The sequence below is a fragment of the Pseudonaja textilis genome, chromosome 1 (genome assembly GCF_049901715.1).
Source record: "Pseudonaja textilis isolate UNSWEBS1 chromosome 1, rPseTex1.2, whole genome shotgun sequence".
NCBI classification, from domain to species: Eukaryota; Metazoa; Chordata; class Lepidosauria; order Squamata; family Elapidae; genus Pseudonaja; species Pseudonaja textilis.
This window is the reverse complement of record NC_141990.1, coordinates 241360714-241432802: the sequence shown is the minus strand read 5'-3', so window position 1 is coordinate 241432802 and position 72089 is coordinate 241360714. Positions and strand designations below refer to the sequence as shown.

The following is a 72089-nucleotide window of genomic DNA, read 5'->3' as shown; positions in this document are numbered from 1 at the left end:
ATTATGTATAACAGAATATCAGAGTTGGAGGTTTTCTAGTCCAACTCCTGCTCAAGCAGGAACCTATTCCAGACAAATGGTTGTGCAATGTCTTCCTATAAATCTCCAGGGATTATGTACCCAGTAGTGGGATTCAAAATTTTATTACTACTGGTTCTGTGGGCATTGCTTGGTGGGCATAGCATTGCTTGATGGGCATGGCTTGGTGGGTGTAGCAGGGGAAGGATACTTTAAAATCTCCATTCCCTCCCCACTCCTGGGGGAAGGTTACTGCAAAAACTCCATTCCCTCCCCACCCCACTAACCTGTTTTCCAGCTCCATTCTCCTGTGCAGGGCAACCAAAGAAGACCCAGCTGATCAACTGGGACTCGGGAGGCAAAGAAGAGATGGGGGCAGAGCCAGTCAGAGGTGGTATTTGCCAGTTCCCCAAACTGCTCAAAATTTCTGCTACTGGTTCTCCAGAACCTGTCAGAACCTGCTGAATCCCACCTCTGTATGTACCCATAGCTATCTGAACCCTTTCCACTGATTAATTGTTCTCACTGTTAGGAAATTTCTTCTTAGTTCTAGGATGGATCTTTCCTTGATAAGTCTTGCTCTCAAATGCTTTGGAGAATAGGTTGTCCCACTCATCTTTGTGCTAGCCTAGAATGGAGGATTCAAAAGTTACCCCTGAGGAAACCTAAAAAGTCCTATAAGTCATAGATCCCTTCCATTTTCCTTCTAAACCTATTGAAGATGTAACCTTTTCCTCAATGTCAGATTCGGAATTTAAATTCACCACTGTTTTTTCTGAGCCTTATCCATGCAGGAAAATAAAGATCCAGAAATAGCTTAGGGCCCTTGACAACTAAAAATCAACAAGGAAGCAACACAACTGCACTCACCAATAACAACCAACGTGAATTCACACCTGCAATAATATCATTCCTGACACATTTTGAATGTTTGGTTCTTTATCAGTTGAGACTGTATTGCATAAAAAGCAAACAGAGACACTTTGTTTCATATCCTGAACTTCCAAAAAGTACTGGGAATAATAAAATGTCAATTATAACAGCATCTGTTATTTTCTATTTTTGATGACCTTTTAATAATTACAATAAGAACCTCACAGGGTTGAAAGTTGAAACTACTGGAACAACAGATCATGGCAGCATTCCTTAGATTTCAGATCCTGCAGTCATTTTACTGGATTCTCTGGGACGATTTTCTCTTCAGAAAGAATCTGTCAGCTAGCATCTTCTACTCTAGGTTGGCAAGGCCTTGTCTTGTAAGTCTGTCACATTTCTGCTTTGTCTGAAATGATTTCCAATGTGAGTGTCCATTGCTTCTGCTTAGGCACATCCTCAAGGGAGCAACTGCAAATACCCATATGCTGTAATCTGTCTCCACTAGACTTCCAGCCAAGCAAAAATTATAACCTATGCAAAAATATCCTTCAAATGTGACTTCATTTGGGACTTCCTTTGCCAAGCAAGGCACTTATTAAGTGAATCACATTGATGTGATGGCCTTTTTTTAAACCATGGTTATTAAGCCAATCACTGCAGTTGTTAAGTGAATCACACAGTCATTAAACAATTCGACCTCCCCCTACCCCCAACCTTACCCACCTTGATTTTTGCTTGTAGGAAACCAGTTGATACAGATACAGATAATCAGAGTTGGAAGGGTCCTTGTAGGTCATCTAGTCCAACCCCCCGCCCAAGCGGGAGACCCTACACCATTTCTGACAAATGGCAATCCAATCTCTTCTTGAGGTCTCAAGTGATGGCGCTCCCACAACTTCTGAGGGCAAGCTGTTCCATTGGTTGATTGTTCTCACTGTCAGAAAGTTTCTCCTTATTTCCAGGTTAAATCTCTCCTTGTTCGGTTTCCATCCATTATTCCTTGTCTGGCCTACAGGAGCTATAGAAAATAGCTTGACCCCTTCCTCCCTGTGGCAGCCCCTCAAATATTGGAAGATCGCTATCATGTCTCCCCTGGTCCTTCTCTTCACTAAACTAGCTGAGAAGGTCACAAATGGTGATCACATGACCTGAGGATGCTGCCACTGCCACAAATACAGGCCAGCTGCCAAGCACCTAAACTTTCATCATGTGATCATGGGAGTACTGCAAAGGTGGTATTCAGCAGGTTCTGACCAGTTCGGGAGAACTGGTAGCGGAAATTTTGAATAGTTCAAAGACCCAGGCCAACTCTGACTGGAGATTTTACACCAGTATCTTTCCCCTGCCACGCCCACCAAGCCACACCCACAGAAATGGTAGTAAAAAAAAATTGAATCCCACCACTGGAGTACTGTGATCTTTTTAAGTGCGAGGACTGGTTTAAGTCACTTTTTAGTGCAGTTGAAATTTTTTAATGAATTGTTGTAAGTCAAGGGCTACCTTTAATATATTTTCTACAGGAGTCTACGTTCTCCTTAAATAGACAAAAGCAGTACCAGCTATTCCTCCTCCTTCTCGTGTCCTTCACATGTACTCAGCCTGCCTAATAAATCTTCAGTGCAATGTAAAATTTGAAAGAGGAAATACAGCCTGAATCCACTTTGGGGAGGTATTGAATGGCTTCCGGACAAAATACCAAGTAGGGACAGGTGTAAATGCCTCTATTCCTCTTTAGCGACATTCTCCTTTAATGGAGTTCTATCTCTTTGCATGAGACAGAATTTTACTGACAATTGTCACAATCTCATATTTCAGGGCCAGAAGCAAAATGCCTTCTGTCATATCTGATATATACGAAAATGAATCTTGATACAGATAGTCCTCAACTTACAGCAGTTCATTTAGTGACCGTTCAAAGTTACAATGGAATTTGAAAAAAATGACTTATGACCGTTCTTTACACTTAAGATTGTAGTATCCCCATGATCATGTGCTAAAAATTCAGGTGCTTGGCAATTGTTTCATACTTATGACTGTTGCTGTGTCTCAAGGTCAAGTGGATCCCCTTTTGCAACACTTTAACAAGCAAAATCCATGGGGAAGCCAGATTCACTTATTAGTTTGTGTAATTGATGTTACTAATTTATGAACTGCAGTGATTCACTTAATAACTGTGGCAACAATTGTCGTAAAATGGATCAAAACTCACTTAACAAATGTCTCACTTAACAACAGAAATTTTTGGGCTCAATTGTGGTCGTAAGTCAAGGACTACCTATAGCAAAGTTCTTCAAACTTGGCAAGTTTAAGACTTGTGAACTTCAACTCCCAAAATTCCTGAGCTAACATGATTGGAGGAGGAATTCTGGGAATTGAAGTCCATAAGTCTTAAAGCTGTCAAGTTTGAAGACCCCTGACTTATATATCAGTAGACTGTCCTTTCCAATTCAGGACTTCTATTTGGCCCAGCAATTGTTTTTCCTCAGAAGTGGGCCCCATAATTTTATTTCTAAGAACTTCTCTTGCCCAGTTCTTAGTATTGTAAATACAGTTTGAAACATCAACAATTGGTGCTAAATCCATGCATTCATTTGGTCTTCACAGTTTTCAGTTAGTTTAGTTTAGTACCATTCTCAACTGAGATTGGATCATGGGTAAAGTTAAGGCAGTTTGGGGCAAAGTTTTTTTTTCTGATCTGCTGGACAGGCCCAGTCCCCAAAGTTGAATTTTAGTCGCTCTCTCAGGAAAAGTCTACAATACCTCAGCACCAACAAGTACAATGCCAAATGCTATTCTTCCCCCTTGTTTCAATCCAAATGTTATAGGTTTGCAGATCCCAGAATTTGTAATTAGCACAGCCTTTGGAAAAGACTACAGCATGAAATACTACAAGAAAAGGGGAAAATACAAAGCATTTTTTATTATAGTTGATTTAGTCATTCCAAAAGAGAGGCCTCATTATAGAACATGGGTGGGGAACAAAGTTATTATTGTATTGTTGACTCTGTATTTCCCTGGGAATAATATCCAAAAGCCACATGCCAGCAATGGGAAAGGTCAGAACTGGCAACTAAGCAGAATCAGAGAACAATTGCATGATTTCATAGTATTTGTCCTCTTTGCCACAACATCCCATCTCTAAAGTCTGCAGGAAGAAGAAATACAAGGAAAGACGAACATTCAGGACCCTGCAGTCATGATCTACAATGCTTACGACACAGATGTGTTTGTGAAACTGTGTTCCTGAAATTTGTAGTAAAGACAAGTTTATGGCGGTGCTTAAAAAAACATAAAGAGGATTAGAACAGCAAATGAACACGAGAAAGAGTACAGATGTATGAGATCAAAAAAGGCTGCATTATGGCAGTAGCTGGCCAAGAAAGCAACTCTTCAGAAGAAAGACAGTAAGACAAAGGAGCAAATCCAGGAAATGAAACTGACTGCCAGAAACAAAAGAAATGAAAAATATTCTGCATTAACAACTTTGAATCCCTTGCAGAAGAAATGCTTTCTGAGTTTTCAAGGGAAGCAAAGAAATCATTTGGAATGAGAAAGAGGGCTGCAGAAAGGGTTATCTTAATGTCTTAAACTGTGTGATTTACTTGTGGACCTTCTGTAGGCATTTGACAAAAGTGTCTCTGGACATTATGGGTAGCAAGCTAGTTGGATGTCATCTGGACAGCCTGACAATCAAGTAGCTAGATTGCTGGTTCCAAAATGGTAGTCAAAGCAAGTCCCTCACCAAACTAAAGAAAGAAAGGTATTCAGTGGGATGCAGCAAGGTTGACTTTTGAATCATACACTCATATGAAATTTATGAATGGGTGTTGTGAAGAGATAAAGAAATGCTTATCAGATCAGCAGTGATGCAAACTGGGTAGGATATTTAATACTCTTGAAGACAAAACTAAATTCAAAGCCATTTTAATACATTAGTGCAGTGTTTATCAACCCTAACAACTTTAAGATTTATGGATTTTGACTTCCAGAGGTCCCCATCCAGAAGTCAACACATCTTAAAGTTGCTTAAGTTGAGAAACCCTGGATTAGAAAAATGGCTGAACATAACACAATGACATTTAACAGTGACAAATGCAAAATTCTTAGGAAATGCTTCAGTATAAAAGACTGGGTATTTGTCTTAGCAACAGTACCCAGAGAAAAGATCTTAGAATGCTCAGAAGTAACAGTTCCACTCAACAGTATGCTGATCAGAAGTCAATACAAATAAAGTTCTGGGCACAATACTTATTCAGATAAATTGGAATAGATTGAGCCATAAGGATGATCAAAGAACTAGGGGCAGGGGAGAGTCTTATGGAGGAAGAAAGAAGGAAATCAGAGTGTTTAATCTGCCAAAGGAAAGTTTGCAGAAAGATATGATAGCACTCCCCTAAAAGAATATCACACATATGAAGGCCATCCCTGAGTTCAAGTGAGCCAAGACTATAGGGCACAAAATGATCCACCCAAGTTATGGGAAGGCAGGAATCATTTCCAATTATTACAAACACTTGTCCTATCTGCTTTCTGAAATGACAGTTCCACTCCAACCCTAGAGATCCAGGTGACTCCTACCCTAATGGCCATACATAGCACTTAGACTTATATACTGGATCACAGTGCTTTACAGCCCTCTCTACTCAGTTTACAGAGTACTCATATTGCCCTCAACAATCTGGGTCCTCTTTTTACCAACCTTGGAAGGATGGAAGGCTGAGTCAACCTTGAACCAATGAGAATCGAACTCCTTGGGTGAGCAATGAGTTAGCCTGCAGTACTGCATTCTAACCACTGCGCCACCATGGGCCTTTTGATGATGTTCAGGAAGCTATTAAAGCTATTAAAGACTTGTCTATTCTCTATTCTCCCAAGCTTTGGGGCAAGGGGATAGGTGAACCCCTGCTGGAAGGGAGGTTGGGGTGAGGTACGCATTTGTCTTCAGGAACTTATGAATTTCTTCTTTGTTATTTGTATTCTTTCTCATTTGTAATTGTAAACTGCCCAGGGTCACTGGGAGTAGAGCAACCCGTACATTTTATTTAAAAAAAACCCACAAATAAATACCAATTGATTTTTAAAAATGTATAGCAGTAGCATACATTCAAGAGTAGAACCAGCTACCGGGGAAGTAGTGGATTTTCCTTTGATGGATATTTTATTTTATGTATTTATTTGTCAAGCAAGTATTAGATAACAGGTATAAATTATAAACATGATTATGAATACATGAAATGGATATGAATAAAAAGAAACATTAGGACAGGGATGGTAGGTGTAGATAGATAGATAGGTAGGTAGGTAGGTAGGCAGGCAGGCAGGCAGGCAGGCAGGCAGGCAGGGGTGGGATTCAAATTTTTTAACAACCAGTTCTGTGGGCATGGCTTAGGTGGTGGCCGTGGCTTGGTGGTCATGTGACTGGGTGGACATGGCTTGGTGGTCATGTTATTGGCTGGGTGTGGCCAACTCAATATCACTCACATCTCCTTGCCTGGCCTCTCATGACTGTGGGGATGCTGCAACAGTCATAAGTGTGAAAAATGGTCATAAGTCACTTTTTTCAGTGCCATTGTAACTTTGAATGGTCACTCAACACAAGCAAAGTACCAGCAAAGGATGGGCAAAAAACTCCAGAGAAGTTCCTGAGCCAGGAAGTCTAGCCCTGCCAAGAATGTAATAAGGGTTAACGGAGAGACAGTTTCTGTAAGCAACACCAGAATGTTTCCTTCCTGCCTTCCTTACAGGATTAGGTCAGTAATTTCTTCTAATAACCGGTTCTCCGAACTGCTTAGAATGTTAACAACCAGTTCTAATGAATAGGTGCAAACTGGTAGAATCCCACCCCTGTAGGTAGGTAGGTAGGTAGGTAGGGGAGGGAGGGAGAGAGAGAGAGAGAGAGAGATGTATATAGAGATAGAGATATATTCACATAGAGTCTAGGTTGTCCTCTCTATGGGATACTTTAATCTGAATTCCTGCACTGAGCTATGGCTAGACCTGGTACTTAAAAATTCCCAAATCCCTCATTCTATTAAATTAGGGCATCATAAAACATGAGATAAACCCATAGAAGAATGTGTGAGAGAGGAAGCACATTCTTATTTGAAGAAGATTGTGCTACTGATCAACAACATTTCTGTTTAGGAGCAACTATCTGATTCAAATCCCTAGTGGATATGGATATCAGATCAGAGCTATTTTACAGCCATATGCATTATCTCACTTAAAATAGCTTAGTAATCTCATTCATAGTCATAGAACAGAATGTCTCTGTTTCCAGCCTTTTGAACTCAAGCATGGGTAGCCAGTTCACCCCTTTAAGGCTTGGATAGATTAGATTTTATTGTAAAAATTGCTGGGAGATGCCTGGGAATGCAGGAAGGTATACTAAAAGCCACTCTGGAATAATAGCATTTTTCAATATCTGGAAAATATGATGATGTGAGGCTATTTCTTGATTGCCTTAAAGCTGACTGCTGCAGTCTTCTGTCTCAGACCCATACATTTCAAGAATATACGGCTGTCAACAACGGGGATTAGCATGGATTAGCATTAGTAGACGACGTCTCGAAAGCATTCCGCTTCTCAGCCAGAACGCCATTTTTCTTATTTTCTGCTTCTTCTTTGGAATCACCTCAAGCTACGTGCTTTGGATTATAGGGCAATGTAAATGGAAGAACATGTTTGTGACTACCATACAGGGGTGGGATTCTACCAGTTCGCACCTATTCGCTAGAACCAGTTGTTAACATTCTAAGCAGTTCAGAGAACTGGTAGTTAGAAGAAATTACTGGCCTAAACCTGTAAGGAAGGCAGGAAGGAAATATTCTGGTGTTGCTTACAGAAACTGCCTCTCCGTTAACCCTTATTACATTCTTGGCAGGACTAGACTCCCTGTCTCAGGAACATCTCTGGAGTTTTTTCCCCCTCCTTTGCTGGTACTTTGCTAGTGTGGAGTGACCATTCAAAGTTACAATGGCATTGAAAAAAATGACTTATGACCATTTTTCACACTTATGACTGTTGCAGCATCCCCACAGTCATGAGAGGCCAGGTGAGGAGATGCGTGCCTCGATGTGAGTGATATTGGGTTTGCCACACCCAGCCAATAACATGACCACCAAGCCATGTCCACCCAGTCACATGACTACCAAGCCACACCCACCACCTAAGCCACGCCCACAGAACCAAAATTTTGTTAAAATTTTTGAATCCCACCCCTGCTACCACATCATTCCAGAAACTAGCCTTATCTCTCATTCTAGTCATGTATCTTACATGACTTTTTAATCCCTTGAAACCAGCATTCAAAGGGCATCAGCTGCAAACATTTCCCATTTTCTCATTTGAATGTTACCAATTCATTATAATGGAGCTTATAATGAATCATTATGTGACTGAACCATTTTACTTTTTTCTTGTAGTTGACCATTTTTTTTGGAACATAGCTTCTAAATACTTAACAATTTTCTCAGAATCTTACTAACAGTATTTCTGCCAGAAGCATGTTCAGCTGTAGAAATTGTGCACTGAAGTTCTTACAGTCTTTCCATTACGATTGTGCAACTAACATAATGTCTTAAAAATTGTATTAAGATGTCTTCTTTTCTTTCCTAACTAAGTGGATTGTTTTCCTCTTTGAAATTGAAATTTTGCAAAAAAAAAAATTTCATAGGTTGGTAGAGAGTATTTGGTGTTTATAAAGCTTAAAATAAATAAAATTATTTGGCACATACATAGCAACATTTGAAATATATATTAATATGCCCTTCAGATGGTCTCTAAATGTTTCTATCAAATGAGGCATTTCTGGAGAATTTTCCAGTTATCTTAGCATTTCAATTTTTAATCTTAATGTTAATATTCATTGTATTCTAAATTGTTGATCAATGTGATTTTTCCCTGCTGTGTTTTTTTAGTGCATTCGAGTTTATGTCTTAAACTGCATTAAAATTCACGAAAAGTGTTCCAGAGAAATTTATATGATAATAAGGTGCAAAACAATATGAATAGAAAGACAATATTTTATGAAATATTGGAAATACTCTCAGCATAGACTTCTGCTTGACTACATATTTTTGTCATAATCTTGTAAAATTAATTTAGATTATTCCAGGCTCATCCTTTAGTACGGATAGTAGTTATGTCACCAAGGAAGAACAACATTCTTTAATTACCACATCATAAATTGAAGAAAAAACATTTTGTCATTCCAAGCTGATTGCATCGTAGGGAACAATTTCAAGGTAAAATGTTTACTACCAATCATATTTCAACTGTCTAGTGATGAAATGTAAGGAATGGAATTAAACGAATTAAAAATGAAATCGGATTCTGAACTTTATGTAAGGGTCACTGTGGGATGAGTGCTAGACAGAAGAAAATATTTTAGCTTTCTGGCAATCCAGCTGTGAGAGTGCGCTATTCATCAGACTATAATTTGTCTAAGGAAGTATGTTCCAGATCCTAATCAATTGAGATGAAGTCTTTACTGGACCACATTCAGGTCAACTTCTCATAAAAACTAAATCCACAAGTCTCAGGGGACACCAGACACGATAAGCTTAGTTAACACTGGAATGTAATAAAGGAAAGATCTCATGACACAGCATAGGATGTATAAAGCCATGAATGGAATTTCTCTACTGTACTAAAAAAATCTTTTGGAGCAAGTGCAAGCAGCCAATTTACTACCTGATGCCAATATTGGGCTTAGATCTCAGCACATGCTAGTTTTCAAAAAACTTTTTTGATCTGTGTACTAAAAAAGTATCTTACAATAGATAAGGCCTCTAGGGTTGTACTCCATACTGTAAGAGGGGAAAGATTTTCTGGACCTATATTGCAGTAATTCCTTATTTTCTATATTATATCCACTAGCCAAATGGTCAGATAAAGCAAGCCAACTGTCTAAGTGATAGCACAGCAAGTCTTGAAAAGGCACTTCTTCCAAGTAGGTTTGCTGGATGAAAAATAGACAAGCACAATATTCCTGGCTTCAGACACACTAAGCTCACACAAATGGACTTTCTGAGACTACCATTTTTATTTGTTGATAACACAGTGCGATTGGGCAACAATCAAGGTGGCAGAAAGCTGAGTTTTCTTTCGGGTCTGACCATTCTATCAGCCATTAGAGAATAAAAAAAGAAAACAACTGAGGGAAGAGGAGATAGTGGCAGCAAACAATCTTTCAGACAATGCCAGAGACTCTCTATTAGATTCAATGACTTTGCACCATGAAGTCAGTGTTTTAGCAACCACGTAGATTGTTCAGAGGTTCCCAAATTTAGGGGAGGAAGAAGCAGGCTTGGAGAACACTGTGAAAGGAAATGCTGCTATGAGGGTTGTTCATTCAGAATATAGCTTCCCCGATGGGCATGGTAAAATATAACTTACTAAAAACTTACTTGCAAACTGGCATGAGGTCAGATTATTTGTCAAACTATTGCTCCCCTGTTGTTTCTACTTATCCCACTAGATCTATAAGAAAAGACACCCTTGGTTCCTTTCAGTTAAAGAATGCCTTCTTATGGAATTTCAGAAATATGATTTTTTTTTTCTGTTACAGTACCTGCCCCCTGGAGCAGCACCTGCCCCGAGAATAAATTAACCTGATCAGCCTTTCACACAGCATTCATATCCAGGATGTTCTCTGGGGCTGAGGGAATTAGACAGTTAAGTGTCCCCCTCAGAAGCCTTTGTTAAGTCTTTTGCCTAGGCTTATCCTTTTGTAGTTTTCATTCTTTGCTAATGTTGTTATTAGCATTTTAACATGTTAGCTACTCAGAATTGCCTTCATAAGAGAGGCCATATAAATCAATTATATGATCAAATAAATAATTGCTGATGTCTTGATAGCATTTTCCAATAAGTGGGCTTGGACTGCTTGTGCCTATCTTTTTTTATTTCCTAATATCTCCTCTGGGGCTCATGTCAAATCCAAAGAAACAAAGATGAACCTGAGGCTGATGTATTTCTCCCACCTCACCCCAACCCAGCATGCCTGCTTTCTTTTAAATATTATTTAATACTTCAAAGTGTTTTTTAAAATGTCTCTCAAATTGAGCACATCTTCTGGTGGCTATATGGACAATGAAAAATTTCTACATAGGGCTTTTACTTACTTTTACTTTAAAACAAATAAATAAAACAATGGACTGAGGCAGCTGCTAGAAAACAAGGAAACACTGATGTTCAGAGACTTTATGCTTGGAAAATCACTATTAGTGCCTATTAAGGTTGTCAAAACCATTTGTTGTCAGAAAACACACTGTTATTCCTGAGTTGTAACTGCTGTTTGGCTGATACAATGCAAAGCCTGATTTACACGTGTGAGGGGATTGCTCATAACCACTCAAATTACAGAGGTTTTGCTGAAACCTTTCTCTGGCATAGCAAATAAGCATTCTGATAATAACTGTGGTTCTTACACTAGACGTACGAGGGGAATCTAAGCCAAATATAGAAAGTTAAGAATCCTGGGTTGATCCTGATGTGGATCACTATGGATCACTGACATTAAGCAGCAAAGTCTTTTTTTTTTCTTTGTAAAAAACTACAAAATCCTCAAAGAGAGAAGGAAGTTTGGATTAAGATAGGAAAGAGAATCTAATTGGCTATTGAATTTTAAGCCTCTCTGCTTGTCGGCTGGTTAGCATATGAATAGTTAAGATCACTGTGAAAATATCAGTGGTGAAGATAGTCAAGGGGCACCATGAATCATTTTTTTTAAAGTACAGGGGACGGGTGAAATGTCAGACATGTGCAGACATGCTTTGTATAGAAGAACTATATCAACTCAAAAGAATAGTCCTGAAAATAATTATACAGATATGACTTCTTTAACTTTTTGTACAGGGCAGAGGGAAGATCACAAGATCATTCCAACTGCAGCATATTTATTGTCCTCTTAAAAGAATGTGCATATTTAGGTAGAACTCCTATTCCTTGGAGGTCTGTTCAGTGGAAACTCGGAAAAGATACAGAATGTGCTGATATATTTATATTTTATTTACTTGACCTTTCATATCCAATTTTTTTAAGCAATACATATGAAGATAGGATACTTATTCTATAGCTTATCTTTGTTCCTAGCTTAGGGGTTTCTTTGGTCACAACCTTAATAATTCCAGCTACAACAGTTTTGAATGCCTTAACTTTTGCTTTTCAGAAAATAATGTATTATGACATAAGAATCAAATAAGTTGATTTATATAAAATCAAGCCAATGGTCCCCCTAGTGCAGTTTTCAGATGCTAACAAGCAAAGGGTCTCCCTAGTTTTTAACTAGAAGATTTCTCCAACCTTACTTGGAGATACTATGGACTGGGGCTTATGGAGGTAAACGTGCTATATTGTGTTGTAGTCTTTTGCTTCCAAATGCAACCAGAGAGCATCAAATAATTTATGAGGATGTTTGCCCTAAAACTGCTTTAACAATATGTCCACAAATAGGGCACATTTCATAAAGTTAAAGGATCAGATTTTTTGGGTGAGAAGCCATTCAAGACAAACTCAATCTGTACAACAAACCTCAAGTTAAGAGGCACAATGTTCAAGCAAGACAGCAGGAGTCCTATGGACATATGAGTCATGCTTTCTCCATCGTACATTCTGTTCATTCTGTCACAATAAACACTCTTTGTTTACTGAATTCATCAGAATTAAATAGTGAACATGACAAGAAAAAAATTCATATTATTTAGGCTTTAATAATACCAAACATTTCACAATTATTTTATTTCTTTTTTTCCAAATTCAATTGTCAACTTCAAAGTTTCAAACCCTAATATCTTCCAGCCCTTCAAAATTCTACAGCATAAAAACAACAGGACGTGAATCAGGCTCATAATTTTAGCATTTATGATATTTAATGTTGGAATAGTTTAGCCAAACTCTGCTCCCTCATAATTTCATTTCTCCTTGTGTTTTTGTTATAATGAAACTTTCTGGAGTTAATTTTTATAAGACCAGAGAGTTATAAGAAGCAAAATGTAAGTTATATGGAAAAGTCCTTGTTTCTGGGTTCTGAACAGTATTTATTCTATAAACACTATACTTTATTTATGGCTTGGAAGACTAATTTTAAATTAAAAATAACATTCCAGTCTGCTGTATCTTATAAGATGTAACAATTCCAAATTCACTCATATTGAAAAATATGTTTTTCTCACAGTGGTTTCATTTGTATTTTTAGCATAGTTATTAGATAATACAATCATAGATTGGGATCCAGTCTCAACAAACAAAGGGCTAAATCTATAAGAACTTATCTAAAACTATATCAGCAGGAATGTGCATTGGAGATACTGGAATTTTGTAGGCCAAAGAATCTAAGTGAATATTGATATGTCATTAACTTTATAAAATAAAGCATTATATAAGCATTATAATAAAGCATTATACAATAATATAGAATAGAGAATGAATAGAGGCAACTCAGAGTTATTTCTTCATTCCGGATACCAAGCGACTGAATAAAGTTTTCAACATATATACTATATTATTTTTATTAACATAATTAAAAAAAATTTGCACATATCTTTGCTAAGCAAAGTAACACAGTATATAAAAATATAGCAAGAAACAACAACGGTTAACATGTAAAGTGTCTTCAAATAAGTAAATCAAGAACACAGTGAAAATAATTTAAAAAGACAAGTTCAAAAGATGTGTCTTAATACTTTTCTATCTGTGCAAGCAGGGATTTGCTATAAATGCCTTGTCTTAAAAGATCTTTGTTTTTTGGAAACAAAAGGACATAGAATAACCAATGACATAGATATGAAGTCTGATATTATTCAGATATCACATGGCTTTTTATATGTAGTACTTACTCAAACCTTGAGTGGGCAGTTTATTGTCATTCATTTATCTTTTAATTCCGTGCATTAAATCACTTAAATCATATTCTGCATATGCCTTCCCCAAAGCCCACTGTCAATTAAGCATAATCATTTCCAGGTTCAGATCATTTACTTCCTCTGACATTTTAATCCAGTAGCAAGAAACAGGACCTAATCTTTGTTAATAACCAAAATTGACAAATGTTTTAATTCAATTTTTTAAGAGTTAATCATGGGTCCATTTGCTTCTGTTACTTGGAAATTATCGTTGTTTTGTTTGTTTTTTAATAAAGAAAAAGATGGAATTTATCAGTATTTTTCAAGAATGTGGGAAATTGAATTAATATTCTCATATCACATTCTTTTCAAAGAATAGTATTATACATAGCTCTTCTATACAATACTAATTTTGTACTAATTTCATCTGCCAAGAAAACTTATAAGCCAGCACTTTTCAATACAGTCTAATAGATTTATTTCATGAAATTTTAACTCCTAGTGTTGGCATGTTTCAGGTTAAAAAGTGAGAGTCTCCTTTAAAGCAAGCAAGACTGAGGGTATCTTTAGCTTAGTACCCTAGTATTTAAAATTAGAAGTACTCTGATAATGTGCTTTCAGACACATGCTTCGCAGATCAGACCTATCTGTCTGAAGCATCTGGCTAGTCATTATTCCTAACAGAATGCCAGACTAATCTGATCTTTCATCAGCAGGGGCAAACTTATCACTGTAGAGCAATTTGTCATCTAATACCAAGGAGGCCATTGATAGCTTTCAGAGTTGCCTAAAGGATGGACTGAAGAATCTGAAATTAAACATTGACAACACAATGATACATTCAGCCAGGAGAAAGTCTGAGGGAAAGATTGAAAGACCTGTTCTGAGAGCAATGTTCTTCTTGATTCTTATCCATCTTTGGATATTAGGTCCTGCCTAATATTTGTACAACTCTATGTAAGATACCTGTTGTGACTTGTACTGAATTTGTCTGATTTGGCATCTCTTATCACACTTAGACAATCACAAGTTATTTTACATGGAAGTGTTCTTGAAGACTGTCTAGAAACTCCAGTTAGTACAAAATTTGGTAATTGGGCTGCTAAATAGTTGCAGTATATGTTGAAAGACCTCTACTAGTTCTACAAATAATTATTTTTGACTGGTTGAAGATTAATTGGAATATTAAAAAGAGGTCTTAATTGTGATGAAAAATGCACCAGAAAGAGAGACTGTCCACAAGAGGGGAAAATCAATTCAACAGGACTATGCTGTAGTCAAGTGATTTTATATGTCCAAGTAGGAATGAATGCAAATGTCTGCTCAAGCATAATGCTCAGTGAGTGGCCACAGATTACGAATGAAAAAGGAATGAATACATTTAATTGCTTAATTTCTTAATAATCAGTTAAGATCTTACTAGCACAATAAAACTTGAACTGAGCTGGACCATCTGTCTAAGAAAGCTCAGCTTTCTTAGACAGACAGACTGCTATGATCTGTTTTCTAGACAGGCATTAGCCAAAACAAACTCAAGTTACATTACCATTTTGGCTTGAAGCAGTATATATTTTTATTTTCTTTATTTTACAAGGCGTATAAGCCATTCCACCAGAACTCAGTCATGTATTTGAAACACCAAAGGCTGTTGAAAAGCACAAATGCACAAGAGAAACCAGAAACAAGCATTGTTAACCGTATAACCAGAGAAGGGACCTTACTAGTATACAATTATGGAAATAGGTGTCTGGGTTGCTTTTGGTTTCCCAAATCTCTAAAAGAAAACACATTTAGTTTAGAATGCCCAAAGATGTCCCTTAGGCAAAAGCCTCAGCTTGACAGCTTAAATCCTGTCCATGCAACATATAAATCATACTTTGGTAATGTTTGCACAGACCAAGGGAAGAACAGTGATGCCATTTTCTTAATGGCATCTGCTATTTACAAATGGAAACATTTGGGCTGGGCATATTAGTTTTCCAGTATCAACAGCTTTACTGGAGCAGTCTAAATGGTTTATTAAAGCTTTGCTGAGTTTTTCCTCTCTGCAAAAGTCTATGGGTGGGGGGGCTATTTCATTTGCATTGTAAGATGATCCTGTTGTTAACCAAACCACTTTACTTATTAATTACTTCATGTTTGTTACTGAAACATAGGCAGCTGCTCTTCATTAATTGTCTTGGAATCCACAGTACTGATTCCTGTGATGTAATGGCATAAACAGTTGGCTCTTCTCTAACCTTCCACCCACAAGGTCTAAATATGGAGCATGGCAAATCTCTACAGATTGCAAAGACAGGCTAGGCTCAAAATGGGCTCCAGTTTCAAGTCTTGCTTGATTGCACCAAACAACAAAAATGTGCTCTTGTGCTTTTTAATTTTTTTTTTTACTCTTTTATAACAAGGATAATAAATATGACTCAGATGCACATGCTGGCTATGGAAGTGCTTCATGTTGGCTATCACTTCAGGGTCCTAGGAAGAAGCCAAGGCAAATAAAAATTCTTTTGAGTACATACTACATTTCTGGAGCCAGTGGGAATGATAATTGAAGCAAGCATGTATCACTGAATGTTTCCTCTTTCTTGTATTGTTGCAGATAATCTCCAGCCAAAGATCTTTCTTTGGACTGATAGTCTGAGGTTTTCTATCAGACTTCATCTTGAGCAAGTCTCAGCACAGTCAGGGGAGTAGTGAAATTTTAAAAAAAGCCATTATAATTCAGATAGTCTCTGCTTTTTCTTTCCCTGTGTAGAAGTACAAGTTTCATTACAAAAAAAATATCCAAGTTGTTGTAGCCCTGGCACAAAATGGATAGGGAGTGTTCCAAATCTACACATGTGCATGCACACCTGCCCAACTATTCTAACACTGTGTAATAAATTACATAAATTACATAAATTACATGCAGCCATATCCACCTGCTAGCTTCTATGCTTGAGTAAATTCCATAAGAGCTATGGTGGTGCAGTGCTTAGAATTCAGTATTTCAGGCTAATTCTTCCATTTGCCAGCAATTCAATTCTGACCAGCTCAAGGTTGACTTAGCTTTCCATCCTTCCAGGAATGGTAAAATGAGGGTCCAAATTGGGGGCAATATTTTGACTTTGTAAACTGCTTAGAGAGGGCTGTAAAGCCCTCTGAAGTAGTATATAAATCTAACTGCTATTGCTATCATCCTTCAGTAGCATGTTCAATGGAAGTTGGATTTCAACTCCTGTAGAAAGTATCATGTAGAGAAAGCTGGTCTTGTGACTAATCCCAGGAAATTCTCATATTTCTGTCCATTGATCCAATGAGTATTAGAGGGCCTTATTTGATGAATTAGGCTCTCTACTCTCACAAGACATACATACACAGAGACACACACATGACCTGGGAAGATACTTTTTTTTTCCTTGTTCCGATTTCTCTTGCGTCTTATTCAGTGATGGAATTTTATGGGCATCCAGGCATCCAGAGTGCAATGAAGTCACGTTCTATTTAAAGAAGACAAGTCATGGATTCACTAGGACATTGGGAAAAAGAGACCAGTGTATTAATAACTTTGGAATAAAGAGGGGTTTTTTTCAGTATCTTCTTCTTAAACGACATTTAACCCTTTTTTGCATATATGTATTGAACAGAAGTACAATATAAATTACATCACATGAAATCTTAAGTTGTTTTAAATGATATGACTTCAGCTACTAAACCCTATGAGCTGTCACTGGGTGTTTTGCTATCTTCAGTTAGTCTACAATTATCAATTAAATGTTCTGTTCTTTCTTCCTTTCTTTTCCTTTCTTTTCCTTTCCTTTCCTTTCCTTTCCTTTCCTTTCCTTTCCTTTCTTTTTTAAGAATGTACCTGTAATTCTTTCTTGCACTTCTGGCTCTATAATGAATTCCTATTCAACACAGCACAGACGTATTACAAAGCACTACTCCATTTAATCCTCCTTAATTGAATCTATAATTAAAGCACAAAGAACTGACTGCTTAAGAGCTAATTAAAATGACATTCATTAGTTGATGTTGCCACCGATGTGAACAAGGAAAAAAATAACTAGTACTTAGTAGCATAAGCCTTACTGAATGGGAATTATTTCCTAAAACTTTATGAGGATGAGCATTAGTGGAAAAACATTATTATATTAAGTCCAATCAGGAACTATCATTTTAAGTCTCTTCATATCTAATTTTGGAAAATTATTAGGGAGTTCTGTAGCTCCAGAGAGACACCGTTGCCATTCCAATATTGTAAAAATGCTCAGTCTAAGTTTCTAGTTTTATTAATATAAATGGAGCATAAAATATTTATTAGTTGAAAAAAAAGCCAAATAACTATTACTGTGAAAACCCTTAGAAAAAAACACTCAGCCAGCATTACCAAATAAATCCAGCCATTATTTCATGAAGAATATTGTGACTGCAAAGGATTTGTTGACTGATTCCTTGAGAATAATAAAAAAAATATTTTGCATGTTGTTATGGACAAGTACTTTGTGTGGGGGAGGGAGGGAGAAGAGACTAAATATGCACTAAATAGTTCTGAAAGAAAAAAAATGGTAGATTACACACACTACTTGTCCTTTTTTGCAATGTAACAGAAACATTTGTTGCTATTTAGAAAAAACTGGACCGCATTCTGGGAATTTTGATTTAGAGTAACTGAGTATTCTAAAAATGTCATTGATAAAACTAGAACATACTAGCAGGGAGAAATATTAACTTAATGTCATAACGATGCAAGTGGTTTATAGGGAAACTATTACAAGTAGTCTTCACATATACAACTATTGCAGCATCCCCATGGTCACATGATCAAAATTTGGATACTTTGCAACCAGTTCACATTCATGACTGTTGCACTGTTCCTGGGTCATGTGATCACCTTTTGTGTCCTTCTGACAAGCAAAGTCAGTGGGGAAGCCAGATTTACTGAACAACCAGATTACTAACTTAATAACTCCAGTTGTTCGCTTAACAACTGTGGAAAGAAAGGTCACAAAATGGAACAAAACTCATTTAACAAATGTCTCACTTAGCAACAGAAATGTTGGGCTCAGTTGTGTCATAAATTGAGAACTACCTGTTTAGAAGTTCACAGTAGTAAAGAATGGAATTTAATTTACAAGTACTATTCAACTCTGGGAAAATTTTAACCAATGTAAACTCCCAAGCCAGCTAACAGTCCAAGGAGAAACATTTAGAAATTGAGTCCTGTATCAAATCCATGTTTTGCTTCAATCTGTGGAATCTGAATAATAATACTTCTATTTTGCAGGGTGCCAGAAGTCATTGGTGCCAGCAGAAGAGCTCAAAAAAGTAATAAGTGAAAATTATCCTTTCCTTTTGCATTATATTTTACAAGTGTAATATGAGGAAGTATTTTTAAATAGTAGAGCTTGTAAAGAATTCAACTACTTGGCTAAAATAATGGACATTTAGTAACAGGAAGGTGGATGAAATGTGACAGTGCTAGCACTGAATGAAATAAAATTTACTATGCTTAGAAACTGAAATTCATTCACAGATACTCAAAGTTTTATTTTAATCTTCACCGCCATTAAAGATGCATATAGAACTAGCTGTGCATTTTTAATCAGTTAACTTTTTCAGGAAAATCAGAGGATCCAGTTTATTGAAAATCCGGATTACATGTTTTCTAAGTGATTCTTAAATTTGAAAAAAAAAAAAAGATGGGTATCTTCTTTCAGGAAATGTGCTTAAATCTGTCAACTAATTCTCACAGAAAACGCTATTCTGTTGTTGATGTTGTTGAAAGAATATTATAATTGTTTATGGTGCTTTATGGTGTTTTATGTTACTCACTGGTTAAAGAATTGTTTTTGTCTTGCCTTCATGGTATCTGTCAGAAAAAAATGTATATCAGGGTTCAACAGAGAAAACCACAATATGTAAAACTGGTGCCAACAGAAATCCAAGCAGCAGTTTTTACATTCAGCCTCTCTTTTTCCATTTTGGTGAACTATTTCTCATATTTCCTTCTGAATAAACCCTGTTTTCTCCTTTCAAGAACACAGTATGAGTTCAATCAACATTATAACTTTTTCAGCACTCTTCTTTCCAGTACTAAATTTATATTTTAAAATTTAGTTTTAAAATTTATATTTCAAATTTAGTTTTGACCTTCTTTAGACTGTTTATTTTGCTGCTTATTCAGAAATTCATCAGCTAAAGAGAATTTAGCAGTCAAGAATAAAATAGGGTGTGCAGGAAAATAAATATTGGCTTCATTCCACAAAGAAAAAAAATCAACTCTTCAGACAATTTCTTTTCCACTGGAAACTTTTTAAAATCAAATTTGCTACTCTTGTTCTGTAGGCTGTGGGTGCCATCTAGTGCCCAAAAATTGCAGTAGACTCTTCAGTCTGTGACCTAAGGTGGGGCAAAGAGAAAAGCAATCCTTGCTGAATTCAACCTTATTTCCAAAGAAAGCTTAAGTGAGGCATGACATTTGAATCTCTACCCATTACCATCCTTTCAATGACAAGCGGTATTAATGTCTTAGGGTCCAAAGCCCATGATTTGTTTTTGCCTTGGTTTTAGATATGACTCATCTCCTGAAGGAAAAGTAGGATAGAGGAAATGTAGAATCATTTCATTTGATTCAGAATGGAGCTGGAAGGGACCTTGGAGGTTTTCTAGTCCAACCCCCCCCCCCAAATCAGGAGACCCTATATCATTTCAGACAAGTGGCTGTCCAGTCTCTTCTTTAAAACCTCCAGTGATAAAGCACCCACAACTTCTGAAGGCAAGCAATTCCCCTTGTTAATTATTCTCACTGTTAGGAAGATTCTCCTTAACTCCAGGCTGCTTCCCTTAGAGATTTGTTTCCATCCATTGTTTCTTGTCCTGCCCTCTGGTGCTTTGGAAAATAAGTTGACCCCCTCTTCTTTGTGGCACCCCCAAATCCTGGAATATTGCTATCATATATAGCAGTCTTAATCCTTCTTTTCTCTAGACTAGCCATACCCAAATCCTGTGACCCAGAGGTGATATTCACCAGGTTCTGACCAGTTCTGGAGAACCGGTAGCGGAAAATTTGAGTAGTTGGAGAACCGGCAAATACCGCCTCTGATTGGAGACTTTACAGTATCCTTCCCCTGCTATGCCCACCAAGCCACGCCCACAGAACCAGTAGTTAAAAAAATGAATCCCACCACTGCTGCAAACGTTCTTCATATGTTTTAGTCTTCAGGCCTTTAATCGCCTTAGTTGCTCTTCTCTGCACTTTTTCCAAGGTCTCAACATCTTTTTTATAATGTGGTGATCAAATCTGGATGCAGTATTCCAGATGTGGTCTTACTAAGGTTTTATAAAGTGGTACTAGTACTTCATGTGACTTTGATTCTATGCCTCTGTTTATACATCCAAGGACTATTATTTAAGTCACTAGTCACCATTTTATTGTAGTAACCCTTTAAAAAAAAAACAACCCTAACCCTTATGATTGATTTAATTTGCAAGCAGCCTTGTGTGGCCCTTTAGTTTTTATAGAAAGTCCATAAATTCACTACCACGGTTGCTGTCGCTCCAAAAACTGCTGCTAAGCAATGGCCACCGGCTCTAGCATATTGCCATTCCACTATCTTCCAAACAGCTAATCAGCTCTCAGGTAAATCCTTTGCAACTCACAATGGTTTTTAAATCAGTCAGTGTGGTCCTTTCCACTCTACAAATTGTGCCGGCTTAATCCTAATCTATGTCCAATTTAAGATAAAAAAACAGAAGATTTGGCATCTAGCACCCCAACTGCAAACTTCTCTGAGATGATAAATTTTGGCAAAAGTTATCTGTGCTTTAGCTACATCCTTTCTTCTAGCAACACATTTGTCATCAGTGCAAATTTTATTATTTATTAGTTCCACTTCTAAGCCATCCAACTCCAAAAATGACTTTGGGTGGTTTCACAAAATTAAAAATGTTATTTTAAAAAAGTACAATTGGCCCAAGGCAATTATTAAAAAAAATAAAAATCCTCCACCTCATCTCCAGCCAAGAGGATCTACCAGAGATTCCAGCTCAAGGCTTATAGTTTTTTGGATAGAAGCAAAAGTATAAATGTAATAAATAAATAATAAACCAACCATGGATTTATGTTTATTTAATTCTAGATTTGTACCTGGATATTCTCTGCAAAATAAAATAGAAGCAGCCCATATTAAACTATTTGCACCTGGTTGCCAGTTTTATTGAGCTCAGTTTAAGATGTTGATATTAATCATTAAAGTCTTTGTAGCCTTTAAAGTTTTTGGACCTGGCTCTGTAAAGGACTACAGGTAAGTTCTCATTTAATGACTACAATTCAGCAGCTGGGCATTAAGCAAAGCAGTTACTAATTGAAAATCATGCCACTGTCACTATGCTTATGATTTTACTTCAATTTACCTGTCCTGTTCAGATATCAGAAGAATCAGACTCCAATCAGCTGGGTGAGCCCAAATGGCAGAGAAGGCTTGCAGAACTTGATTCACAAAGGTGAGTGAAAGGGCAAATCTTACTATGGTCTTGGGAATACTCACCCTGCAGTGCTGAGACAGTTAGCAATAAGAACTATTTGTATTGGAGTCAACCATTTAATATACTTCTTTTTGTAGGTCTGAAGATTGTATACAGCCTTTGAAGGGAAGGGAACACAATAAAGTATTAGTAGAACAAAAACCAAAGCTAAATTTACTTTTTATTCCATTTAAAGTTAAATGTAATGAATAAGATTATGTATTGAATTGGTTGACCTCTTTTTCCCACACCAAAAATTACAATATAATCCTAACTTTGGAATGGTTTCAGGGGCTACACCTAAGCTTTAGGGAGCCCCAGCTTCTCCACTCCTATTTTAGATTCAAATTCACAACCAAAAATGTGCTTCAAAGGTTTCTTTGAAAGAAAAACACAAACTCAAACCATCACCTTTGCCCTAGTAACATTCTAGACCCTGCAGCCAGGCAAATGGAACAAGTACAGGCAGCTGGTAAGTGTTTTCTGCAATTAATGATTTTGCCATAGCAAAAATTGGCAAGCAGCCCTCACGTAATGCAAGCAAAGAATATAGAAGATGCCCTACAAAGTTCTTGGCTGAAGTCCTATTACCTTGAAACAGATGGCTAAGATGCTTTCAATAGGAGCTCTATCCAAGCAAGGTACATCAGTTTTAAATGAAAGAAACTTCATGTTTTATCTCTGTAATGAACATTCATGTTCTCACAGGATTTATGCTAATGAAAGAAGGTTGTTTAAACAGGTCTCTCTTACCTTGGAAATCCTCCATATAACAATATTGGGAGGACACACATAAAAAGCCAAAAACCTTAGTGTGTTCTTAGTTACTCCATATTTTTTTCAATGTCAGCAGGAGCTGCTGTCACCTGCTCCAAGACTGTGTTTGCCTAGCATGTTACAATGATTATTTTCATTATGGTTTACTCAATTTAATTTGCACAAGATATACTGAAACACAAACAACACATTTAAAATCCAGTAAATGTTTTTTCCAAGATGCTTTTTTTTAAAAGTTTCAAATGCTTTCGGTTTCCAGGAACATATGACAGACACACACTCTGCCAGAGAGAAATTCCCTGAGGATGGGCTCCAGCCCAAGGCTGAAAGCTCTGATCCTAGTAACTGACCCAGATTGGATCCTACACATGACAGTTGCCTTAGACCTGGCTACTGATTCCTTATGTACCTTTCACACCAGTCGTGGGTAACATTTGTAGCTGGGAAGAGGTCCTTAAATATGTGTGTGTGCACATGTATATACAGCATTCATGTACAAATATATACAACCCCAAGAGCCTTTGGCTTTGTGGTAGTGATGTTGTAACATCAATAAAGTAGGCAGAGGTGAAATTTCCAAATAATTTTTCCTCTCAGATTCTGGGGATGGGTCTCACGCATACACAGGTACAATCAATATATGAAGCCGCTTAGATAAAGGAGCAATTTTAGCAATTCTGATCATATTTGGCAAGAGATTTGCCTGATATTTCCAGGTCTTATTCAAACTAAAGATGATTCACTCTTTTGTCTGGATGATGCTAAAGTTGCAGTCATGCATGCTACGTTTAATCTTTTTTTTTATTTTCCTTTTGCTCCTTCTAGTCTATCTTAATTCTTAGTGGCTGCTTGGATAAAAGTCACTGCCATTTATTTGGCAACATTTTCGGAAGCATTTCCCTGCCACATCATTGCCTCCTCCTAGAACTGAGGAGTGACTGCCCAAAGTAATCCAGCTGGCTTCATAGCTAAGACCAGCTATGAATCTCCCATTATTTTAACCTAGTGCCTTTAACTGCTACACTAAACTGGTTCTCCTAAATGCTTCAGCTTATTATCCTCAAGTACACAACAGGATGATATTCAGGTATGACTACTTCTATTACAATTTCCCAGAATTAAACCACTGAAAAACAATTCCTATGATGCAGCCCTTACCACATAGTTTGTAATCTTCTTAAAACAAGATTATCTGAAGAATTATGTGAGAATTAGTGTGACACAAAGTTTCACCCATTCCTATGTCAAATTATCATTTGATGGTATAGATTTATTGATGTCATTGTTTACGTAGACATTCACATGGAATTCTACATTTGGTTTTCCCATTTAAAGTTTAATATAAACCTTTAAAATATTTTAGTAAAACTAGCTTATGAAGATATCCATGTCCTGCTACGGTGCCTCATTGTGGAACAGGGCTGTTCCTAAGAGAGGTGATGAAAGAACGTATGACCCAAAATTTATGTTGCTGAGAAATTTGTTAAGTGAGCTTTGCCCCATTTTACAACTTTTCTTGCCACATTTGTTAAGTGAACAACTGCAGTTGTTAATTTAGTAACTCGGTTGTTAAATGAATTTGGTTTTCCCATTGACTTTGCTTGTCAAGGTTGTAAAAAGTGATCCAGGGACACTGCGACCGTCATAAATGTGAGTCAGTAATCAAGCATCCACATGTAAATTGTGTGATCATGGGGATGCTGCAACAGTCATAAAAGTGGTCATAAGTCACTTTTTTCAGTGCTGTTGTAACTTCCATCGGTCATTAAGTGAACTGTTGTAAGTCAGGGGCTACCTGTAATCTCTGCGGGGTTAACCAAGGTCATCCTAGCTGCCCAAATAAATCAACTATGCACCGAAATTAGTTAACAGCAATATAGGAAGATGCTGGAGGCAGTTCATCATTTTACTGACAATGGCAAAGGCATCATTACATGCTATGCAGAAAACAATGGTAAACCACTTTTGTATTTTACCAAGAAAACAACATAGATAATATAAAGTAATTAACAATATAGTCCCAGATGGTAGATCTCTCAGGTCAAAGGGCCCTCAACATGCTACTGAGAAAGAGCTGAGGAGCTTTTGGATTACTAAGGGTATTTATGAAATTGGTATATTAAACCTTCTGAGACATCTAGTTGCATATATTGCCATACTTAAAAAGAAAACTGAAAGACCCAAAGCAGAATTACAATAGGAACACAGAAAGTTAGAAGTAAGGACATGGTAAAGCGCAACACAGTGAAAAATTAAATAAAACTCTTGCGCATTGGTATCTTAAACATCAGTGAATTGAAACAGACTGGAATTGGACAATTTTAAAAAATCATGTTTGCTACTCAGGTTATGAAAATCTAGGAAGGAATAATGCTATTTTCATAGTCACAATTCCACTTCATCCTGAATAAGCTTCACTAAATCATACTTTTTTTTTTTCAAAGTGTACTGACCTGGCATTATATACGTTAACAACTGCAAAGGTTTTATATGGTTTTTCACAGGAAAAGATCTTTGATCCTCTCTATGGAAGAATGGCTAACCAAATTGTGGGAAGATGCTTCAGTGTCTAGAATAACCTCGTATTTCAAAAGTAAGTTTGATATATACCTTTATAATACATTATTATTTGGAATTGAATTGTAAGTTACAAGTAGAATTCTGTACATAGAATTGTGCTAAAATTTGAATTTTAGAATTTATATTTTGAAAAATAATCTACACACACTGTCTGCAGTACTCCGTTCATCCTTTATTATCCATACAGGAAGTCCTCAACCTGCAACAATTTACTGTATTTAGCAACCGCTCAAAGTTACAACAGGACTGAAAAAAGTGACTTATGACCCTTTTTTCACACGTGACTATTGCAGCATCCCCATGGTATGTGATTAATATTAAGTTGTTTGGCAATTGGCTAGTATCTATGACAGTTGCAAGCTTCTGACAAGCAAAGTTGTTGGAGAAGCCAGATTCACTTAACAACCGTCTTACTAACTTAACAATTGCAGAGATTCACTTAAAAATTGTCAAGTGATTGTCAATTGTTAAGTGATTCACTTAACAATTGTCAATTGACAAGAAATGTGGGTAAAATGGGTCAAAATTCACTTAGCAACAGATATCTTGGGCTTAATTATAGTCGTAAGTCGAGGACTACCTGTAGTTTTTTCCTCTGTTTGGTTTTAATTATTTTAATCAAATATTTTTAAAGTTCAACAGATACATGATTTATTTAGAAACTGGCTATGTCTTTCAGTACTTCAAGCTTTTAATTGTATATTAGAATATATTGGCAGCATATTTTAGATTTATGGCTTATCTCAGATATTTTGACAATTCACTAAGTCTTTATAGTATCTAAAATTTAAAAGAATAACAAATGGTATAGTATCTATACCTTTTGTCATTCTTTTAATTTTTTCTTGTTGTAGTATTCTTATTCCACTTCTTTTGAAAATAATACCTAGCTTGTAAAAGCAAATAAATGATTATATGCATAAGGAGGCCTACAAAAGAAACTTGTGTGTTTCAACCCTGTCTTTTTCATGCTTAGAAAACTGATTCTATGACAAAGATTTGTTTCCAGCGATTCCCTCATGTATTAATTCTGATTAGATTGCATTCCATGGATATGTTTCAATTGTAATAGTTTTGGTCTGTAAGGCCCACTTTAGAAAATACCACTAGGGGGCAGTAAAGCCTTTTTTTTCTTTCTACAAATATACAAAATAGATAACTCAAATTTGTGGTAGAATGAACTAATTAATATGCCCAATTTGCCTCGCAAAGCATGAGGTCATTTGATGTGATCTTTGTAAAACTGACATGCTGAAAGGGCTCAATAAAGAGCCATATCCCCTTTCTGAGTAAGACATAATCAAGATGACTCACGTTGAGCTCAGCAAGTCTTATCTGATTATAAATAGGTTAAATGGGAGAATAAAATTGAAAGCAAGTACAAAATCAAATGGAGCTAAAGGCCCTGTGAATTTGAGGGGTGAGAGTGTTGAACCCTATCACAACATTGACCTAATGAGAAGGTTACTCTTATCTCAGGATTATTACACATAGCAGTTTTAATTACAGATCCATATCCTGAAATCATTCAGTTGACTATATACCAACTACAAAGAATATGCTCTGTTAATGAGAATTTCACTGCTCTGAAGAATTAAGACATTTGACCAAATGTAGGTGATGGTGGGGAAGGAAGAACCTCTGTAAATCACAACCCATAATACTGTAATGGCAAAAAATTGCTCTCATCACAGTTTTCATTCTCCATCTACCTGATATCGTTCTCCACAAAATGCCTCTGTGAATTAAGGACTGAAATCATGGGAATCCATATTATACAGGCTGAGTTATTTTGATATCTGTTCATTCGTGTCCTTTAATGAGAAAGTACATATGTATCTCAATCTATCAACACAACTCTTACATATCTTACAACAGGGAGGGATACTTTTTGTCATTAGGATCCGGGCATTTTTAAATGAGTTCTGAGGGCACAAGAACACAGTAGTGAAGTTACTCCAAAAGGCATACTTTTTAAAGCTGATTTCCCCACTTTGTTTTTTTTTTTGGGGGGGGGGGTTTCCTGTTAGAGGATATTTGGTAGGGTTTTAAGCAAAAAAGGGGAGTGTTAAATTCTATAGTGGCTTAATATATCATAGAGCTCACTTTTACCAAAAGCTGTAGAAAAAGGCACCATCAAAAATAAATATTTTCCCACTGAATATTAGCCTATGCTATCAGGCATCCCTTTCCTACAAGAATATTAAGTATCATAAATAAAGAGAAAGTGTGGTTGTAACAAGAAAAAAATATTTAAATTTCTATTTAATAATCCATTCTATCCAACTCAAAGCCAAACATAAGATGAAATAAACGTGCAAATACTAAAATTATTCTTGTTTATTTTAACAAATACTAAAGCAAACACAAAATGGAACACATGAAAAACTGGCAATTTCTTAATTTGGTCCATTTGCAATTAGCACAACAAATAGTTTTTAAATGTAAATTAACAGTAATGATTTGGTAGTTTTGGTATTATAAATATATCTCAACTGGTTTCTCAGGATATACCAGAATACGCTTCTAGTACAGTATTGTTGGTTCCTATCCAACTAGAATGTTTATATATCAACAGCATAAAAAGTCATGATTACTGTACAGTAACTACACATTTAAGAAAACTTAGTATTAAACTATAATACTCATTAAACAGGTTGAAGTTATTTTATAAACACTTTTCAGTTAGTAAAACGCAACAAAATAAAAAGGAAGACTTGTGCAAAGCCTCAATTTGATGCTTCACTTTGATAATCTTCAGTGATGCCTCCCTTTGATATAGCTCCATAAAACAGTCCAACTTCCAGATGCCAATTCTGACAGGCTATTTGCATATATAGAAATTATTTCCATCAATGTGAGGGGGCCTATTTCCATTCTTTGTGGAAACCCCAAGGCTTAGACAATAGTTTTTCCTTTGACATGTGCTGGTATCATTGCTTCAGTGACAAGACTCATGGCAGTTCCATGAACTGATACAATATCACGCCTAAAAAAAGAAACTACACAAAGAAGCTAACACTGTTGTAATCATCTATAGTTGCTCATTTCTTATGTTGAAAGTTATTTCACTATTTCGTATCTTACCTTTCTAGGCACATTTTTTTACAAAAAACACCAAATTTCATTAATAAAACTGCAATACAGTTTAAAAACAAAAACAAATAATCCAGGTTTCCTTCCTCCTGGGAATGTTTGAGATGGATTTTGCCTACCTATCAGCTTCTTCTCTTAAAAAGGGCCAAATTTTGAAGCTTCCCACCCAATCAGCAGTATTCAAGCTGCACATTTTCCTAATTTCAAGTCGACTTATGTGAGAGTTCCATATTTTTTAATTAAATGAATGGGCACTTATTTGACAGCATTTGCAGGATTCCCCTAATGCAGGGGTGCCAAACTCACATTGTGACAGCAGTGTCACATGATGTATTGGGTCATTTTTTTCCCCTCTGCTAAACGGGGGGGGGGGCCAGCATGTGACACATCTGGCCTGCAGGCCCTGAGTTTGACACCCCTGTCCTAATGACTTCAACGATTAGCTGATCTTTTTCAAAGTAATATTTTATTTTGGAAATAACTGAGCTATAGAGAATCTACGGATAATATTATAAACTTCATTACTTTTAAGTCTAATATATTAATGCTACATTTACTTGCAAAATAATTTAGCAATTATTAGTTGTATTTGGACTATATACAAAATTAAAGAAATTTAGTGAACAAGGGTAGATTATTAATTTGAATCAGTTGTAATCAATTGGTTGACCCAATGGATCACGCTATTCATATTTTCACAGAACAAATATGTTCACATAGCCAAGATTAGACTATGAATTTCTGGATCAAGATCCTAACCAACTCTCAACAAAATCAAAAATGATATTCAGCTATCTGTCTTCAGGCTATTAGTGTAATGATAAAAAAAATCAAAAGGAGGCTGTGGGGTGTTCAAATTTTTCTTTCTTTTTCTTCCTTTCTTTTCTTCCTAAAGAATTATTAAGATTCCAAAATTACTACTTGAGAATATATTCTGTATTTATATGGAAAAAGTATTTCAGTCATACACTAATATACTGTGCCATTAATATACTGATATATTGGTCAAAATTGCTATGTTTATCCATGTATCTTGGGCCTGGATTTACCAAAGACAACAATCTCCCTACTGTTTACATAAGTTTTTATTGCCCCAGATATAGTAAAAGTAGGTGGGTATGTTCATGGTTTTCTAATCAACATAGGTCAACAATATGGGTAAAAAAGCTCACCATATTTCCAATGTGTTCTAGTTCATTCAACTCATCCAATTCCAAATTAAAAAGAACACACTTCAAATTGCAACATTCACATTTTCATAAACTGCACACAATTATTCAGATAGTTTATGTAAACTTTTGTTTAGCTCTCTCAGAAATTCTGTTATAATTCATGTTGTGCGGTAGAACTTGTATTTTGTATTCAAATTCCTGAAGTATCTTGAGCTAGAGTGCAGTATATGCAATAAATTGGTGTAACAATAATTTATTTAATTATCAGATTCCTGCTCTGTGCGGTCCCCAGTTATATTTCAGCCACATTTGCTAATCAGAAGTGCCCCTTTTCCCTTTCCAGCTCTTCTCTCTTTGCTCAAGTTCAGCTTCAGTGAAGGCCGCCGGTCCCCAGTTAGTGATCAAATAGGAATTCTTGGAACCTATAAGAAATAATATTTTAGATTTAGTCATTTAAGCCTAATTTATTCCATGTGTCAAATCTAGTTCTAACTTTGCTTTACCATTAGTCATGTGACAATATAGCTGAGGAAAATATATTAAAAATGCATCCAATCAAAAGCATTTAAATAAAAATATTTTTAAAATGCCTTTCATCCTTATGTATAACAAGATGATTTGAAATAAACAAATAAAATGAATATATTATAAATAAACCAAATAATATTAATAAACTGGTTCAGCCAAATGTGAATTTACAAATGAATACATTTTGACTTAGTACCAAAAATACCATAATGCCACTATCAATTTTATTACTATGGAAGTTTGAGAATATTCTAAAAGTAAAGCACCATTAAAAGAAGTCTGTCTATCTTGACTCCTCTCTTTCCTTTACTATATAATGCACTTTCCTTAACGAATTTTAAGTGAGACGACTTCCTTCTAAAGTTCCTGAGTTGCAAGTAGGCACAGAAAAGCATTTATATTTGGAGTTCCATGTCATTTAAGCAATGTCATTTAACAGCTTCAATTAGACATTAAATATACTTTGTTCAAAGTAACCTTCAGAGAAAGTTGTTGAGCCATTGGTAAAGTTAGGCTGTTGGTACCACTGTGACCATTTGGGACCCCATCAATCAGGTTGGATGCAAAACTACGTATAAGTGACATATCTAAATTGATTCTTCAACTATCTTTTATATGTAAAAAAATACCTTATTCAAAGTTTGCACAGCATTCTATGTTATGACAAATCACTATCAGTCCAATGTTTCCATGCTGTCCATTTTCAATTTCATATTGTAATCTACACTACAGAAAATATTTACTCCTAGCATCTTAACTTAAATTTAAAATAACTACTAAAACATTGGGTAGTGGTGACATGTCAAAGCTCCTCTCAAGAGCATTTCATTATCTTTTCTGATAAATTTATACTTACAGACAATAATGTTCATATTGCACTTTAATGTCATCTACAATAACATAATTCATTTGACTGAAAATTTCCTGTTGAACCAGCAGCTTATATTCTTTATAGATTAACTCAGTGGTTGATTAACACACATTTGCTTGGTTGAATTCCATTAAAAACCTGAAACTGAACTTCATTTGTTCTTTGAACATAAACCATAAGAAATATCCTTCAGAAGCTCAGCTCCCATAAAGGAGAAAGTATACATTATTCTGTTCTGGATGCAACATAAATGCATCTTTCATAGAGCACTTACAATTGGACAATAATAAATAAAGGCAGAATATTCAAAATAATATAAATGCTGTAAATAAACTTCAAGAACAAAGGTCAACAGAGGTTTATGTCATGATGAGGTGAATGAGAAATTTGACTTGAAGGCACCTAAAAATCTCAGCTGGCAGTGTTTGCACTGACTTCCTTTCTTCTGTTTGGAGCTTGGTTCAGCTACGTTTCTCCAGACAATAGCACACACTAAACGGGAAGTGCAGCCTAGGCTGACTCAGTAATATTCAGACTTCTTGGAAACCATAATGGGTTACTTAAGATAAAAATAACAGCATGAATGCTGATTCACAAAATAAAGGATTGTTTCCTACCTGGTTCGATTAATCGAATTAATCCCTCATGATGAGCTACTCTATCTTTCCAACTTTTAGTTTTACTTGCTGCTACTTCCAATTTCTTCTTTACCTCCTGAAACAGAATTATCACCAACATTATACGGAAACTTTTTTTTTTTTTACAACAGAGATTCTCAAAACAGCACAAAAAGAACACCTCTCCACAAGATCACAAAAGGCTGGACTTTAACTGGATGTGAGCAAGGATCAGCCAAGGTCAGCACATGAAGGAGTACACAATTGCAAACATTTGTAAAGCATCTATTCACAGTAGCCAGAGTCAATCTTAGCTGCTGCTAAGTTACCCATAAGTTACTAGGACATAACTATACTGTATAGCCCTATAAGTATGGCTTCTTAGCTACAATAACTTTTCCAATTTTCATCAAATGCCTACTGTAAATCTATTCCTGATATGGCTTTTAGCTACAATTATCTTTGATCCATCTCGGCTCGTTTTATTATTGTACCAAACTGATACAATATTTTATCCTGGTAAATCTCTACAGATAATTTTCAGTTGAGGTCTGCTATGATGGCTGCGTATAAAGTACGATCATAAATGCCCAATAAGAAATGATTCAACTCTGTGAAGTGGTCAGAGACACTACAGCCTGGTGTCTTGAAGAAGGCATAAATCAAATGATTTAGATACCCCGGTTACCAACACTTGAACACATTTGGGTGACTGATGACAAGCTGTTATGCACACATGCTTATGGAGATGACTTGGGAAAGCTTTACAGCATCCACACTGAGCCTTCTGAGGAATGCAACTGCCTTCACCCTTCGACGAAGAATGCTTCAGTTTTAGTTTAGTTTACTTTTTTGTCATTGCACCTCATACAACAAAATCAAACACTATCTTCAGTGCACATCATGACCATGATCATGAAAATAAACATAAACACACATCCTTCACCCTCCACACATTGAACCGAACATCCCCAACACCGCACCAACACTGCACTATACAGTAGAATTCAAAAGAGCTGCTGCCCTGAGATAGAAGCTGTTTTTCAGCCTATTTGTCCTTGTTTTTATTACTCTGTACCGTCTGCCAGATGATAATAGTTCAAAAAAGGGTTCCCGGGATGAGATGGATCTTTGAGAATGTTTTGAACTTTCTTAAGGCAGCAGGAGCTATAAAGCTCTTCCAACCAATGATCTTCTGGGCAATGACATTAACAATCCCTTCATATACTTTATAGTATAACCCTAGAAAAGCTACATTAGCTCACCTCATATTGTTCAAAGGCTTGCCTCCTCTCTAATTCCAGTTCTTCCAACTGTTGCATGGCGACCTGTAAAGCGTGTTCCTTCATTTTCCTCTGGTTTTCCAACTCTTGCTTTTCTGCCTCAGTCACCTGAATGGCCTGTTGCTGCTCTAAATGCCACTTTTCCAGTTCTGCTCTCTTGGTTGTCTCTTCTTCTAGCAGTCTAGAAAAAAAAAAGTAACAAAGGAGGTATATTAATTCAGGACTGATACACGATGTATGCCTTTCCCCACATGAATTGAATAGTTAAGAAAACATACCCTAAAACAGTTCCACAGAAATTGCTTGTTTTTGTGCTACAAGTCCATCAAGATACCACATTCAGAAATGAAAGCATCCCACACATAAGGTAGGTGGTTTCCTTTTTCATTACCCCATTTAGCATCTACAGGTGGCCTTTGACTTATGACCATAGATGGGACTAGAATTTTGGTTGCTAAACAACGTGGTCATAAACCAAGTCATTATGCAACTGGACCCAACTTTATGAGGTTTGCCATGGTCATTAAGCAAATCATGTGGTTAATTGAATCATATGGCGGTTAACTGAATTCAGCTTCCCCAATTGACTTTGCTTGTCAGAAGTCATCTGGGAAGCTCATAAATCGCAATTGTGATCATATGATTCTGCAACTGTCATAAATGTAAGCCAGTTGCCAAGCATCTAAATTATGATCACGTGAACATGAAGGAGATAAGACGGTCATAACTTCAAGGATGGGTGGTAAATCCTTTTCCAAGGCTTTTGTTACTTTGAACCATAGTTAAATGAAGAGTCATAAGTCAAGGACTATTAATATTTCTGTTAAATGTGCTTAATATATTTGCTTCAACTTATTGATCTACAAACAATTCCACATGACATATTTTGTTTACATCTCTGTGGTACTATAATATGCTGAGAAGCAGAGAGAGGGAAACTATCTTTCAGAATGATTCAAGGACAGATAACTCTTTTTAAATGTAACAATGCTATTTAGGGGTGAAGTTTCATTCTCTGAGCTTATGGGTTGGTTTCCAAACGTTTCAGAACAAAATGTTCGGAAACCAACCCACAAGCTCGGAAAACAAACCTTCACCCTCATCCTACACCCAATATTTGCCAGTATTGCAGTGATATTTAGGTTACTTGGGCAGTCTACAGTTTCTATATGTCTCTGCTATCCTTCCTTCTGAAACATAAAATGACTGCCGGCCTTAGCATCCTATCAAATTACACACTGACCTGGCCTGAAGTCTCCTGACAGTTTCCTCATCTTGACGGGCTTGTTTCTCATCCTCCAAAGCTTCCTGCAGTTGATTATACATCTCCTCAAGTTCTTTGACTCTCAGTAAATACTGCTCAAGCTCAGATGATTTCTGAGCAACCTGTTCTTCCATTTTCTGTCTTACCTAGAAAACAAGAAATGAATGAATGCTTCATTATCCTTCAGGATAAACAGTGCTGCCTATTTCCATGAGAGAGAAGAAGAACCTTTGCAGCTTTTCCTTTTTGTCCAAACATGCACATGCTTAAATATATCATTAAAGAAACCATGTCACAGCTAGCCCATTCTTTTGCTGACATGTACCATTTTTTCTCTCTCCAGTTCAAGCTTGAATCGATCTTGTAATTCCATCTGAGTCTGCAGACGTTTTGTCTCTTCTTCTGACGCTCGAGCGGCTGCTTCATCAAGTTGCTGGCCAAAGAAAGAAAAACAATTATCATCTGTTTCCAGTTAATGTACACGTGAAAGTACAGGTCAACTATTTAGTATGTACCTATAAACATACTTCTAACATTTTTTGATAAAAGCAAAAATTTTATCAAAGGGAAATATATACCGGTATATATTCAAAATTAAAAAGAAAGAAATGATGTGCATCAAAAAGGGGTAGTCCAAGTCTTCCCTGAGGCTTCATGCAAAACATTCTGAAAAGATCAATCCGTATCAGCTCTTAAATGCTGCATAAACAATAAAAAGTTGGTGAAAGATTAAACTCTACATAGGTTTCTGTAGAGCTGGAGATAAGATAAGCATTTCCCAAAATAGCAGAGTCAACACTCATGCAAAACCTGTTCCTTCTAGCTCCAATTTACTCTGTCAAAGTACGTAAATTATAATATTTTGTTGCACAAGAAGTATGAGAAATTTGGGAAGTGAAATTCTCTAGTAAAGTAATCTCCATATATTTTGAGGCACGCCTAATTAGAAGTTTCTGAATGGTTTGGTTAAACAAAAACAAGGAAGTAGTATAAAGGAGCACTTGTGCAACATTTAATGCTTACAGTAGCACCACTATTGGCTCCTAATTCTCTCAGTCTGCTGTTAGGAAGGCACATTTCAATGACTCAGGTAATTTGGCTTGGCTGAACTGGCATTTCTTTCTATCAACAACTGAACTTTAGGTTTGAATTAACACACAGATTCAACAAATTTGAAATAATTCTTGGTTTTGTTAGGTTGCTATGCTGCTTAAAAAAATATAGCCAGCCACCATCAGTGTGAAATACCCCAATTCTGCATCTATCACAGTATGTTTTTCCAGAACTTCAGAGCGATACAGTACTCCTGCCTCGTTTCATAAGTATTCTCAGTTTTCTTGGATTTATTAGTTGACTAATACTGGAACTTTTCCTTTAGAATCAGGCTGAATTATATAAAGAATAGCTTTTACATGCTGTGTTCTGCTCTTGTATATTTATTCTTTGCTTGAATGCTCATTTCATTTTACACTGAAAGCTCAGATGTAAAAATATATCTCATTCTACAATCATTATTAAAGATATTTTAGATGTGCATGTGTCAAATTTTAGCTGTGAAATATCCTAACAATTCTGCAATGATCAAAGCTGCCAATGAAGATCTGGCATCTTAGTTATTATTTAAAGACGGTTATGCTTTCATAGGCATAAAATACTCATGCCTATGAAAGCAATTAGGACTGGGGGAAGGGAAACAGACACTCTTATCATTTCTTTAGTCTGCAAAATTATTTCAAGCTGAAGTGAGTGCCTGGCGTCACCAAAGAAATCTCTCCTTGACTGTAAAACAACTAAGATAAGCAATGTGCAAATTATTGGGAAAAACTTCGCTGTGTTATCATTCCAAATGAGAACTTTTGTGGTTTCCGTACATAGCATTTTTCTTCTAACAACTCTTTCTTTAAATCCAGTAAAACATCTATATTCATCCCCAGTCTTTGTGGGGACAAACAATTTCTCCTACTCAGTTTTCCATAACATAACACTTCCAGGTACATTTAGGAAGAATGATGCAACATTACCAATTCTCTGCGGCAATGCTGTAACAGATATCTTAAGAAGGAACTTCACCAATCTGTTCTGCTTTCTTAATGCCCTGAAGACTTGATTTTAGACAATTATGTTTAAGGCACTTTCCTAGGACAGTACACTATATTATTTTCATATATGAATACATACATTGCTATAGACATAAACCATAGTGTAGTGGTTAAGCTACTGGACAAGGAATGGATAGGCTGGTTCTAGTTTTCCCTTAGCTATAGAAGCCAGTCATGAGGCCTTGGGCCAGTCAATCCCTCTCAATCCTAATCAATGTCAGATTCTGCAGTGAGCTGGCTGAAGCACAACCTCCTCATGGCATCATACATTGACAGTTCTGCTGCGTGAACAAAGTGAGTCTGAAGCAAAATCAGAAGACCCTACTATCTAAAAGGACAAGATATTTTTAAGAACACCATCAACCAAGAATAAGAACTAAGAACAATGACTTTCAAATCCCTGGCCTCAGAAATATAGTTTACAATTAAAGTTATTAACCCTACATTCTAGAATGTTACAAAATCTCAGATTTACCTTTCTGACAGTTTCCAGTTCTTTCTGCTTATTTTCATTTGCTATTTGGAGCTCTTTCATTTGCCTCTCCAATTCTGCTTGTTCCGCCTGCAGTTTTTGGCGTAATTCTTTCCGTTTCTGTCTTGCCTCTTTATGAGGTGAAGGGCTTTTTAATTTCAGCAGATTTATTGTTGTCTGAATGGCTAAATGATGAGAATAGCCACAATAATATTTCTAGTTTAAGCCCATAAATACCTTTATGACTTTTTCAGTCTTACAATGCTGTTTGGTTTCTAACATTAGGCCACCAATAATTTTAAAAATAAAACCACATTTCTCTGCCAAAAAACCCCATAGTGTATCAGTATCAATAATGTAATAGTGTTATATAATTATAGCATGTGAAATACCAGAATGAAAACAGTTAATATCAAATACAATTTATAGTTTGTAATAATGCTAGGTCTCCATACAATGAAATATTTTTTTCTGCATAACCACTGCAAAGGGGGGGTTATCTGTGATAAAACCAGTCAGATGTACAATCAGATATATAACACAGAACCAAAACATTTGGCCAGAAGAGAGAAACAGAAATAGTAGTTAGATTAGATAATTATCTAATTCAGAATAACAGAGCTGGAAGGGACGTTGCAAGTCGCCTAGTCCTACTTCCTGCTCAGGCAGGGGAGCCTATGCCATTTCAGGCAGATGGTTGTCCAATCTCTTCATTGGGCTGAAGCTTTTATCTTATTAAAAGTCAGATTGACAAGACTTCACAACAGGCACACAAACTAGAGGGTCCATTAAGCAGTGAATAGAAAAACAGAATTTGCAAGCTTCCCCACTGGCTTCTATCTATCAAGCAAAACAGTAAAAGTTTACCTTGAATCCACTCCTGTTTCTTCTTCTTATCGGAGGCACTAATTTCAAAACATTTCTCTAAATTATTTATAAGAAAGAGACATTTTTTGCCATCTTTGTCAGGCAAGCCCTAAAAAGAGAAAATTAAATTTAGTTTCCTATGAAGCATAGCAAATATGACATTGAACTGACATTCACAATATTGTTTCTTACTTCAGAGCCTATGAACATATGAAATATCCCAACAATAATATTCCCATGCACAAAAGTTAAACATGAATGAATGTTATATCACTTTTTTCCTCCCTAAAGCAAGGTAACAAGGCACATTTGGGGCAAAAAAAAAATCCTTTCTTTTTTTTTTTACAAATTTTCTCCCAGTGGCATGGAACAAAATGTGCCATAGATAATCGTATTCACAGAAAATATTTGAGTGATCTGCATTTTAGAACACCCATGATATTAAGATAAAAATGGTGTTGATCAATGTTGTTCACAAGGAAAGTATTTTATTCTGAATTATATTTGCAAGATCTATTTGCACTTCTATTGTAGTCTTTGCAGGAACAGACATAAATTAAAATAAAGTGTGCAATTTTTTCTAGCCATGTCAGAGAAAAAAGCCCAGCTCCACAGTCTTTATAGAATGCTACTCTTTTTCACTAGTTAACGAATTCCATAAATTAAGAAAGGATCCTGAATGGACATTTCAAGAAATAAAGATTTCTTCCCTCTTTATATGAACACTATTATTAGCACTCCATTGTATTCTCTATGAAAATAAAAATTCCAGAATTTATCCAACACGTTGAATCAAATATATGTAAGTTAAATAATTTTCATATTCATCATCTAGAAAAGTATTACTTTCTAATCATTTATTTATGTTTTACCTCTACAGTACAGTTGCCATCCAGTGCAATATCTCCTCTTTTGTCTTTTAAATCTTCACTAACATAGTACGATATAGCATTTGGTTTTAAAACAAACCAACGTTCTGTCCAGTTTTTTCTTTTGTGACCCTTCTTCCACATATAACCCTATAAAAACAATGAAATAATTCCTTTATTACATTATTTTAACTTGGAATGTTTAAATTCTGATCCCAGTTCCAGACACAATTAATTTCAAGAGATTTTAATCAGACTTATTCTGGTTTCCCGACCAGGTGTGAATTCACTGGTTGTAAAGTTCTTTTGACCAGTTGATTGGGCCCTTCTATTATATCTTTTAAATCCCACCTCCCAACTTCTGTTCATTTGAAAAACCATTCCAGTTATCAAGTATAAAGTGGTAAACAGCAGAATGTTGAACATGGAAAAGGATTCATTACATTCTTCCATCAAATTCCAGGGATTAGAAAATAAGGAAGATAATTATAAATTTCCATCTGAAAACTACAAAGTAGCAAAAATTAAATTATAAACCCTATATAAAGTAGTAACATTAGTACAGGACCTGTACAATGCTCATGTTTTGAAAAAAATGGGAATTACGAAGCCTCAAATCAGGATTGCTTGAAAGAAATGTATAGGGGGAAAAGCATATAGCTACAAGGCTCCTGGCTACAACTTCAAACAATTCAGAATTATACAGATACAGATAATCAGAGTTGGAAGGGACCTTGTAGGTCATCTAGTTCAACCCCCCGCCCAAGTGGGAGACCCTACACCATTTCTGACAAATGGCAGTCCAATCTCTTCTTGAAAGTCTCAAGTGATGGCGTTTCCACAACTTCCAAGGGCAAGCTGTTCCATTGGTTGATTGTTCTCACGGTCAGAAAGTTTCTCCTTATTTCCAGATTAAATCTCTCCTTGTTCAGTTTCCATCCATTATTCCTTGTCTGGCCTACAGGCGCTTTAGAAAATAGCTTGACCCCTTCCTCCCTGTGACAGCCCCTCAAATATTGGAAGACCGCTATCATGTCTCCCCTGGTCCTTCTCTTCGCCAGACTAGCTAAGCCCAGTTCCTGCAACTTTTCATTGTATGTTTTAGCCTCCAGTCCTCTAATCATCCTGGTTGTTCTTCTCTGTACTTTTTCTAAAGTCTCAACATCTTTTTTATAATGTGGTGACCAAAACTGGATGCGATACTCTAGGTGTGGTCTTACTAAGGCTTTATAGAGTGGTATTAGTACTTCCCTTGATTTTGACTGCATTCCTCTGTTAATACAGCTTAGGATTACCATAGAATCTCTCGGGATGTCATGGAAACAAGGCTTTTGCATAAACCTGCCTCCTTATGCCTCACCCAGATAGTGGCAAACACAGGTAAAACCATAACATGAATGTTTTATCTATGTGGGCTGAATATAAAATCCTGTATGGTGAACTACAATATTTCTTAAGCAATTCCTTAATTGCTCCACTCTCACCTGATTCTAAAGCACAGAAGGTCAAGCCTAGTAGCGAGATATGCAATATGCATCCTTCCTTCCATTCTCTACTGGAACTTCATTTAAAATGTAAACAATGTTTAGCATCTAAAACATATATTTAAACTGATTACATCAGAGTCCCCAACCCCCGATCCATTGACTGGCACCTGTCCGCAGCATGCCAGAAACCGGGCTGTGCAAATAAGCAAAGCCCCATTTGCGGGATGCAGGCAGCATGTAAACAGGCCCCCTCCAGTCCATGGAAAAACCTCTCTACATGGTACCAGTCCCTGGTGCCCAAAAGGTTGGGGGGCCTGCTCGATTACTTGATGTAAAAAAAAATGGTGTTTGAAAGGCACAAATTATCATCGTCTATCATTCAGTATCAAATAACTGTTGAAATGTTAAAAGATAGTAGTACATACCTGTTAGAAATGATTATCCACTTTGTAAACTATTTAAATGGTGTGAGACAGAAAGAAATTCACATTTAAAGATAGATCATTCTATTATTTAACATGAAATGATTTACTAGACACTAAAGACTGAAAATGCTATGAATCACCCCTTGAACCTTTGGCTGCCTACTAATTTTATTAACATAAATACAGTGGTGGGATTCATATTTTTTTTTACTACCAGTTCTGTGGGCGTGGCTTGGTGGCTGTGGCAGGGGAAGGATACTGTAAAATCTCCAGTCAGAGGTAGTATTTGCCAGTTCTCCGAACTATTCAAAATTTCCGCTACCGGTTCTCCAGAACTGGTCAGAATCTGCTGAATACCACCTCTGCATGAATACCTACCAGGTTGTTTATCTTTCTTAAAATGTTGCAATATGAAAGAGAACTCACATTAGAACCACAGATTTGGAAATGACTACTTAAGCATCAAAGCCAACAGCCTAATTGTAAAGGAATCCAAGTTCCAGCATCCCAGAAAAATGGCCATGCAGCCTCCACCTGAACTAATTTGATAAAAGGGAGTTCCACCATCCTCCTGGATAATCAGTTCTATTGTCAAACACTTCTTATTGTTAAGAGACTTCTTCCTTCCCTAACATTCAAGCAGAATCTGCCTTCCAGTAAATTAAATTCATTTTTTCATGTCCTATATTCTTGAACAGATGTCTTCTACAGTATTTGACATTCATTCACATATCCAGAGAAAGACAGCTAAACTAGCCCAGAATTTTCAATCACTATTTATAGGTTACAGTTTTTAGTCCCCTGAACATCTTCATTGCCCTTCTCTAAATATGTGCCAGTTTTTTTTCAAATCCTCCTTAAAGTGTGGTGTTCAGAACTGGACACAGTACTCAAGATGAGGTATAAATAGAATAGGGTGGAAAGATTACTTCTATCGATGCAGCCTGAAATTGTATTTTTTTGTTTCAAGCCACCTTACATTGTTGATTCATAGTTTACAATCCATTATAGATAGTCCTGGCTTAGTGACCCCAATTGGGACCAGCAAATCCATTGCTAAATGCTGTGATCGCTTAGTGAAAAACCATGTGACTGTGACAGACTTATAACGTCACTTCCCATTTGCTTATTATGTGAGTTGTTAAGCAAGACATCACATGATTGCAACTTGAAATTTTACTTCCTCATTCTCCATTAACTCTGCTTATCAGAATTCTTTTGGGAAGCACAAAAATGGTGATCGCTTGACCACAAAGTACTATAACACTCATAAATGTGAGGAGACGTGGCAAAGCTATTGTTTTTACACCACTGTAACTTCAAACAGTCATTAAACAAGACATCTGGTCATGAGGACTACCTATACTACTCCAAGATATTTTTCACATATCTCAGGTTCTACAGTACATGCATGCATATGATTTTTGTATCCTAATAGACCTTTGCATGTTAAATCAATAACATAACCACAATACTGGTTAAACATAAAGAAAAATAAAGGAACATTGTATGCATACAGCAAAACCAAATAAACAGACAACCACCGCACTAAATAAGCTTATCTACTATGGGACCCTAATGTCTGGGTGGGAAACCAGATACCTAGCTCTCCCAGGTACCAATGACAGACTGACTAGCATACAATCAGCTAACTCTTCCCTTTTCTCCTTTCTGAAGTTGGAAACACTGCTTGCTATCTTCCAAACCCCTGACAATTCACAAATCCTTCAGGATGCCTCAATGATACTGCATAGGAGCTTGGTTAGATTAATTCCTTTAATATCCTAGGATACCATTTATCTGGTCCTGGATATTTACATTCATTTCAAACATATAAATATCACCATCCATTGTTCTGCCAGTCTCAAGATCCTTCAGTTCTGATCTTCACAATGTTCTGACATACTACAAAAAGTTTTGCTGAAGAAGACCCAACTAAAGCAAGAGTTGAGAGGCTCTGCCTCTTTATTATTATGGTTCATCACAGACAGACAGGTATTCTATCCTATTTGCCTTTCAGAAAGTTATTCATTTTGGGCAACCCACAAGTTTCAGTTAAACATTTATGAACCTTAACTTAATCAGTTTCCTTACTATTGTACCTTTCTCTTTTACCCGTTTTTAGAAATCTGAATTGTAGTGCCAATTCACCAAACACAACAAACACACATTTTATATTTTTAAAGAGAAAAACTCTCCAATGCTTTACTGTAAGAAGGATGCACTATCCTTATAACAAAGCACAATCCAAATACTGCTGAACCTCTGCAAAGCAGTGAATTAAGTTTAAAGAAAACTAGATTTAAGCTAAGCATGTTAGATCAATTGCAACAGTTTGACAACTTTCCTAAAAACTTTCTTGAAAGGCAAATGAGGCATTTAAAAAAAAAATACTTTAGCATACAATATCGGAGCTTCAGGCAGCAATGTAATGTGATTGCATGAGGCATTGTGATCTATCTTATCAGTAATCAGAAGCTTGTGCTGTGCTCAAAAGAGATTTAATCTCAATGCCTTACAAAGAAAATTATACTTTGGGGAATATTAGTAAATTTCCTGACAGAACTGGGTCAGATGTGCAAGCAATCCTTAGGGGACTTGGTTGCATTAAAAGCAAACCACAATTGACATGTGATTTAAACAAACCTTTCCCATCCTTCCCCCTTCCTAGCCATGCACCTGGACTTCTGAGATTTACACTTCCTCTTTATGCCCTCATATGCTCCACGTTTCATGTCATATTCAAATCTGAGACACCGCAGACAACTGCAAAATAAGTTTATACTTTTTTTTGTAGAATTCAAGCTCTACAAAACTTTGTTCTCTTTGCTTTTAAGATACTTATCACCACATTACTGCTTAGATTGTGGCAAACAGGCTATTGATAACCACCCATTTGCCCATAAGGTCACACTTTGACTGAGATGACAGTGGATGGCCAAGCCCGGATTCCCTCATGTGATGACTACCACCTCCTCAGGTTGCTTCAGGCAAGGGACAAGCACTGCACAGGTGCAGAAAACTGCTTTGTTTCCTTGCCCTCCTGTGGCCATTAGCCAAGTGAAGGAGCACATGGTAACTGCACAGAGCGGGGCCTGACTCGGCTTCTTCTCTGTCCCCTGAGTGTGTTTATTTAGATTTGATTTCTAGTTTCTGATTGACCTCACATGGGCTGGAGAGAGACAGCCAAAGGGCCGGATATGGCCCAGGGGTCATAAAATGCCCAAGTCTGATCTAGGATATCATTTCAGTCTTGGGAGTAAAGCTAGTCAAATCCTCAGTAAGTGGTTTGCATGACATTAGAGGACTTAGTTGCCTGGGGTAAGTTAGCTTAGCCCTTAAACAACTATGAGGATGCTTGGAGAGCAAATCTATTTTGATTGGTTATATCTAATATAATCCATTATAATTCTACCATTATAGAAAATTATAATCTATGGGTTAAAAAAATGTACATGGCATGTTTACCTCCCACGAGCCATGTCTGGTAATGGGCCAAAAATCCCATGTTAAACTGTTAATGTTTTAGTCAGAAATGGTGCCACTGAATTACCGGTATAGGAGTTCTATGGTGCATTTTGTACCCCGTGATAAAATACAAACTGATGTAGATGAAGAATTTTTAGAATTTTAACTTTCATTTCAAAAACTCTTCTAGCAGTGAATATCTATTACATTTCACAAAGAACACAGCAAAAGTTTTTCAATTCAGAGTTCTTAACTTCTTATGAGTTGCGGAAGTTGATTAAAATAATGAGAATTTGTTTATCTAATTTATATAGCTGCCCATCTCAAGTAACTTCTTGTAACACAAAAAATACTTTCAAACTACATTAATTTTAATTATTTTTATACTGAGAATTTTAGCTTTCCTTCATATAAACTGTACTCACTAAAAGCAGCTTTTCTAAATGAAAAATGTTTTGTCTCCATATAGTTTTATGAGGCATAAATAATGCTGCATAATTCATTCAAGTTCGCCTGTGTGTAGGCTGATCTTACCTGTTTTAATACATCCAATATAAGTTCACTGAAGACTTCATTAATGCCCATTGACACAGTTGGTCCATCCATCCCTTTGCTAAACCGACCACTTCCAATGAGCTCAATCAGTTCCCAAGCAGAGAGACCTTCCCAATTGGCATCCAAACTGATCTTGTAATGTTCAAACTGTTCTTGATGCCACCCTAATCCCATGGCTTCTGCCAGCTTCTTAAGCAAATATTCAATCTGTCCAGGAAAAGACACACAACAGCTGAATGAATATAACAAATATGTGTAGGAAAAACTATTACTCTAAAATCTTTCTCACTGCACAACTGCACTTTTTTTGAGTGTTCCTTCAGGTCAGTGTTTGATTCCTGGCAATTGCCTGAACATGCCCCTGCATTTTTCTTGGCACGGTTTTGGAAAATGGTTTGCCATTGCCTCTTTTCTGAGGGCTGAGAGAGACTAACTGTCCCAAAGTCCCCCCTCTGGCGTCATGCCTCAGCACTAGAACTCACAGTCTCCTAGTTTCCAGTCTAGTGTCTTAAACACTAAATGCAACCGACTCTCTTGTACCACTCAAAATATTGGCCAGAATAAGAAAAAGTGAAAACTACACAAAAACTATATGCTGAACTAACTTTGGAAGTTACTGGTACATTAAAAATTATGTTTTTAAGGCAGTTTTCAAGCTAATAAATTATTGCATTCCTGACAGACAGTGTGTCAGACAGACTAAGTCTACTTCAGCTATATTTCCCCAAAGGCCATCCAGTGTTTATAAGAGATCCATTAGCGGGATATGAAAGGTCTCTGGGCTTGGAATTAATATAGCCATCAAGATTGGCAACCACTGATTCTTTGTTCTCCTTTTAAAACTCATCTGAGGTACTGCTATCATCAGCCTGATTTTTAAGAGAAAAATAGCCCTGTTTCAGTGATACATGCTGTTGCATGGACCAACATACACAGAATTGATGGATTTTTTTTTTTCTGTTAAAAACCAGTGGAGATAAATTACTCTTTTATGTAAGAAATACTGTAAAAAGTCATCAGTTCTACTTGGGTGAAAGAAAAAAAAAGATGTTAGAAATAACTCTTTCATACCTCTTCTGGCACAATGATTAATGGATATTTGTCTTCAGATAGAAAATTGAAGATGACCCACACTTTAAAAGCATCATCATCAGTAAGGAGTAAGGTTTTTTTTGTGAGATTTTTTCTGGCACACAGAGTCCAGCACATTTTATAGAATTCAACTTTGTCAAAGTTGTCTTGAACCTAAATAAAAATAAATAAAAATATGGTACAAGACTCTACAATAAACTCAGGATGACAACAGCAGCAGTGGGAAGATGTTGTAAATTCCACTCCTAAACCAACAGCAAAGAAGCATTTTCTCAAGACAACTGAAGCAATACCTATTGTGTAAACTTTCTCAAAAAACCACCTCTCCGGCTATTAAACATTGCACTTCATCTGCTTCCTTGATTACACTGAAAAAAATTTTTTTTTCTTTTACGACCTTGTAATCCCTTAATTTAGAATATATTCAGGGCAACTGAATGCAGCTGAGCATTTACTGGCCGGATGCCTTCCTGATGCCTATGTGGAGTTTGCAATGGGTATTTTCTTTTTGCTCCTTGAGAGAGAAACATCTGCTACCTAAGGATTAATCATTTGAGTGGAAGGGGAGCATCTACACCACTAGGCCACTACACCACTCTTGATTACACTGAAAATACTAGCCAAAAAAAAATAAATCTGTGTTCAGTCTTTATATGCTACTCATTTTTGCAGCAAACACAGGTTTTGCTTCCTTTTCACCCTCAAGGCCACATTATACTCAAGTATAAATATTCTTTAAGAAGCAATTGTTTAAAAACCATGAGGTTGCTTGACACTTTTTGCTATAACATAACTTGTTCTTAATTAGAAGTTTCAGATTCAAAAACTAGATAGTAATAAAAAAAAGAACTGTACTACCATTTGCTTCTTTTTGCTAAACTGCCAGCCTGGGCATTTCTCCACTTCATTCTCAGTTCAACAGTACACACATTGTTGAAGGCTGAGACTTGCCAACTGAGCTAGATAATTAATTCATTTGCCATCAAGAGCACAAGAGAAAGTATTTTGTAAATCTAATTGGTATGGTCAAGGTGTTTTGCGGGAGAAATGTGAAACAGGAAAACAAATTTCATGTTAAACCAAGGGTTTGTTGTTTTTGTTGTAAAGATTGTCACAGGAAAATTAACTTGAATGATCTGTGTATAGATAGCACAGAACCAGTGCTCTTAATACAGCTAAATAAACTTTCCACATTTCAGTCAAAGCAAGCAAGCAATAAGAAAACTGTATATGATAATTGGTAAAATATAATCTTTCCATGAAGTATCAAAGCCTAAGAAACTGTATTTATATTAACACAATACAGTGATACTTGGAATGTATGCTCAGAAACCTCTGTATTCTTAAAACACTGATATGCAAGCAATCACTTTAACCAAACAGATTTTTCAATCAGTAACCAATACATTCAGGTTGATCCATATATAGTAAGAAGCTACGTAGCACATACTAAAGAACAGTGGTGGGTAGCAAAGAGGTTTACCCATCGGTTCGGTGGGTGTGGCTTGCTGGGTGCGCTTTGCATGAGGCTTTCCTACTCACCTCCTGCAATCCTGCACTCTCCCTGTAGCTTCAACAGCTGACACAGCAATCTGCGGTGCCTTGCAAAGCAGCTACACTTCAAAAGCAGGGAATAAAGGTCAGTATGGGAGCCCAGCAGGCAGGTGGGCCCAACAGCAGCTCATCAGCGAGAACTGATTCGGTCTCCACTGATCTTTGGTGCTACCGGTACGTCAGAACTGGGCTGAACCAGTAGAATAGCTCCACTGCTAAAGAGCATGGTAAAAGGCCAACCATATTCTACACTATCACATTAATATGAAGACATTAATATGGGAGGAAATGGGACTGTCACTTCCCTCCCCTGTGTTCCCAACCTGGCTCAGACAATCAGGCATAGGGTTTGCACTGAAAAACAACTTTAATCTGAAGCCAACGAAAACACTTTCGCTTATGCAAACTGCATGGAATTTAGTCTTGTTTGGGACCAAAGTTAATTTTTGTTCTGTGTTAAATTTTCAATCTAAATTAATCTACCACTACCTTGCTTAAGAAACAGGAGCTGGCACATTTGCTTATTACATTTAAAGATGGTGTGTTGTTTAACACTATATGCAGAACACATATGCCTATCACGTGGGTAATTCAAAACTGCTTCTTTGAATCTCTGATTGAAAATTATCTTCTACTAGGGAAAATAGCCTATATTTAGGGAAAAAAAGAATTGTGTAAAGGGGCTGTAATAATGACACACAGAAAATCTTACCTGTCCACTGTGTATGTGTGTGTATGTGTGTGTGTGTGTGTATGCCTTCAAGTCATTGCTGATTGCTGGCAACTGCTTGGACAGGTCCATGCAATGTTTTTGGCACTGCTTTTCCTAGGATTGAGATAAAGTGACTGGCCCTGAGCCATCCATCTGACTTTGACTTAAACAGGGCTAGAACTCACAGTCCATCCTTCCGTCTGTCCATCCGTCCCCGGGTGTCTAGCTTGGTGGTTTATATCATTACATCAAACTGCTTCTCAACTGGCTTCCCAGAAACCATTAAAGTTTTTCACAGTTTTGGGAAGCAACAATTTCTTAGAACTTTGCACATTTCCCACCTTTTCCAATGTCAAAGAAGCAGATAGAGCAGCCTATTCAGGAACCCTTATTTCATGTGTTACCAAATACCAAGATAATTCCTCTCCAGAAACTAACTGCTTTCCAGTGTGTGTAACTTTAAAGGAGAAAGCAATCCTATACAGGGACATCATCTGGCCTTTTGGAAAGAAGTAACCCAGACCTCAGTCTAATTCTTATGTTCCCCCTCTCCACTTCGGATCAATCTCTCAATTTAATATGAAGGCAGATTCTTAAAACCAACCAGTTTTTGCATAAGAGAAAATCCACTCACTTTGCATAATGAGATATTTAGAGAAGTGCGAAATGATTCTACAGCTTCCTCATACCTGAAATCAGGTATTTATTACTGGCTTCCAAGTTGGTTGCATTCACCCAGTCACTGATTTCAGTAAAATGATGAAATAATGTTGAAAAAATAAAGCTCAGGGGAATTTATTTATAATTAGAAGTTCAGAACAAGAAAGTTCACCTTTTGGACTTTCCACACTTTAAACACACTGTCTTCACTCAGAAAAAATGTTTAGCTTCATTAAATATTAAGTTATTTAATTTAATAAGTTAAATATTTACATCTCATTTTATTTCCAGATTTTGCTACTCACATTTTTAAAAGGGCAAAACCAGGTTCTTCAAAGTGGCATATATCCTCTAATTTTTAAAAAGTATCACATTAATGATGATGGCAAACTATAATACCATAGCAATCAAGATAGTTCTAATATTTGCACCATTTGCACAGTTCTAACATTGTCACCAAATTTAGTGACTGCACACAACTTTGTTGCTTTACACATGGCAGAATAAGTAGGTGCCCAAATGGTGTTTTAAATATATCACTCAATCAGCACAGAAGTATTCTTGATTTAGACCAGTTGCTTAGCAGCTGTTCAAAGTAATGACAGTCCTCCCCGGGAACTTATTACCTGGTTCAAAAGTTCCAATAGCCACCCCAATCTGAAGTCTTGTTACTTCATTTTGGGTGCTGAGCATAATTTTTAGACAGAAACTCATAGAATTTTGTCCTACTGACAATTAAATCTTATAATTTTTACAATTTCTTATTCCTTCACTATTCTCTTTCCATTTTCATCCTCATGAAAACACAAGATTAATAGCAAAGCCATAGGTGATAAATCTGAGCTATTTTTTTTCTATATCTATTCCACACTTTTAACTTACTGCTTATTGAATTATTATTGATTGTTATACACTGTATCAAGCTGAAAGTGTTTATATAAATCATATGGAAATCCTGCTCTCTCAACTAGTCTCCTGGCTAACTTACATAACAGGATTGGTCATACAGTTTGAAGTTTGGCGTTGTCAAGCTATCTTTTTTTTTTAAATCTTGTAAATTCTTAAATTTAATTTCCTTCTTTTGTCAAACCATATAAAGATAGTTAGTTGTCTTTTCTACTCATTAATATCCTATTTTTAATAATTATTAAAATAATTTGAACCAGCAAGTCTTGGCAGAATGTGATTATATCTCTTTGAAGCAAATCTAGATTGATTGGAATATAACTCAGGTTTTATTCTCTTCGCAATTATTGCTGTAAAAAAATACTCTATATTCAGTAAAAAAAAAACCACTTTAGACTGCATTCTCAGTCAAATGATCAGAGGGAAGAGGCAGACAGTATATAAATTCTGAGTCAACTCTTTTCCCTACAAGGAAGCATTTTTTTTAATTCATTTGGAACTTTTTCTCTACAGTTCCTGGTTGGATCCTTCCTATTTCCAAATTTGATCCTTCTCCTCCTCCTTCTCCTCCTCCTCCTTTTTGTATCTCTGTTCATTTTGGGGAGAGTTATCCTGGTGACTAACAACAGGCATGATATTCCCCTCTGAAAAAAAAATCTGAAAAGTAGCCAGGGGTACAGGGGTTGCCTAAGCACCCGCCGCAGTCCGCGCAGCGCCCCGATGGGAATTAAATTGGCAATGCCCCCTTGAAGCTTTAGCAGAGTAAAGTAATCAAAAGTGATTTTTCAAGGTGAGTCTGCATGATAGTTTTATTGTTTGACAAAAAATAATAATAAAAAGCACCATGAGAATGCTCTCGGGCAAAGGATTTCACATTTAAAAAATAAAACAAACAAACAAACAAAAACAACAAATAAACCCTGCTTAACAGACAGGAAAACAGCCACAATGCTTCACCTCTAATTGGACTTTCTCTTTGTTCCCTTTCCTTTGATCAGCATTGCTTCTCTATGCTTCTATCTAGCTAGTTGAGCTGATAGCATAACTTTGAGTCTGGCCTGTCTTTTGGCTACAGTTGTCTTCCTCTTCAGTTCCAGATTGGCCCTCTTTGCTTTTAAATCCAAAACAGCTGGAGGGGACCAGAAATGTGGAGTAGTTGCAACCATCATTTTAATGAAGCATTCTTCTATGAAAGGTGCCATAACATTTTGCTGGTTTTTTAAGGTGCCACAAACTTAGGTGCCACACATGTTAAAGTGGGAAGCTCAGGCAGTGCAATATGCCTTATCTTTTATGATGGTGGGTTGGAGGCTGCAACTATTATTTGACCTTTAAAGTCACAGAAGACGAAGTAATATCAACCTTAAGTCTTGTTGGCCAAATCTTCGCTACAGGTATCCCACACAGCTACACAAAGAGCAGTGAAGTCCAACTTCCTAAAGAGAAACCGCCTTCCCTCTGCCTTAAGAAATCTGTCACTTGAGCGAAGCAGCATTTCTTTCAGTTGCTTAGTAATCTGTGTAGTTCGTTGCCGGCCACCTCCCTCAGGACAATGGAGGGTTGGCTAACAATAGCTGAACGAAGCTCTTTTCCTCCCGAGCCTTTGTCTCTGCGCTCTGTAACTCCCGGGAAAGTATAAGCTTTTCTTCTTCCACTCAGCTGAGCATTTTCGTTCCCGCCCTGTCTCCAAAGATGCTTCCTTCGGGGCCAGGGGGTGGAGAAAATCACCTGAAGCCGGCTGTGTGCGTAGGAAGAGAAGAGGGAAAGTGGGGCAATATTGGCGGGAACAGGAAGCGAGCCTTGGCGCCTCTGTTGCTTTCGGCGACGAAGGGGGAAGAGTGGCTTCTCCACATGTTGTAGTTGGCCCCGACGAACAGAAAGACGAGTCGTCCTTTGCCAGCGTCCCCGCACCTAGCACGCACCACACACACACACACACACACACAAGCACGCAACCCCACTCATGCTCTAGTGAGTCACAAGCAGGTCAGGAGGACCGCATAGGAAGGGAGGGGTGCAAAGCCTTTGGAGCCGCCGCAAAGAGCGGGAGAGAAGGTCGCTCAAGCCCTGTCACAGCCAGCGCGTAGAGGCTCCCTCGCAGGCGGTGCCTGAGGCATCTCAGCGCCTTTCCTCCAGGTGATTCAAGCTGCAAGAAAGGAAAGGGGGAAGCGTGTAGCTCCCATAGTCCGGGCCGTTTTGTGGGACAGTGAGCGAAGAAGCCAGATGCAAAAGGAGCCAGCTGCTGATGAGAAAAATCGGAATTCCGATTTTAGTCGGAAGAATATCATGTATGTAACAAGAATTCCAAGGCTTTACATATTTCCAATATTTTGTTGGGTTGGAAAGAACAAAAGCTTAAATTAAAACTAACCACACATTAGGAATAAAGGCACACATACCTTTTCCAAGATGAATCTATTTAAATAAGGCATATATCCCTGATTAGAAACAGGTCCTTCATCATCATCCCTAAAATGCTCTTCTAAGGCCACTGGATCATGAGGAACATTCAACAATGTGCAGAGGTTGTGAGAAAGGACCTAAAAATAGAGAAAAAAAATCAATTAAGATGATTTCATTGTTATTTTCCATACCTGTTTATATAGATTTCTGCAAAACAATACAGATATAGTTTGTTATTATTTTTTCTGGGATACTATATAATTCCTGATGCTATTAAATACTGAGGGAGAGGGGAAACACTTGCAATATTACTTTTGAGAAAATACGGACTCCATTTGAATTAATGAGATATATGAATGACAAAAGGGAAGACCATTTGACCATACCTGCACTATAAAATTTGGGAGTTCATACATAATAATTACCATACTAAAAAAAAGTATACTGGCTTGAGAATTAGCATGTAAATCTATTTCAACTCTCGGCTTGAAATATAAATAAAGAAAAATGCTGTTCCACAAGTGATGGTCATAATCTTTCTTCCTTTATTCCAGAATTAGTAATTTATGCTTGCTTTTTTTCCTTGCCAATGCTTAACACAGACACACACAAAAGTACCTAATCTCTTTGTCAGTGTAGGAAGAAATGTATAGAAGCCGGTGATTTGCATATTTACAGCCAATACATTCAGCAAATGTATTAAAAGCAACAAAAGGGGAGAAGGCAAAACCTCCGTGTGTACTACTGGCTTGGAGAAGTGTGAGTCTCCTTGCCTGGAGGGTCCCCCTTGTGGTTCAGGTGCTGCTTCCTCAGGTGACAGCTTGGCAGTGACCAGGGCCTTGCTAAGTAGGAGTTTAAAGAGGGCTGGTTTAAAGACTAATGCAGAGGAGGGCTGGTCTGGACACGAGTCTTCTTCCTCTGAAAGATTGCAATCACAGATTTCGCCCTCTTCGCGCTCTGAACGAGAGGAGAAACTGTGTTCAGATAGGGAGGTGCCCTCTTCCCCTTCATAGTCCTCCCATTCTGCCTGTGAAGAATGGACCCTGAGGTCTTGGGGTCTGTGGAAATCTTGCTGCGGAGGTAAGGAAGTCATAGATTGAGAAGGGAGAAGGGCCTGAACCCTTTCCAGAGGCCAAAAAATCTGTTGAAAGCCTTCAGCCAATCCCTGCCTAATGGCTAAGGAAACAACATCTTTGATCTCCCTGGGCCTGTTATCAAAGGTAGTGGAGGGCTGAAGGCCAGCTGCAGTGGGCATGAAGGTGGCTTCCGGCCTAATCTGGGAGGCCTGAACTCTGGAGGGAAGAGAGGGGGCATAGGGCCCAGAAGTTTGCTGGAAATATGTCCCAGACCTGCTGAAATCCTGAGGTTGTTCCTCAAATGCCTCAGGGGATCAGACGGGGGTGGGGGTCCAAAGGCTCCATGAACAACTTCCCCTCCCCTGGGGGGGCTTCTCTGGAAACCCTGATGTTCGGCTGGCTGGGAAACCTGTTGCAGTTGCCCTCTCCTTTGTTGAATAGTCTTGTTAAATTGTCTCTCTAGAGCTGCCTGTCTGCGTTTCTCTGCCTTCAACTCAGTCTGTCTTCTTAGGGGCTAGAGCCTTAGCTCTGATTTTTGCAGCCACTTCCCTCGGAGCACTACCTTGTCTGCGTCTTTTCCTTTTAGTGGGTTGGAAGGCCTGTTCCACTGGGGAGTAAAACTCTGCATGAGCACTGTCCTGATCCAATTTAAATAAGCAAGGCTCAAGTGGAACTGGGTCTTTGGAGCCCTGAAAATGGCCACCAGGCCACTTAAAATGGCCGCTCACCTCGTGTCTGAAGAGGCTGCATTCAAAGATAGCCGCTGCTCATTGATGGCTCCAAGAAGTGAATTTCCTTAGGCTATTGCAAGCCCTGAGCGATCAGATCAGCCAGAAAAGGAAGAGATGCCTCCCACGCGATCAGCTGGCTGGCTCTGTTATCAGTTTGCCGATCAGTTTTATGATCGGATAAACTGCGGCTATGGGGAAGGTCTCAGATGCTTCCTTGCTTGCCTAGCAGCGCTTGGGGAAATGTTTATCCCAACATTGCAGGAGAACGGGGCCCCACTCTCCTGAAGTTGCAGCTGCCAAGATCCCCGGGAGCTGATTGAAGCAAGGGTAGCTTCTGTAGAAAATAACTGAATAAAGCTAAGGCTTTCAGAGACACAGCTTGTGACTTAAGGAAATTGAGTCAAAGCTGGGGATTCTCCAGGGGCTGGCTTTTTATATATACAAGTACAGACCCAGCTTAATTACGTCATAAGAAGGAGTCTACCCATCCTGGGCTCTCACTGCAGCATGGAGGAGAACAGGCTATACAGTATATTAAAAACGCACACACTACTTTGTGACACTCATGGAGGCATTGTGCAACTTTGACGGATCATCAGCTCAGGAGGGGGAGTATCAGCTGCCATTTTGTGTCAGCTGCCTGCTCGTAACTACGAGTTGTCTGTAAGCCGGACGTTCTAACCTGGGGACTACCTGAACCATGGCATTCATTATTGAAGATCCTAAACACAACCACCAATAGTTTGAATAATGACCTCCTGAAGAGTCCTGTCCTTTACTGAGAAGAATAATGTGCTAGGTCTAGGGCAGCCCAAACAATGTTTTGGATCAAGTTCAAAGGAAGGAATTGGAAACATCAACCAGGCAACTTTTAAATGACCTTGGCATGATATCAAACACAAACCAATAATGCTACATTTTCCTCTGTCAGAAACCCTCAGACCTACAAATATTCTAATGCTCACCCAATACTGATAAACTGAACTGCCTTCCTTCCATGCCTGCTACCTTTAAGTTCCAAAGTATCTTACAATATCATTCATGAATGTTCTGTGCTGTTTATAGTTTGATAAAACAAAGTTAATAATACAGAATGCCAATATTCTATATGCTTGTCCCATACCTTTTATGAGACAAAACAAATACAAAAGGTATCAAGACTGCCTTTGAAGATGGTCCAGGAGCTTCAGCTAATTCAGAATTCAAATATCTGGTTATTACCAAAACATATGTTGCTTCTGTAATAAGTTCCCAACTAATTCTGTACTTATCAACTTAAAATAGGATTGGTCTAAGTAACTTGAAACACTGCCTATAAACTCTGCCCTAGATCCCAAGAACTTACTGTTGAATAAAATTATAACACTGGCTAGCAAAAGAGATATGGCATTTCTATGGTAGCCTTTCTGTCATGAAGGCTTACTTGTTCCAAGATAAGAATCATGCAAGCCAACCTATTTTCTGACACTCTTAAGGAAAGGAAAGATGGACTTTGAAGAAAAAGGACAGGAAGGCTTTAAATCCTGGGCGCCCAACCTTTTAGTTTGCCTGGGCCATATTAAGTGAAAAGGAATTGTCTTGGGCTGCATATAAAATATGTAATACAGTTAATGAATATAAATAACAAAATTCCGGTTAAAAGTTTACAATGTTGTGGGGCCACATTACTAACTGTCCAGGGCTGTATATGGCCCACAGGCCATGGATTAGACACACCTGCTTTAAAGAGATAGATGATTATCTATTTTTACATGAATCAATGAACATTTTTATTTTAAAGATTGAGCTTTTACAGCTAATCTTAAAAGTTACTCAAGAATAGGTGACTAAAGTAACCATAGAACATTCTGGGAATTCAAGCAGCAGAAACAACAAGTAACAATACTACAAAGGAACAGGGTAACAGGAAAATAGTTAGAAGTTATGGGTGCTCCAACACTGGAGGTTTTTAAGAAGAGATTAGACAACCATTTGTCTGAAATGGCATAGGGTTTCCTGTTTAAACAGGGGGTTGGACTAGTAAATCTCCATGGTCCCTTCTAACTCTGTACTGGGCTACGGCCCGGGGGTTGGGGACCTCTAGTCTAAATCATGCTCTATTACCAATGATTGGAGCAAAGATATTCTATCTCTGTAGACTTGTATTTAATGTATCAGCATTGATTAGCAAAAAATAAAAAAGCAATATAATGGGATTATATAAAGCTCCACCCTCTCTCAAATTGGAAGATTTCAATAGTAAGCATCCTTATTCACATGGTTATTAAGGGAGAAAATTCTTTGTTTTAACATATAAAGGAAATTTTCACAGTCTACCTTCATGTTAGAAGTGCCATTCAATCTACATGATTTATACACTTGGAGCTATGGTGTTGTTGGCTGCAAATTGCAGAGTATTTTTAAAAGAAGTTGTGAAGGACACTGCAGTGAATTATCAAATAAACCAAAGCACTTTCTCTACCCCCACATGCTGAGGGAGTGTATCTATTAAGAGTAGCCAGATAAAAAAATTAAATAATCTGAAGGACCCACAATGCACCCTTGTCAAATATAGAAAATTACAGATACAGGTGGCCTTGAACTGCCAGCATTATTGCCACTACACCTGAGTTCTCACCAAACAAAGTGCCTTCACAGATTTCACACTTGTATACAATTTGAGAGAATCCATTTGCAAAAGTTAATTAATTAAAAAACATGATTCCAGTACTGGGAAAGATTTTTCTAAGCAAATTTTACTTAGAGCTATCCTCCTTGGGAAAATTCAGTTTTCAATTTTAAAAAAATGTAATTTATGATTTATAGGTGTATCATTCATTCCAAGTAATTAAAAATATATTGAAGAATATTATCTTATCAGAGATTAATGCAGCTCTGTTCCAAACATTACTTTCCACTAACTTCACTGTAGCACTTCTTCCTCTATGCTACAATGTCTTGCTTCACTGGCTCTAATTCTTACCCCATTTCCTCTTTGAACAAAATAGAAATGTTAACCTTGAGAACTGCTCTAAAACTTCCGAGGCTGCCTACCTTGCAGTTTTTGCAGTGTTAAAATATCTATGGTTATAGACTAAAATATGGACATTACACAGTTTTTATGGGACAGGGAGGTCCTCCCAATGTCCTGACAATAAATTCAGCAATAACCTGAATTACAAAGATACAGTTTCTTTAAAAAAAAAATACAGCCAAATTCTTTACAGTACTGATTCGGTGGGGTGCTCTAGTGCAAGAGAGAGAAGAAATACAACTTTTGAAGAATCCATCTCTTAACACAAAGATAATTTAGGCTCTACTGAACTGGCAATGAAGGCTGTAGAATGGGCAGGCTAATTTACAACAGGGGACAAAACCTCTGCTCCCTCGCTCACAAAAGGTTGCTCACTGATAGGAATACAGTAGTAGTAGGAGTAGAGGAGCAACACTTAAAATAATCTAAAGTTTCAAAAGTTAATTACATGATACAACCATTTTAGAGCACAGTGCTGTAAAAGCAAATGTGTTACTATCTTAAATAAAATACTCATAATAACGCTTTGATTACTCAGACTGCAGAAGCTTCTATGCTCGCTGAACTTCTGCCCTAGGAACTGTCAATGTAGTTAATAAACTTTCACTGCAGCTTCACACAGAAAACTGACACAGCAACTACTCTGCTAGCATTATTCAGTGTAATGCAGAAAACAAATGCTAAATTCTTCCTGTTCCTTATTCTTCTCTACAACGTCCAAACTAAAGTAATTTTTTTCCTTGTAGTAAGCAGTGTGTTCATATGAGGACATGATAGGTTCCACAGCATCATTGTGGTGGGGAAGCACAAGATATTTGCATTAATCTTGGCCATCTACTCCATGACATCAAATCTACTCTCAAAGTTCAAGACATTTTTATACTTAATCCAGCTTTTAATTTAGAGTTACCACCCATAGTGTCAATTTAAATTTAAAAAAAAGAAGACATTTGAAGAACTGTGTAAGATTCCCAGCAATGTTTATAAAAATTCCACAGACAACTTTCAGAAAACTTATAAATACGGAAAAGAATTCTGGGATTTCATTCAGTTCTGCCTAATTCTCTTAAGTCTGCCATGAATTATTAACAGAATTCACAGTTGCCAGCACAGACTCCAGCCAAACTAGTGATGTTACAATGATCTACTATCCGAGGCATTCCACAGGTGTAGAAGCCTTTTCAAAACACTCTTAGTGTTGGCTTACCAAGAGGAAATGAGGGCCAAGGGAGCCTGCTGGAATATGCCCAGATTTACAGATCAAAGATCTACAAATTGTGCTATGGTGAATGCTCCAAAGACTGTATAGCAAGAATGGAGTATTTGACTACTTGTTCTATTTCGTCTCCAGTACAGAATATCTCCCTTTGGCAAGCTCCACATGGAGCTGAAACAAAAACCAGTTCTTTCATTCGGGTGCCTGAATGTTGTAGACCAATGGAGTAGAAAGAGCAACAGCCAACTGAATGGAAGAAGGTGGGACATGCTACGTTTTTATGCTTTGCAGCATTAAATGTGAAATACAATGATAGAATAATTCTTATAATAAAAATGGCTTCGTTCCAACTGTGCCTGGCAGTCCAACCGTGGCCTAAAATAGCTAAGATTATATGTTCTTCATTTTCACAGGACAAAAAGATCTACAGTAATGAGCAATTATAATTTGGCAGTACTTGAATGGACACTACAGCAAAATGGCAATTATCTGAGCCAAATTTAATTTTAGCTCAATAGTTGTGTGCGCCAGGTATCACTGTGCTTAAATCACTTAATTTTTTTTAAACAGGGGAGGACCACATCCCAAACTAAGGAAAGAATTATGTCTTTGTTTCAACACATCAAACAATTTTTGTGTGTTCTATTATTTGAAATACTGAAGAAGGGACCACACTTCAGTGCTACGTTGTAGCAGATCTGGGTTCCATCCCTTACAATGACTATGTGTCTAATAACAAGTGTTGGGAAAGCCTTACCTAAAACCCTTTTAGGATAAAGTGGGTTTATAGGTTTTTCGGGGGAAGTTCATGTAATCAGAACCAGGACAAAACTAGATATGGTAAAATAGAAAGTGGGTGCCTCAAGAGTGCAGAGAGTTGAAGGAGGCCATTGCAGCTGAAAATGGAGCTCGGGAACCCGTTTTCCCTGGCAGAGCGCTCCAGCCACCCAAGGCACCCTGACATGAGTGACGTCGAACTGACTATACCCACCCTGGCCACACCCACCCTGGCTCCCCAGGGTCAAACACAACCCTGATGCAGCCCGCAATGAAGTCAAGTCTGACACCCCTGTTCTAGAATCTTTACTTTTTACCCAAGGATTAGAAAATATGTTTATATGAGGCAGCTTTATATCTCCTTAAACTGTTCCCAAAATTCAAGCTACATTTTAGAATACATCAATTAAAGAGAACTCTAGAATAAGAACAATTATTCCTTTTCATTAGTCTAAACAGAACTATGATAGAAGCTAAACTGGTTTAATACTTGGATTGTGACAACCAGGGAGAGCCAGCTTGGCCTCATACCAAGTAATTGTAAGTTCTAGTCTCATCAGCTAGTTGACTTTGGACCAGTTACGCTCTCTCAGCCTAACTCAGCTCACAGGTTGGTTGTTGTGGGGGAAAATAGAAGAAGGTAGAAATATTAAGTATGTTCACTGCCTAGAGTTATTAATAAAAGTAATAAAAGTAGGATAAAAATATAAAATAAACAAATATCAAACTTATAACTGGGAAATTGAAAAATATCCCAGAAGAAGAAAGTGGCAACAGCAAAATCATTTCAGTACTTTTGCCAAGAAAACTGCACATTATTTTCCACTGTGGTTGTGTCACCAAGAAGCCGAACTCAACTCAAGGCTAACTTTATCTTATTTGATTCAGTTTCACGTACAACAAGGAGCATTAGAGAATATTCTTAAACAGCCAAAATATTTTGATAGGGTTGAGGTAGGCAATTAACAAATCACAAAGCTGCAAAAATTTAGAAAGCAGCAGAAATTACTTTACTCCATATCAAGGCATTAATCTTGCTAAAACAGTCTTGTCTAGCTGACTGGCTCTTCAAGAGAGGGGAATTTCCAAGTTTTATGTGGAACTACAAAAGACTGAACCTTATTTTTTCCATGCAAATTAGGCACTCAAGCTCAGAGTCTTCTCTTACACAAATGCAATGAGATCAATCATTAACAGTTTGTTGTCCTTTTAAAAGTATGTCTTATTTCACCATTTAAGACAGAGGTCTCCAAGCTTGGCAACTGTAAGACTCGTGGACTTCAACTCCCAGTATTCTCCAGCCAGCATAGTCATAAAGTCTTAAAATTGGCAAGTTTGGAGACCTCTGATTTAAAATAAATCACTGCCTAATAGTGTAACATTGTCCCTGAATAGTCTTATCCACAAGACCAATCATGTTGAAAAGATGAATACATGGATGTAATTTCTAATCTGTACTGAACCACCTGCATAATGCATACATTCTGATATGTAAGCTGTTTTAAGATTTAACTCCCACCCCGCATGCACATTTAGCTTATTTCAGCATTTATAGAACTCTAGCATGCCTATAATTAAATGTACAATGAACTCATCCTAAATTACAAAATGAGCACATAGCAAAATTAGTTGACCAATACCATCACACTTACATGAAGTGCAGCATAGCTGATACTCAAGTGGCCCTAAGAGTCATGCTACACTGATAAATGCCACACTAGTTTTTTGTATTACTTTATAATTGTTTGAAATTAGTTAAAACAAAAGAACACTTGAGTTACTATGTAATATCCTTATGCAGATATCCGGGAAGGGGTGTATGTAGTTTTTTTCACTTTTTATATTTCCTCTAAAGTTGTTGATGAAGACAGGCTAATACTCTGAAATCTGCTTTGCCTGGTCCTGTGCCAGTGAATTCTATCACTTAGACCCAGAAAAAATGAAATTGTCATCTAAAGAAAAAAGCATTTTCAGCCTCCCAACCTGCAGAAATAAAAAGGTGGGCTTGCCAAAGTTCTCTCAGAAACCTACCTTAAAAACATACTTTGATTTCTGGATTCTCCCAAGTGGAGCTCAAGATTACTCTGATCAGGAGTTATCAACTCCAGATCCTGCCTGGATTCAGATATCCTACTCAGTTACATGGTTTATTTGGTTTTGGCTGAAAGTGTTGTCTGAGCCCAGTCTGTGGGATTATGGTCAGCATGTTGTGTGAATCCACACAATTGTCTTCCTCACCTGCTCAAGGTTGACCTAACCTTCCATCCTTCCAAGGTCACTAAAATGAGGACCCAGATTATCCAGGTAAACTGCTTAGAAGGGGCTGTAAAGGACCATGAAATGGTATATAAATCTGAGTGCTATTGCTACTTAATAACGTCTGATAAAGCAACCAATAGCTTAATGTGAACAAAGTTCTTAGTAAAGTTCTGTAAGAACACCCAAAACAAAGCCTTTCTGAAAATACAGGTGATCCTTGACTTACAACAGTTCATTTAATGACCATTCAAAGTTACAATGGCACTGAAAAAAGGGACTTAGGACTGTTTTTCACACTTATGACAATTACAGCATCCCCATGGTCACATGATCAAAAATTCAGACGCGTGGCAAGTGGTTCATATTTACGACGCTTGCAGTGTCCTGGGGTCATGTGATCAGGTTTTGTGACCTTCTGACAAGCAAATGGGGAAGCCAGATTCACTTAACAACCGTGGTCCTAACTTAACAAATGCAATGCTTCACTTAACAACTGTGGCAAGAAAATTAGTAAAATGGGGCAAACTCACTTAGCAAATGTTTCACTCAGCAACATAAATTTTGGGCGCAATTGTGGTTGTAATTCGAGGACTTCCTGTATAGCCATCATCCCCTGGAAGGAATCCGAGTTGCCTGTACCACCTCACATCCTAAGGGACACACAGCTCTGTTTTAGCTCTGAGGCCAAAAGACACAATGCTCCGAGGAATTTTTTTCCCCCAATGCCACTCACTGTGAAAAGCAAAAGAAAAGCTTTCCAGGCGGAGAAGAGTTTTAGGTGGGGCAGCTGGGCTTAGCAATGGAACCGATACTACCCCAGCCTTTGACTCTAGGTCGCTTCCCCCCGCCCATGCCGCTCTGACACGTGTCTGGAAGGCTCCCCGCCAAAAAAGGGGAAGTGTCTAGGGAAGGTGCCGCCGGGGGCAGCTAATGGGCTTCCCCCTCGAGGGCTCCCCAGAAACTGCCCCAGCCGCCCCATCTCCTCGCCTCTGTGGAAGGCTCGAGGCGCTCTCCCATCTCTCCTGGACTTGCCTTAAGCTGCGACTTGGAGACTTTACCGCTCCTGTCCAAGTCGAGGGCGGTGAAAGCGTGCCAGATGGGCTTCAGGAGCTCTTCCTTCAGGCTCCCCATGGCTCTCCTTTTCTGTCTCCCGGCGCCTGGTTCAAAGCGCGCCTCCCCCGAGGGAGCTGCTGCTCCGCCGCGCGGCGACCTTCGCACCCGCCGGCTGCCAGAGAGGCGACCCCGCTCGGAAGAGAGCGGCCTACGCACCGCGAAAACGTTGTGTGCTTCCGTCTCAGCCCGGCCCCCGGCCTGGAGCGGTGCTTTGCAGAGAGAGAGAGAGGACCTAACTGCAGGGTACAGCAGGCGTCTTCCTCCCAGACCAGGCTCTGACTTCATCTGCGACGATGGGCGGGACTAAATTGTAAAGCCTTTCCCGACAAAAATGCAGAGTAATTCAGGCAGGTCTTCCTCAAATCCGGGTGAACTCTGATTGTTTCATATGTAGCACTGCCCTTCGCCGCAGCCTTGCCTAGTAGATCTCGTGTTTACTTCCTTTGGGATATATAATTGCAGCCTTCGTGGGACGCTGATCTCCAAAAAGCTCTCCTTTCGACTTCCTTTTACTTTGCAGGGAAACAAAACGTACAAGAGTTGGGGAGAGGGGGATGGAAACGATTTGAAATTGGAAAAGAAAAACGTACCACGTGTTTGTTCTCTCCACCTGGTGTAAATTGGAAGGAACGTAATACAGGACTTCATTTGCTAGATGTTCCTGGAGAACAGGAGAACATCTATCTACTATGTTGATACAGCTTTGGTATGCAAGAACCCATAGAAAATAATTTTTTTCAACCTATCAGTTAAAAAGTGTCTAATAGGATTTAAAAGTCCTCTAATTGCTTTGATTTAAACTTAGAGCATTCAGTATGAATGGTATTTATTAGGGTATTATGTATTTAGTAACACATAAGACAATTTTTTCAGTTGGATCTGAAATCTATTATAAAATATGTACAAGTAGCAAGCACATGTGTAAAATACAAAATTTTGTTTTGAATCTGGAGTAAGCCATTGCATTCCAGATGTTCTGCCAAACTCTTTACCTAGGCAACAATTTTGCTCTATAGGTGATCCCAAGCTTCCAAAATGCTTATGTGTTGTTTCAGGCAAACCCAACTGTTCTGTGCACAAAAATAGTACATATATAGAATGTTTTGTGCATTCTTAATCATAAGCTAGTTATATTGATGCCAAAACAGCACATTGCCCAGGTGCGTACATGTACCATGCCTCAAACCATGATATATAAAAAGTTAAAAACAAAGCAACTTTATTTTATTTCTCTAAAACAAGGAAACCACATCTCTAGATAGCCTAACCAGTGTTCCTTAAAATATGTTCCTAGGATTCTGGACCCCTCTTAGCATTGGACTTGATTTGTAATAATAGATCTTTTTTTTGTTGTTTTCAAACTTTGTGTAATTGCAATAGGTTTTCTTCCACTAATCTTGCAGTTGGTTGCTCAGCCAACTGTCCTCAGTCCTGTAGCCCATTTATCATGAGATGTCCAGGAACTCCCGTGTGGTCCTTGTTGATCCAGGCAATGATCAATTCAGTATGGATTTTGTAAAATACTTGTCACCATATTGTTTATAGGAGAAACACTCTTTGTCTGGCTCCTCTGCTGAAAGCTCCCCAGTATGTTTGAATCTCTGGCATAGCTGTCTTTCCCAGAGAACATAAGCCTACCAATACTGGAGGATTATTGTACCAACATATGGCAAAATACATTGCCACGTGTATTTTGTCACATATATTTGAATCAGAGAAACTTGGCAGAATAGTTTTTGGACCATTACAGAAGAAAGGAAAGATACGATGATCAAAGAAAGCCTGGATCATTGTAATTATTTCCACCTGTCTTTACAATAGAAGTTGGAGATATGACCTGTACTTTTCAGACAGGGAGTTGAAGCAGTTAAAGCAAATTGAGATGCCCAAATAGATATTCTGGATCATTTTGAGAGTAACAATAACAAAACAATTCTAGTTCTGAGAGCATCTACTGTTCTACACTTCAGTAAACAATGTAAAATTGCTCAATATCTACCAAAAATATACTTTTCTTTAATTTTTTGTTCTGTACCAGAGGCTGGAATATATTTTTAAAGGACCCAGGAGAAAGGGATTTGGAAAAACCTGAAAAAGTTCAACATCTATTCCAGACAAATAGATATAAATGGTAAACTAAGTAATAGGATGAAGCCTAGCTGAAGAGATTAGCACAGATCCTCAAAATTTAAATCTTCCCTCATTAAACTACTATAGTTTTTAAGAGGTCAGTAGATCCAGCCATACAGATGACTTCTTGTCAATGTATGCTTGGATTTTTCAAAAGCCTTTGGGGAACAAAAGAGTCAATAGCTCTTGAGTAAAGTAAATAGTCCTAGAATAAAAGGACCAACCAACAAAAGGATTATTAACTCAGCAAAGACCAAAAAGTCAATAACAGGAATATATGGACAATTTTCTCACTGGAATCAATTTTCTCAAGAATCAATGCTGCAATCAAGAGGTTTATAATTTGCAAAATGATCTTGACTTGAGAGTTCATTGGAGACTGGCCATATTTCTGGGAGTAAATTGGGGACTGGACTATTCAGGGTAATAAAATGGTCTGAAGAGCTTCAGAAAAGTGAATGGTCACCCAAATGAAAAATGCAAGTTTAATGTGATACATAATGGGATTCCCCCACCTCCTCCACACCACCAAAAGAAAGTCATATATAGACTTACGGTGTCTGAGTTGTCTTTAATCAACCAGGAAAAATATCTCAGAGATGTATGTTGAGAGCTCAACATAGATGACAGCTTAATGTTTGGCAGCTATAAAACAGCAAATCCCATGAGTAAGGCATAATTGTAATTATGTGTTTCAAGCAACATCCGTATGGAGAAAATGGATAGAGAAATGCTTTTGTCACTTTCTGAAAACACTAAGATGAGGCATATAGCTCATTTAGTTGACTGGAAGATGTAGAATGTAAGAAAGCACTTAAGATAGTGATTAAATTACTGTGCCATGGAAGAGGATTGGAAAAGGAAAAAATTGTTTCATTTAAGAGATTTGGTCCCTAAGCTGCATTAGTAGAGGAATAGTATCGATATCATGAGAAGTTATAATACTGTTTTTTATTGCACTAGGGAGGCCACACTTGGAATACTGTGTCCAGTTCTGTCACCATAATATAAAAAAATGATACCATAGAAAGAGTAGAAAAAAGTAACTAATACGATAAGGGGTCTGCAGGATAAATCGTACAAGAAATAGTAAAGGGAACTAGGTATGTCTAGCCTAATGAAAAGAAAAATTAGGGTGACATAATAGCTATCTTTGATATATGAAGAACTGCTGTGGAGAGGTGGGGATCAACTTCTTCTCAAAGCTTCTGAGGGTAGGACAAGAAGCAATGGGTGGAATCTCATTAAAAAGAGATCCAACCTAGAACTAAGGATAAACTTCCTGACAGGACAATTAACCAATGGAACAGCTTGCCTCCTGGAGTTGTGGGTGCACCATCACTGGGGATTTTCAAGAAAACATTGGACAACCATTTGTCTATGTTTATACACGGTCTCCTGTCATGGTGGGGGACTTGCACTAGACCTCCAAAGTCCCTTCCAGCCCTATGATTCTATGATTCAGGGCTATATTTTCTGGATAAAAGACAGTGACAAAAGATGGGCTGCATGACATAAAAAAGTGGAAATGTTTCAACGAATAATAATAAAACAGGGTAAGGTTGGTGAGAGATGCTTTAGGCAAAACGCTGGTAGGGTTGAAAGTGGAAACTCAGGCCTGAGAAGTTCAGATAAAAATTTGTACACTCAAGAAGGAAGTGCAGGATTGACTACAGTTAGATTTTTTTTTAAATAATAAAGAGGAAGAACATTTGCTTATGAAGATTGCAGCCTTGGTTGCTTATTTATTAATGCTTAGATTATGAGCATTGTAAAAGTTCAAATGAGCTTGAACTCATAACATGCAAAGAGAAATATGACTTATTTATTGCTTTTAAAATAATGAAAAGGGGAAAAATAAATACAAAGATAATTATCATTAAAAATACATTGTCAAAAAAAGGAGGAAAATTGTGCTTTTTTTATAAAAAATGAAGACTTTTCTAGGAGGTATGAAATAGTGGTGAAGGATTTTAGTTATGACAAGAACAACGGGAAATACTCTACTTTGCATAGTCTGTCTCTAGTCTGTGAGAAATTTGTGACTTCCTTTGCTGATGATCACTTTCTCATTCAGGGAGAAAATTAATACGCAGGAAATCAATCAAGTCTTGATCCTTGCAATATGAAAAATTTAAGACTTTCCCAGGTTAAAGCATTAGCTTCATATAAATTATATCCTGGATACATTCTAACAATCTGGTCCAAACTATATAAACATGATACAGAATTTGCCAAATGAGGTATCCTTCTCTATCTTAGAGACTATTTACCACAAGTGTTCACATTGCGCTAGGGGCAAATTGAATTTTTGCCCATGGTCTTTTGTAAAGGGTAGGAAGAACATGACTCATACATGGAAGAATCCTAATCTAAAATTAGGATTTGAAACAATCCCAAGAGTTATTTCAGTATTTTGGGTTCCCCCACATACTCCCTACTGAACCATTGTTTTTGAAGGACAAAAAAAAGGTAGAAAAAAAGTATTACATTGTCCAAAGATTCTTGGAAAAATAGGAAAGACTCCAAAATAGCAACAAAACAACAACCAATTTTCTGGTATATAATTACTGTCACAGAGATACTTCTAAACACACATGTGCATACCCCTACAGAATTTCTCCTTTTTTGCCAGGGCAAGTAAACAGTGATGTCGTTTAAACTCATCTTTGAATAATGTTTAGGTGTGAGATTATGAAAAAACTGACCAAGAAAAACCTAGAATTGTTTTAAAACATAGACTTTGTTCAATTTAAAAAATATTTTGGAATTGATTGTACCTTATTGTCTCCTACAACAACCTGCCTGATATAATGTTGCTTATTGTTTTAATATTTCTTACTGATTTGGAATAGTCAGTTCTCAGGTTAGGGATAGAAAAAGAAAAGTGTAGTAAAGATCTGAGAACATATCCTATCAACTAAGGTTTTCATGCATTCTTCTGAACTTTTGAGAAGCATCTTCTTATTCACCATTAATTTGTGTATTTACTCATTTATTTAATGTATAATTATACATTTCATGGAATAACTAGCCCTCATCTGCTGCCTACTGCTTGCTTAGATGCTGGCAAAGAATGCTCCCTGGATGGCTGAAATGCCATACAAGAAAATTCTGATATCCTGCAGTGTCCAAAAAATCAAGATGGCTGCCTCCATTTTATATGTGTAACAATGCACATAAAAAAGGATGGATTTGATCTCACAGTTGTTGCTTCCATGTTGACATGCATCCGCTCCTCACATTTTTGCTTATATTCATAAGAGCAGTTTCTCAAGCTGCTGAAAAGATACTAAGTATAGGTAGTCCTCGACCTATAACAGTTTGCTTAGTGAACATTCAAAGTCACAACAGTATTGAAAAAAGAGACTTATGTTTTTCACACTTATGACCATTGTAGCAGCCCCATGATCACATGATCAAAATCCAGATGCTTGCCAGCTTGTTCATACTTTATGACCAGCACTGTGTCCCAAGGTCATGTGATCATTTTTTACAATCTTCTGACAAGCAAAGTCAATGGGGAAACCAGGTTCACTCAAAAACTGTTACTAACTTAACTGCAATTATTCACTTAGCAACTGTGGCAAGAAAGATCGTAAAATGGGGCAAAACTCACTTAACAAATACCTCACATAGCAACATAAAATTTTGGGCTCACTTGTGATCATAAGTCGAAGACAACCTGTACAGGAGGTTTGAATTGTTAAATGAATTCTTTGCTATGTCAGCTTTGATGGACCATGGAGATGTAGGGTGCAGGTGAACAGCTATTCCTTATCTAGAAATGAATGAAGCATTTATAACGCAATTCAAGAAAACGAAAGAGAAAATTTAATAACTTGAACCCAGCCTCTGAACAGGAGAAAAATATCTTAGTACAGCATTCCATAGACTCTTGTGCAACCTAGTGGATGATCTTCCACAGTGCAGGTCCAACCTACTTTTGCAAGACTGTGGCAAGAAAAATTTGAGGACTTACAAGAAATTATAAGCTATAATGTGTGCATTTTAGTTGAAAAGGATGCACCAAAATAAACCTTTTTCTGGTTCAGAACCTATTTGTTTCATGCAGCACTTTTCTGCTAGGATATAAACAGTTCTGTGAGTAGAAGCTCTTTATGAATTAGATGGGACTTTAGGCCCAAACAATATCCATTGAATTCTTATTTCATGCTATCACAGAGGGAACATTTTATGACTATTACTAAATAGGTGGGCTCTACAATCTAATCTAGATGAGCAGGTTTATTCAGATGGCATTCTGTTCTAGCATGTTAAATAATATGATACAATTTGCAAGTGCACATCAGTGTGTGTGATGCATTTTAAAGCACACATTTGTAGAGGGAGAAAGAAATCTATTTCACATTTTTCCCTCTCAGGATTTTTTTTCTAATTTGGGATTGCTTTTTCTGCCTCAGGCTGTTAGGAATAGCATTTGGCCAAACTTATCTGTTTTTAGAAGCAGAGTTAGATCTGGTTAACATTTGCATTGAGGCAATATGAGGGTCTGGGGGCAATCTTTTCATAGGTCAAAAAAGTTGTAGGCACGACTGTGTAATTAAATTACAGAGGCTCCTTTTTAACATTCACAAGTATATATAAAGCAAGCAGGGCTTCAATTGATCCATCACTCAATTGATGATCAAAGCCACCTTTACATTTTATATCCCACACATACATCTATATTCAACTACAAACCATTTTTTGTGTATGGCTGTTAAGAAACTGCAAGATTCTATCCATGAAGGAGTTGAGCTTGAATCAATAGCTTTATTTTTGTATTTTCTCCCAGGGGTAGTTTTGAAAACAGAAACACACTAGTAGAAACACTGATGAGAGGAACAGCTAAAACTGCAGAGGAAAACCTAATTCTACTGCTTGCTTTACCTCTACCAGGTTTGATTATATTTTTGTCCCAATCAAGAGAGATAATCTGCTTGAATTTGTTGATGTTGTTATAGTTACTTAGAACTAGTTTGGAGTAACAGTTTAAGGCATCAGGCTTTAAATCAGCCAGCTGGGTGACTTTGGGCCAGTCTAGCCTTTTCAGCCTAGCAAGAAGGAAATGGTAAAACCATTTATGAAACACTTTCTTAGGAAATTGCTTGAACTTTTTTTTTTTTTAATGATTTAAAGGCTGGAAAAAATAAGCGTTCTGTTTCCCAAATTGATAATTATCATGTAGCAAGATGGGTGGCCAATAAAATTTATAAATAAACAAACAAACAATCTTGTGGGCATAGTACTGAGCTAGCAGGGGCACATATTATCTTTCTCCTTTTCCTCATTAAAATCACAAGAATGGATCTTCCATAAACAGAGGCACATATTCCAAATGAATGCATTTGTTTTAATGTAAGCACATGATGTACTATCACAAAAGACAGAAATTAATACTGCTAATGTAACATTTGGAGGGGAGGGAGTTTATTTGCACTCTGACCTTTTAAGTACCAGCACGGAAATTGTCTCATAGTCTTTCAATGGTGACTCATAGCTTCAGGAGGAAACATTCACAAAGTTACGGCAGATGACAATCACTTTTCCCTGAACAGCTTAATTATCAGAAAATGCATTATTTAAGTTAAACAAAGAGTCCTTAAACTTAATACAGTAACTCTTTGTGTAACCAAGAATGTATACTTTAAGTTATTGTCAAGAATTCTTCTTTTGCACACTTATTAGGGGCTTGCACATGAGTAATACACACGAGTAAATGGATGGAATCTGATGGTCTATTTCCATGTATGGAAGCAAGATTTTCCTCAGGCTACTGGAAGGTATGATCGGTCTTCCTTGCAGCCTTCCCAGCATATCCTTTATAGGGGAAAGAGGAGGAAGAGAAAAGGAAAGAAATTTATAGAGACTGTGCCTTGATTTCATTGATACTAGAAATCCAATTGATTTGGAGAACAAATCTTTTCAGTGTCCTGATGGTGGATGTAATAACTATGTAGATTGTTTGGCTGCGCCTTTAGTTAGGGTTAATTCTCCCTTATAGCACTATTATCTTTATTTATTTTTAAGATTTATTTTTATTGGATTTTAGCAAAAACAAACCTTATGAATTTCATAATTGATAAGCTGTTTTGGAGACTTTATGAGAAACTGAAAGGTTGGACATATTTTGTTCTATAAACTATAATTCTTTTGGGAATAACACATCTTTTAATGAATACTTTTAAGATGAAACAAACAGTATGATGGAAGGTTTCTTTAGCTGGAGAACGATATGATGTGATGTGATGACAAGTAAATATAATTCCAAATGTTTAACTGGCTAGAAACTTTATCTCCATAAAAAGCAAGGCCAAATACTAAGCAACAGCGGATCAGCACTGGCATGTCTGGGGTTTGAAGATATAAATTCACTGAATTGCATTATACCTTCAGTGTCAAAAAGCATTGAAGGACTATAGAGATTCTTGAAGCAAAGCTCACATTTACTTATTCACAGGTTTACTTAATTATTCACCTACATAAACATTAACGACTATATTTAGCTTTGTATTATTTAAACAGCATCAGAGCACATTCAGGACTAACTAATATTCTAAAGTTAGTGCCAATGGCATAATAAATTGATGAAATAATTCTGGAAAAGTTTTTCTCTACCCAGTGCGAGGAAGTTATTAGTTGTTCATTGTATGCAGAGTAAAGCATGCCAAGACAATTATTTCAATTGGTTTAGGCATCTTTGTTTGAGCATCATAATAGGTTAAGTACCACAGATTTGAGTGCAAAATAATAGACTATTCAGATAATTGAACACTATCTGTCGCATTGCAGACATTCCAGTTACTCTTCACATTCAGCAATGTAATGATCTCACTGGTTAAAACTTAGTACATTTATATGGCATAGTCATTTTATCCAGTTCATCTAATTAATATTTTTATTTTTCCTGTGAAGATATGAACTCTTCAAGAAGTATATTACACATTAGATTAGAATACAAAGCATATTTTCTACCAGCAAAATGTATTATTAGACAGCAAGATTTAATATTTTCTGCATCTCTTCACTGTCAATTTGTAGTCCTAATATGCAGTTGCAAGGATACACAGAAAAGCCGGATAAGAAACTGATACTCCCATGATAACAGTATGCTGCTTTTAAGTTACTTGAAGCTTAGTGTATAGCTATAGTCAAGTTATCAATCCAAATTTTTTAACCCCTTGCTTCCAAAATGTCCATAAGTACATCGTGCTTTTTGTTCTTTTATATTTTTTTAAATCTCATCAACTTCATTCAAGCATGTTTTCCTTTTTGTCTTAAACCATTCATTTTTGCAATCTTCATGTTCTTTATATGATCAAATCACCTTGACATAGCAATAGCACTTATGTATTGCTTTATAGTGCTTTACAGCCCTCTAAATGGTTTATAGAGTCAGCATATTGCCCCCAGCAATTTGGGTCTTCATTTTACTCACCTCGGAAGGATGGAAGGCTGAGTCAACCTTGAGCCTGGTGGGATCTGAATTGCCAAATTGTAGGCAGCTGCCTGCAAAAGTAGTTCGCAGTACTGCATTCTAACCACTGTGCCACAGAGGCTCCTACTACTCTACTCCACTACCTTTATAGTGGTTAACCAGTCATTTTATATTCAATCTGTATTCATTCTGAACAATACTTTATCTCTATTACTTTGTTATCACACAATTTAATCCCTTTTTCATTTCACTCACTGTATTTTATTTTCATTTCACTCACTGTATTTTATATTTCTTAACATTCCTAAATTCTTGCTTCCACATGACAAAGT

The 72089-nt window shown here is 37.2% G+C and overlaps 1 protein-coding gene and 1 long non-coding RNA gene across 2 annotated transcripts; one reads left to right on the top strand and one right to left on the bottom strand.

Annotated features, from left to right (window-relative positions):
* The first annotated feature begins 24044 nt into the window (after positions 1 to 24044).
* On the top strand, positions 24045 to 32072 carry LOC148128129 (uncharacterized). Its single transcript, XR_015740906.1, has 3 exons — positions 24045 to 24108; positions 25526 to 25614; positions 32038 to 32072. It is a non-coding gene; the product is annotated as an uncharacterized LOC148128129 (long non-coding RNA).
* Positions 27924 to 66205, bottom strand: SWAP70 (switching B cell complex subunit SWAP70). The gene is made up of 12 exons (XM_026706468.2): positions 62106 to 66205; positions 51998 to 52138; positions 45746 to 45919; positions 44654 to 44881; positions 38743 to 38889; positions 37871 to 37979; positions 37007 to 37188; positions 34758 to 34865; positions 34412 to 34578; positions 33151 to 33349; positions 31886 to 31982; positions 27924 to 30291 (listed from the first exon to the last, which is right to left on the bottom strand). Exons 1-12 carry the CDS (start codon positions 62469 to 62471, stop codon positions 30182 to 30184), a joined length of 2028 nt encoding a protein of 675 aa, XP_026562253.1. The 5' UTR covers positions 62472 to 66205; the 3' UTR covers positions 27924 to 30181.
* Between the last annotated feature and the right edge of the window lie 5884 nt (positions 66206 to 72089).

Bases quoted from the DNA above. Each gene is read 5' to 3' on its own strand.
- SWAP70 (XM_026706468.2), bottom strand. From the start codon at position 62,471: ATGAAGTCAGAGCCTGGTCTGGGAGGAAGACGCCTGCTGTACCCTGCA. The intron at 52,139-62,105 runs GCAAGTCCAGGA...CTCTATTTTTAG, and splicing joins TCTCCAAGTCGCAGCTTAAG to GTCCTTTCTCACAACCTCTG. The intron at 37,189-37,870 runs GTAAACTTTTAC...CTCATCATTTAG, and splicing joins GAAACAGGAGTGGATTCAAG to CCATTCAGACAACAATAAAT.